General features: G+C 37.4%; 1 protein-coding gene, 1 long non-coding RNA gene and 1 other non-coding gene across 5 annotated transcripts in view; all 3 read right to left on the minus strand.

Annotated features, from left to right (window-relative positions):
- Nucleotides 1-43,309: 43,309 nt before the first annotated feature.
- LOC131613463 (uncharacterized) lies at nt 43,310-45,600 on the minus strand. Its single transcript, XM_058885132.1, has 4 exons — nt 45,474-45,600; nt 44,342-45,189; nt 43,708-44,287; nt 43,310-43,596 (listed from the first exon to the last, which is right to left on the minus strand). Exons 1-4 carry the CDS (start codon nt 45,598-45,600, stop codon nt 43,310-43,312), a joined length of 1,842 nt encoding a protein of 613 aa, XP_058741115.1.
- A 3,873-nt stretch (nt 45,601-49,473) lies between these two features.
- On the minus strand, nt 49,474-49,580 carry LOC131615356 (small nucleolar RNA R71). The gene has a single exon (XR_009287775.1). It is a non-coding gene; the product is annotated as a small nucleolar RNA R71 (small nucleolar RNA).
- Nucleotides 49,581-67,201: 17,621 nt separating this feature from the next.
- LOC131611390 (uncharacterized) overlaps nt 67,202-69,908 on the minus strand; it is a 4,659-nt gene continuing 1,952 nt past the window's right edge. For 2 of the 3 annotated variants that reach the window (XR_009286884.1, XR_009286882.1), the window contains 2 exons: nt 69,595-69,671; nt 67,202-69,510 (listed from right to left, as the gene is read on the minus strand). This is a non-coding gene — a long non-coding RNA (uncharacterized LOC131611390). The remainder of the gene's footprint in view (nt 69,511-69,594; nt 69,672-69,908) is intronic. The other variant, XR_009286883.1, reaches the window with a different exon arrangement.

The following is a 69,908-nucleotide window of genomic DNA, read 5'->3' on the forward strand; positions in this document are numbered from 1 at the left end:
TGATGATAGTCCCTTTCGATTGCTAAGGCGTCCTCATTGGTTGCCTAAAATGACTATTTTATCCTTCCCTTAGACTACTTGCCCTCTTTATGGCAGGGTCAGTCTTATGGCGAACGATAATCCCGATGACCCTTCAAGCTCCAATAAAAGGACTTCTTGCCCTCTTATGGTATGGATAGCCCTGAAAGGCTAAAAGAACCTTTTTATATTTTAAGGGTAATTACCGCCTAATTGCTTGCTCTGGTTTAAATATGTTTTACCCTTTTATCAAAAACCTTCAAAAAGGCTACGCTTATTTACAAGCTAAAGTCCTATTTCAAATGTTTTTTCTATACATTTCTAAACTTTTGAAAACAAATGAGCTAAGCAATTAAGAGCCCATGGAAAACCATGGATGCAAAGGGTGCCTTAAACCTTCCCTTTGTGTAATTTACCCCCCGAACTCAAAATCTTTTTAAAAAGGTCTTTTTTTGTTCTTTTAGCCTTTCTATTAAATTGGATAAAATAAAAGTCAGTGGCGACTCTTGCTTACTGCGACTTTTCTTTAAAGTCAGTTCACCGTATTACAGAACTGGCGACTCTGCTGGGGACTTCGAATAAAAGAGGGGTTACCTTAAAAGTTTAGGATCACTTAAATGTTTTATATTGTTTGCTTTGCTTGCTTTATTGTTCAGGGTTGTTTTGGGAAATAAATGAAGGACGAATCCTGTACCCGGATTCAAGAACACTTAAGATAGGAGTGGCATAGTCATGCACACCTTTCTCAAATGATGGAGGTCTATGTATGTAACTTTGGGTGCGCCAGAGCTCAAGGACCTTTAGTTACCCTTTAACCCATCTTGGCCTTTATGACGTAGTGGGGGGACTACCCTTGACAAATGTTGAGGGCCTAGTCGCTACCCGATACTACAATTCAGATAGGCTCTCTCTTAAAGTATCATTGCATGGTGCGAATGTATCATGTCCGAGGGTGCTTTAGAGGGGCTGACAATTCTGAGTAACTGGTAGAACCCTGTTACTAAATTCAATCTTATCCATAGAAGTACCTTTGGGAAGGGTGCCTCACCTGGTTATACTCCATGCAAGCCTTAAGCCAAAAAATTGTTTGATTTGTGTGGATTTGTTTTTCTATGATGCATCATGCATACATGCATTCATGACATGACTAACCCATTTCAAGGAGGTAAAGGTTTTTTTAACCATATTTCGTTTTGTAGGTCACCTGAACATGGAAATCCAAGTTCGTAAACCTTTCTTTCTCAACTTCAAGAAAGTACCTACTTCATTAAGGATTTTATGTGATGATATTACTGGTTCTCTCGTCCTCACCGAGTCTCTCAACAAACTGATAAGTTTGGTACGAACCAATGTGGATGAAGCTCTCCTCAATTCTATGATGCAATTTTATGATCCTCTCCTCCGTTGTTTTACTTATAGAGATTTTCAACTGGTACCAACATTGGAAGAGTTTTCTCACATAATGGACATTCCCATACCTGATCAGATGCCTTATACAGGTGAAGAAGGAGGTCCTAAATTAGAAGACATCGCTGCTGCGTTACACTTACCAAGGGCAAAGGTTTGGGTTAATAGAAGAGACTATTCTGGGATACCTGTTGACTTCTTATACGAGAAGGCCAAGATTTTTTCTAAAGCTTTAAGTATGGATGCTTTGGAGAGTGTTCTAACTTTGCTGATATATGGACAAGTTTTGTTTCACCGTTGTGACAAAGTTGTTGATAGGGCTGCTATTAAGATCTTCCTTAGCAAGAATCTTGTCCCCACTCTACTTGGTGATTTATTGCATTCTATCCACGCTCGAGTATCGAAAAGACAAGGTTGCGTTCTAGGATGTTTTCCTCTTCTGCATAAGTGGTTTATTTCGCACTTAACCCGATCAATGATAAGAAATGAAGAAGGATTGACTTGGATTCAGAGGATTATGAAGCTTTCTTATGATGACATCATTTGGCATCAAAAAGAGTTTGAGGGGACCCAGTTATTTGATCGTTGCGGATAATTCCCTAATGTGCGTCTTCTTGGTACCCGAGGGGAATCACTTACAACCCTGTCCTTGCTCGACATCAGTTTGGTTTTGCTTTGAAAGATAAGCCACGCTCCATATATCTTAGTGCGGAAAATTTTGACTATGATTCCGATACAACCGGAAAGAAGGGCCGTTTCATTAAAGCTTGGTACGAGGTAAAAAAGGTGGGTATAAGAGATTTGGGATTAAAAAACTATATTCCTTCAGACCTCTATTTTAGATGGATTTGTGACCGAGTTGTTGAGTTTGGAATACCATATCCATCTGACACACCTATAGTTCCAAGGATTACTCCTCCAGTCATTCCTGTGGAAGTGGAGCCTTATGTACCTGCTCCGGACGAAGACCTTGCTGCCACCATTGCTCGCTTAAGGCAAGAAAAAGCTGATCTTGAAAAGCGCTTACGTGAGGTTGAGGCTGAAAAAGCAGTGTTAGTGGCTAATGCTAAAGAGCGAGACGGTATGCTTGACTATTTCTCCCGCAAATGGAAGATCGAAGATTTTATCTCTCCAGATCAAATACATTCATGGGAACAAGAGATTGATAGACTTGTTCAGGAAAAGAATGAAATGATCAAAGCTCATAAGGAAGAGATCAGGGGTCTGAAAAGGAAGTGCCGGCTTGAAGATTGATTTCTATTTACTTTTGTTTTTGTCTATTGTTATTTTCAGCACCTTTTGATGTAACTATAAAACTTATGATGTATTGGTTTTCAATCGAGTTACTAATTTATTTGGGTTTTTTTATTCTTTAAATATGTGTTAAAAATCCTTTAAATCCTTGAAAACAATTCATACGCATACCCATGGAATTCATAGAACTGCATTACAGGTTTTATAAAACAGGTCTCTCATTTTTCCGCTGTTTATTTCAGTAAGGAAATGGATCTCGAACAATCCGTCAAGAATCTCCAGGCTCAGAATGCTGAGTTCCAAGCTTTGATCCTGAACTTGTCCAAGGGACAAGATGAGCTGAAATCCCTTCTAACTAAGAAGGAGAAGAAGACCGGGAAGCCGGTAAGTATTCTCAACATGGGAAGAAGATTCAAGGGCCCTCTCAAAAAGGTCAAAGAAGCTGAAATTCCCGAAGACAACGAACAAGATGATGATGCTAGCATCAAGACTGATGCAAAGAGTAATGCCGCTTCTGCTAAGCAAGATGATGAAGAAGGAGACTATTACTATGAGGAGGAATATCCTGAAGAGAGTTACAAGTAATTGGAAGAACGTATGAAGGCTATGGAAATCCAGAAGGTACCTCGGCTGGATTTTGAGGAATTAGGGCTCACCTCTGGAGTCGTTATCCCTCCAAAGTTCAAGACCCCAACCTTTGCTAAGTATGACAGGGTCTCTTGTCCCAAGATGCATTTGAAATCCTATGTGAGGAAGATTTAGCCTCAGACTACTAACAAAATGCTATGGATCCACTTTTTCCAAGAGAGCTTATAAGGAACCCAACTCGAATGGTACTATCAACTGGATGGCGCCAACATTCATACATAGGAAGACTTGGTTGTTGCTTTCTATAAGCAATACCAATACAATGCTGATCTCGCACCTACTCGTACTCAATTTCAAAGCATGGCTATGGGTCCGAAAGAGAGTTTCAAGGAGTATGCTCAGAAGTGGAGAGACTTGGCCGGAAGAGTTCAACCCCCTTTGGCTGACAGAGAGTTGGTTGACATGTTCATGGGTACGCTGACTGGTCCGTTCTATAGTCAACTACTGGGTAGTTCATCCTGTGGTTTTACAGAGCTCATATTGACTGGAGAACATGTTGAGAGTGGAATTCGAAGTGGGAAGATTCAGGTAGGTGCTACCTCTGGTACTACAAAGAAGCCATATCATGGAAAGAATGAATTTAATGCTGTGCACAGTCAGAAGGGTCGTAATAAGAATGATCAGAATCAATCTGTTGGGGCCGTCCTAATCTCTGCACCAACACCTCAACAGGCTCCCAGACAAGGGTATCAGCACAGAACAGACAAACCTAGAAGACAGTTTACCCCGACCAACATGCCTTTGTCTCAAGTCCTGCAACATCTATTGAAGGCTAGCTTGATCACCACGAAGAATCCTCCGAAGATTGTCAACATTCCGAATCCAACTTATGATCCCAAGGCTACATGTGCTTATCATTCCAATGCTCCTGGACACCATGCGGATAATTGTTAGGCACTGAGAAACAAAGTCCAGGATATGATAGAAGTTGGTGAAATTGAGTTCGACGCTCCAGAGACTCCTAATGTCATCACTGCTCCTATGCCAAAACACGATAAGAATATTAATGCTATCATGGACACGGTCCATGTCTATGATGTGAGAGATCTGTCAACTCCTCTCCCGGACATCAAGAGAAAGCTGCTGCAAGCCGGTTTATTTCCGGGGTGCGACCCAGGTTGTTATTATTGTGCATCCCAACCCAATGGTTGTGAGAATCTGAAAAGAGGAATTCAAGGATGGATGGATCGTCGCACTATCAGGTTTGAAAAGATTCCTTCTATAGAGAATTTGTGCAAAGGTTTCTCCCGTGGCTTGAAGATTGAAGACGTATCAATGATTTCCAAAGTTCCACTGAAGATCCCAACTAAGGCTCCATTCAAGATTTCGGCAGAACCCTGTGTAGCTCCTGTGATCATTACTAAGCCTGGTCCACTTCCATATTCTTCTGATAAGGCTATCCCTTGGAACTATGGTGTCGAGGTCTATATTCAGGGAGTTAAGCAAGAACTTGTAGCTAATAAGGCTGCCGAAGACACTAATCCTGATGCGGGTAATATTGCCGGAACTACTAAAGTAACAAGAAGCGGAAGAGTGTTTTCTCCAGAGATCTCTCCAAACACTGTTACACCTGCTGGTACCCCTATTCCTAATCAAAATGCTGATGCCCGAGGTAAAGGACCATTGCATGAACCCATCTAGACACCAGTTGAGACTATTACTGAAAATCCATCTCCTGAAGAAGCAAATGAGTTCTTGAAGATCATCCACAAGAGTGATTATGACATTGTCGAACAGATGGGGCATACTCCCTCCAAGATCTCTATGTTGTCACTTCTAAGTTGTTCCAAGACTCACGCTAAAGCTATGATGAAGTTCCTAGAGGCTGCCCATGTGCCACAAGAGATTTCTGTCACTCAACTTGAGAATTGTATTGCAAATCTGACGACAGACAACTACATTGGGTTTTCTGATGCTGATCTAAGTCCCAGTGGAAAGAATCATAACAAGGCTTTGCACATCTCCATTGAATGTGGGGGCACTACCTTGGCCCATGTACTAGTTGATAATGGTTCATCTCTGAATGTGCTACCCAAGATGGTATTGGACAAACTCAACCCTGGAGGAATCGTGCTGAAATCCAGTGATGTGATAGTAAAAGCTTTTGATGGTTCAATGAGTACGGTATATGGTGAGGTTGAGCTCCCAATCAGAGTAGGTTCTCAGACTTTCAACACTGTGTTCTATGTGATGGACATCCATCCCTCTTATTCCTGTTTGCTTGGGCGCCCTTGGATACATGGGGCAAATGTTGTGACTTCGACTCTGCATCAAAAACTGAAATACCCGGCGAAAGGCAAGATCGTCACTGTGTATGGTGAAGAAGAATACGTGGTGAGATTTATAGATGAGGCCAAGTATGTTGAGTTTATTGGAGAAGCCTTCGAATCTCCCCGACAGGCGTTTGAATTGGTCCCTCAAGTGGCTCCTGAGGCTTAACCTGCCCACACTGTTTCTAAAGTTACTAGAATTCCTCCTACAATGGCTTCTCTGAAAGATGCTAGGGCTATGGTTGAAGAAGGTGGTTGTACTATCTGGGGGCAACTCCCTGATATTCCTTACAAATCCAACAAATGGGGTTTAGGCTGCACTGCTAAAGATCAGAATGGAGAACAACACTCTCGTCCAGAAGGTTTGAAGTATCGTTTCATCAGAAAAGGGGTCAATGCCATAGGAGAAGATGAAGATGATTGCAACCTGGACAAGTGGATCTTTCCTACACCTGACGAAGGGCTGGACAACTGGAAGACTGAAGACATTGTCTCTATCTCCTATAGTCAGGAGTAATTGCTATTTCTAGTTTTGTTTTTTCTTTTATGTTTCCCAGTTTTATTTTATGTACTTCAATAAACAATAAACTTTAAAGCCGTGTGTCTTGCCCGGGGCACAACGGTCCGTTGTTAGGGCTTATCATTTCATAAGCATATTTTCATTCAATAAAAGCATTGGACATTTCGTATTCAAATTGTGTGTTCGCTTTTATTTTTCTTTACTCTTCTATAGCTATGTGTTCTTACACACACCCACATAATGCATTGCAGATCCATATCCACTCTGGATCCCATGGATAACGACTCTGCTATTGCTAAATATGACTTTGAAAATCCGATCTACCAAGCTGAGGATGAAGGTGAGGAAGATTGCGAAGTGCCCAGAGAACTTGCTAGATTGCTAGAGCAAGAAGAAAAGACTATACAGCCGCATGAAGAGCCCATTGAGGTTGTGAATATAGGTAATGACGAAGAAAAGAAAGAAATCAAGATAGGGGCCGAGCTAGAAGAGAGTGTCAAACAGAGACTGATCCAGATGCTACGAGACAATGTTGAGATATTTGCTTGGTCTTACGAAGATATGCCTGGGCTCGATACTGATATTGTGGTTCACCGTCTACCTATCAAAGAAAATAGTCCTCCGGTTAAACAGAAGTTACGAAGGAGCAGGCCTGACATGGCTCAGAAAATCAAAGAAGAGGTTGAGAAACAGTTCAATGCCGGTTTCCTGAAGGTTGTGAGCTATCCACCATGGATTGCCAATATAGCCCCGGTACCTAAGAAGGACGGAAAGGTCAGAATGTGTGTAGACTATAGAGATTTGAATCGAGCAAGTCCCAAAGATGATTTTCCGCTACCACATATTGATATCCTAGTTGATAGTACTGCGCAGTGCAAAGTGTTCTCCTTCATGGATGGCTTCTTAGGATATAATCAGATCAAGATGGCACCCGAAGATATGGAAAAGACAACTTTTACTACTCCTTGGGGCACCTTCTGTTACAAAGTCATGCCATTTGGGTTGAAGAACGCAGGGGCAACGTATCAGTGCGCAATGGTAGCTCTGTTCCATGATATGATTCAGAAAGAAATAGAGGTCTATGTCGACGATATGATTACAAAGTCCAACACTGAAGAAGAACATCTGGTCCACCTACAGAAATTGTTTGATAGGTTGAAGAAATACAAGTTGAGACTAAATCTAAACAAGTGTACTTTTGAGGTGAGGTCTGGTAAGTTACTAGGGTTCATTATTAGCAGTAAAGGTATTGAAGTCGATCCTGCAAAAGTAAAAGCCATACAAGAAATGCCGGTTCCATGGAATGAGAAAGAAGTTAGAGGATTCTTGGGACGTTTGAATTACATTGCCAGGTTTATTTTCCATCTGACCGCTACTTGTGAGCCGATCTTCAAGTTACTAAGGAAAGATCAAGCAGTGAAATGGAATGACCAATGCCAAGAAGCTTTTGACAAGATCAAGAAGTACCTTCAAGAACCTCTGATTATGATACCTCCCGTTGAAGGAAGACCTCTAATTATGTACTTAACAATGTTGGAGAACTCAATGGGGGTGTGTACTGGGGCAACATGACGAGTCTGGTCGAAAAGAGCATGCAATATACTACCTTAGCAAAACGTTTACCGACTGTGAAACAAGATACTCACTGCTCGAGAAAACTTGATGTGCTTTGGCATGGGCTACTCGCTGACTGAGACAGTATATGTTGAACCATACCACTTTATTGATCTCTAGAATGGATCCCATCAAGTATGTATTTGAGAAACCCGCCCTCTCTAGACGAATAGCAAGATGGCAGATGATATTAACAGAGTATGACATTCAGTACACAACACAGAAAGCAATCAAGGGAAGTGTGTTGGCAGACCACTTGGCCCAACAAGCTGTAGACGATTATCAATCTATGAGTTTTGAATTCCCAGATGAGGATGTTATGCTTGTTACTGATTACGAACAACCTGGTCCGGAGGAAGGAACTGAACCATGATCCCGATGGACCATGGTTTTTGACGGAGCTTCGAATGCAGTTGGTAATGGTATTGGCGCTGTGATTATCTCTCCAGCAGGTGGACACACTCTGTTTACCGCAAGACTATGTTTCGATTGTACCAACAATATGGCTGAATATGAAGCTCGTATCTTAGGTCTCAGAGCTGCGATTGACTTAAGAATCAAGTCCTTGGAAGTATATGGGGATTCTGCCCTAGTGATTAGTCAGATCAGAGGAGAATGGGACACGAAGCATCCTAATCTCATGCCTTACAAAGATCTAGTGTTATCTTTGATTCCTTACTTCGAAGAGATTACTTTTGAACACATTCCCCGAGAGGAGAATCAATTGGCAGACGCATTAGCTACTATGTCATCCATGTTCAAGGTCAGATGGAACAATGAGGCTCCTATAGTTATTATTGAAAGACATGATAAACCGGCATACTGTTACGAGATAGCTACTAACGAGGTCGAAGAAAAACCATGGTTTCATGAAATAAAAAGATACCTTGAAGCTCAGGAATACCCTGAAGGGGCATCTATCAATGACAAGAAGTTCTTAAGAAGGTTTGCTTCCAAATTCTTCCTGAGCAATGGTACCCTATACAAACGCAATCACGATTCAACTCTGCTTCGTTGTGTGAACAAGAAGGAAGCAGAAGAGATTATGGAAGACATGCATGACGGTATCTTTGGGACTCATTCTAGTGGACACACTATGGCTAAAAAGATTCTGAGAGCGGGTTATTACTAGTCCACTATGAAAACTGACTACCATCAACATTCCAGAACTTGTCACAAGTGCCTGATATATACTGACAAAGTACACGTACCTCCAGTTCCCCTGAATTTTCTGACTGCCCCTTGGCCTTTTGCAATGTGGGGCATTGATATGATCGGGGAAATCAAACCTACTGCTTCTAATGGGCATCGTTTCATCCTTGTGGCCATTGATTACTTCACCAAATGGGTAGAAGCTGCTTCATTTGCTTCCGTTACCAAGAATGTGGTGGCCCGATTCATTAAGCATAACCTCATCTGTCGGTATGGCATCCCCGAAAGGATTATCACAGACAATGGTACCAACCTGAACAATAAAATGATTATTGAACTTTTCACGCAGTTCAATATCAAACACCACAACTCTTCTCCCTATAGACCAAAGATGAATGGCGCAGTGGAGGCCGCCAACAAGAACATAAAGAAGATTGTATAAAGGATGACAGTTACTTACAAGGATTGACATGAGATGTTACCATTTTCTCTTCATGGTTACCGCACCTCAGCACGTACCTCAACCGGGGCAACCCCATTTTCACTAGTCTACGGCATGGAAGCAGTATTACCGATTGAAGTTCAGATTCCGTCTCTGAGGATCATGAAGGATGAAGAGTTAGATGAAGATGAATGGATCCAGACTTGACTAGACTAGATAAACCTAATCGATGAGAAGAGGCTTGCGGTTGTTTGTCATGGGCAGTTGTATCAGAAGCGTATGATCAAGGCATTCAACAAAAGAGTCAAGCAACAAGCATACCAGACTGGTGATTTGGTAATAAAACGAATCATCCTACCACAAGGTGATCCCAGGGGCAAGTGGACTCCCACATATGAGGGACCATTCGTAATCAAGAAGATCTTCTCTGGAGGAGCTATGATACTTACCACTATGGACGGCGAAGACTTTCCACACCCTATGAACGCAGACATAGTCAAAAAATACTACGCATAAATAAGACCCACTAGGTCGACGTACCTAGGCAAAAGTAAGGGCATCCCGGCGAACCAAAAGGGTTCGGGAAAAAGTTAGGGATATATATATATATATATATATATATATATATATATATATATATATATATATATATATATATATATATATATATATATAAAATGTACACCCGGCAAGTTGAAAACCCGAAAAGGCGACTTGGGCAAATAAGGGTATCCTGGTAGGCTGAAAACCTGAAAAGGTGGCCTAGGCAAAAGTTAAGGATTAAAGCATACGACTATGTCTCGTTGAGATCACTCATCATCCAGTTTTTATTAGCATTGTCAAGATCAAAGGGAATGGATCGATTCAATCATCTTTCTCCAACAAGCAAGGGATGAGATGCTCGAAGACATAATGGCAATAGCAGAATTGAAACTCAATAGGATCGTTTCCACATAGCTATTTTTCTTTCGTTGTACTTTGTATCTTTCAAAAACACACAAATGTTCTCCTACCATTTTGCCTATTCGTGGCTCTTTTTTAATACAAGTCATTTTCTTTTCTACTTTCCTGAGTATTTCTTTCTTTCGAATGCGCAAACATCCAATGATAATGTTGAATTAACATTTGTAAAAAACAGGAAAGGCAATTAGACAATGTCTAAGTAATCCATGAGTTCTCCCTCGGAGTCAATAGTCTAGAAGGATCCCCATAGAGTAATCTTCCTAACAGATATTCGATTTCCCAACAAAGTTTACGTCTCCGACATTGTCGGTTCAACGATACTTCTCTCCAAACAAGATTATTCATATCTCTTATCCCCGGTCGGGGCACATCAAAATCAGGAATTCAAACTGCTTTCATCCCCAAGCAGAAATCATAAATCCCCAGCTACACGTCTTCAATACAAGATCGGGCAACAGGATCCCATTACTACGGAGTTTCAAGCTCCCCGAAATGATTCATGTAGCATAAGGCATACCATACATACAATTATAATTCATACATAACATACAAAGATCCTCATTTATTTTGAGGACTTCATCTCATTCATTACATGCATCATAAACATTGCATAAAACTGACATTATCTTACAGGTACATTACAAAGACAATCAAAGATTCAAATATGAAATTCATTCAAAGAAAAGCCTAACGTACGGCTTATTCTGACAAATTACTGGATTCGGTCTAACATATGACCTATCTTTGGCAGCCTAACGTATGGCTCGTACTAATACTTCTCGAGATAGTGGATCTAGTCTAACGTACGACCCATCTTTCAGCCTAACGCACGGCTTTCCAAACATTTATCAAATGCAAATTGGATCCGGTCCAACACACGACCCATCCTTCAGCCTAACGCACGACTTTCCAGACATTTATCAAATGCAAATTGGATCCGGTCTAACGTACGACCCATCTTTCAGCCTAACGCACGGCTTTCCAGACATCTATCAAAAACAACTGGACCCAGTCTAGCGTATGACTCGTCCTAAAAGTATTGCTTAACGTATGACTTACTTTGACACTTATCAATACAGCGGATTCAGTCTAACATACGACTCATCCTAAGCATATCCTTCAGATACAGTCTAACGTACGATGTATTCTGACTCTCAAGTCTATCAAGATGGATGGAATTTTTAAGCTCATCTCAATCAAGTCTCTCAATATCCTGGTGGCATCTCTAAGCCCATCCCCGATGATGCAAATTTTTGGGTACTCTAGTGTTCAATCCTCTTCCACCTTCAGACACCGACTGGCATACAAACCACTCTATATATTCAGGTTTAAGAAGATTGAACAGGGTCAGCTGTCATACCCCAAAATTTGTCCATCTCACTTCTCCTATTCAAGCTCATACCAAAGTTCAAGGCTCAAAGTAAATCCTCCTAAACAATGGCTCAATGAACTAGGGTTTTGATTTCTCTAAAGAAAATCAATGATTCAAAGTATCCAATGGATTTCATATGACCTATGATACTTCAAACTATTTCTATGGCAAAGTACAAGCTCCAATTCCAAGGATTGCCCAGTCAATTGCTCAAAAAGTCAATAGTCGACTAGTTTGACCTAAAAGTCAACTATGGTCAAAGTACAGTCAAAATTCCTGATTTTTTTGTTAACATCCTTATTTTGAAGTATCATTCATCATTTGATCGAGGATTGATCACGATTCATCAAGGAAAGTTCAGAAATCAACAAAACCTAAAGTTTCTAAATTAGGGTTTTTTGACCTAAAGTCAACTAAACTTTGACCAGCCATAACTTTCACATGGAACATCAAAAATTTCCCATCCAAAGCTCATTTTGAATGAAATTGAGTTCTCTACAAATTTGCCTCTCACAAGCCAAGTCCAAAAATGCTTTATTTAAGAGATATGGATCAAAAGATTATAGGTCCTTTTTGAAAGTCAACCAAAAGCAATTTTTTGTCAAAGCCCGTATCATCAAGATAAAATCCTCAAATGGGAAAAATCTTCGAAAGTGGCTTGTAGAGGACATCTTGAGGTTTCCAAAAAGTCCTAGAACTCCTCCATATCTTAAAAATTGAGGGAGATATGCCTTGTCAAAGTTGGACAATTTTGAGAAGAAAAATGTGAAATAAAAGGCTCTAAAATGAATCTTTTTGCAAAGGGACCCAATCTTTCTTGGCCCAAAATTCATCCACAAGTTATCCATGACTTCAAATCCAATTTCCACGAATTTATGATATTTATTTGATTTTATATGGATTTTTTATTCATCTAAAAGTGATATAATTCACATAAATCTTATAAAAAAATCAAAGATTATGATTAGGATATTTTTAAACCAATTTCAATCATCAAAATATATCTGATTTCATACCAAAATCGTGCACATGGAGATTGGTGGAAAAAAGATGCAATGTTGGCCAAGTTTAGTAAGATTTGAACAAAAGATATTCATCCAAAAAATCAAATCTCAATCATGCAAATTACAAAGATATGGTTCAGTTTTGTAAACCTAATTCACTCTATTATATAAACACAACATTCCCAAACCCTAAGGGACGAATTTTCTGCAAATAGAAACCCTAGAAGAGCTTGCAAAAATCCAAAGAAAGTGAGAGATCGAAATCTAGTTGGGAGGCTAATTCAAGAGGTCTTGTTGATTCCAATACGTCCCTGGAAGTCCACTGAAGCTAACCAGATCCTCTTTCGTGATCAACACCCCAAGAAGCACCTCCTATCACCCAAGGTAAGTCGCTACTTTATTTGAGTTCGATTTCACTCATCCATGCATCATTCTGAAAATTTAATCATATATTTGTGATTGTTATGATGTTGTGACTGTTTCTGGAAAATTGATTGTGTTAATATATTGCTATGTGAGTTTCACCATGTTAGGGTTTGCGACCTTCAAATTGGGGCTTTGCATTCCATGTAAAATTAGGGTTGAATATAGGTACCATTGAACTTGTTGAATTTGGACGATCATGTCTATAGGGTCGCGCCAAATTTGTGTTTTGTTTTGGGGAGTTAACGATTTTTCAGGTGTAATAGAGATGAGCCTTTTATAGCGTGACTGTAACAAGCGCTATAAAAAGCGTGTTTCAGACTTTTGGTGAAGGAGACGAAGACGTGGCTGCGTCTAATTGGTCCATTCAAAGTTTGGTTAGCGCGCGTTTTTTGCTGAGTAGGTTTCTGATCCGGTACCCCCCAGTGCGTACGTACACGCGGGTGCCCCAGCTCCATCAATCATTAGATCATCATCCAAGTGAATCCAACAGCTCTGAAGACGCAGCTCCACCATGGTCTTTCACCAACGCGTCACACCCAATCGCAGCTAAGATTTTCTAATTTTTTATTTATTTTTAATTACATAGTCTTGCATTTATTTATTTCTTTTTTTTCTTTTGTTTTGTTTGTTAGATATTTATTTTTTAAAAAACCCTTTTATTTATTTACCAAAATTCATATTTTTATATATTGTTATTTTATTTATTTCTTTTTATCGAAAGTTCGATTTCTTACAATTCAATCAATAATTGTTTTTTATTTATATTCAATTCCTTTTTTTACAAATACTCTTAATCAATTAAATAATTAGGATTTAATCCAATAATTATTTAATTGATACATATTAAATCGAACTCTCGACTTTCCGTTAACCTTTAATAATTATTAAGAATATTAAAATTATTTTGTTTTAACAATTAGGGTTTGTATTTTTGTCAATTAGGGCTTGTGGAGCTATAGTGCACTAAAATTTCTCTTCTTCGAGCATAATTTCCAGGGTTAACCAAGATCCTTCAGCCACGCGCCACACCAGATCTAAAAGCTAAGTTTCTAATTTTTTGTTCATACGTTTAATTAATTAAAATATCAGGTTTAATCCTATAATTATTAGATTTTTGTTTTGGTTTATCTATTTAATCGAACTTTCGATTTCATTAACCTTCTAGGGTTTGTCTAACATCATTTTATTTTTATTTGCCCTTTGGGTTAGAATAGGGTTTGTATCAATAGTCAATGAATCTGTAATACACTAACATTTCTCTTCTTTGTGCCTGATTTTCAGGGTTAACCGAGATCGATGAAAGCTCAAACCTTGTGGTAACCCTAAACTCATCATCTATTTAATTATTTCTTTTCTTGTGGTTTGCCCGCAAACTGTTTTTGCCTTATTATGTAACTGCTCCGAGGTTGTAATAGTAATTAGGATTTAATATTGCTGCTTTATTTTCTGTCTGATTAATTGCGTGGTTAGTAATTTAGGGCGTGAAAACCTTGAATTGAATTTAGAATAAAATTAATTATAAGATAATATAATTGAATGGAATCACATGATTGTGTACCCACACACCTTTAAAGGTAACCCCTCTTGTTGCCTGTTGCCTTGTTATTTGCTGCCTTGTTACCTTGTTTATTACAGAATAGTCAAGTCCCTCGGATACGAGGATGCCTCAGCAAATGTTTCCCTCAGTTCATTCTCATCACTAAAGATCATAAGTCCCTTCGATGTTGCCTTCGGTTATATGATCTCGTCCCTCGAGGTTGCCTACGATATGATGATAGTCCCTTTCGATTGCTGAGGCGTCCTCATTGGTTGCCTAAAATGACTATTTTATCCTTCCCTTAAACTACCTGCCCTCTTTATGGCAAGGTCAGTCTTATGGAGAACGATAATCCCGATGACCCTTCAAACTCCAATAAAAGGACTTCCTGCCCTCTTATGGTATGGATAGCCCTGAAAGGCTAAAAGAACCTTTTTATATTTTAAGGGTAATTACCTCCTAATTGCTTGCTCTGGTTTAAATCTGTTTTACCCTTTTATCAAAAACCTTCAAAAAGGCTACGCTTATTTACAAGCTAAAGTCCTATTTCAAATGCTTTTTCTATACATTTCTAAACTTTTGAAAATAAATGAGCTAAGCAATTAAGAGCCCATGGAAAACCATGGATGCAAAGGGTGCCTTAAACCTTCCCTTTGTATAATTTACCCCCCGAACTCAAAATCTTTTAAAAAAGGTCTTTTTCTGTTCTTTTAGCCTTTCTATTAAATTGGATAAAATAAAAGTCGGTGGCGACTCTTGCTTACCGCGACATTTCTTTAAAGTCAGTTCATCGTATTACAATGATACATCTTGGTAGCACCAGGATGAATACTCAATCCACTTCGTTGTCCTTCTACCAGAATACTCTTTCTAATCTTAGCAACATCGGGTACACACACTCGGTTTCCAAACCTCATAATGCCATTCTGGTCCATTCGGAATTCACCTCCTTGACCTTGGTTAATCAATGTCAACTTATCTACCAAGCCAACGTCAGATTTCTGTCCGTTTCTAATTTCCTGAAGGATACTATTAGTCAATTTCAACATCCCCAACTTAACACTATTAGAAGTACTTTCGCATACTAAACTCAAGTCTCGGAATTGCTCAATTATATCCAATTCTCCCACCATTAGCATAGACATATGCAATGACTTCCTACTTAATGCATCAGCAACAACATTTGCTTTACCAGGATGGTAATTCAAACCGAAATCATATTCTTTCAGAAATTCTAACCATCTTCTCTGCCTCATATTAAGTTCCTTCTGATCGAAGAGATACTTCAGACTCTTATGATTGCTGAATACCTCAAATCGAGAACCATAAAGATAATGTCTCCACAGCTTCAACACAAACACCACAACCGCCAATTCCAAATCATGAGTCGGATAATTCCTTTCATGAATTTTCAATTGTCTTGAAGAATAAGCCACTACCTGCTTATCTTGCATCAACACACCACCTAAACCCATCAGTGAAGCATCACAGTACACATTGAAAGACTTCGCTGGATTAGGCAAAATTAAGATCAGAGCACTTGTCAATCTCTTCTTCAATTCTTGAAAACCTTTTTCACATTCTGAATCCCATACAAATACTTGTCCTTTCCTTATTAGCTTAGTCATTGGCAACGCCAACTTCGAAAACCCCTCAATGAACTTTCTATAGTAACCTACCAGACCAAGAAAACTACGAATCTCTGAAGCATTCTTCGGCGTCTCCCACTGAGATACTGCTTCTACCTTCATAGGATCCACCGCGATACCATTCTTCGAAATTACATGGCCGAGAAAACTTACTTCCTTTAACCAGAATTCACATTTAGACAATTTCGCATACAACTTCTTATCCTTTAATAGCTCCAATACCACTCTTAAATGCTCTGCATGTTCTTCATCACGCTTCGAGTAAATCAGAATATCATCAATGAATACTACCATGAACTTGTCAAGATACGGGTGAAATATCCTATTCATATACTCCATGAAAACACCAGGTGCATTAGTAACACCAAATTGCATAACAGAATATTCATAATGTCTATACCTCGTGCGGAATGCCGTTTTCTGAATATCTTCCGCCTTCACACGAATTTGGTGATATCCAGACCTCAGATCAATCTTGCTAAACACACAAGCTCCAACCAGCTGATCCATCAAATCATCAATCCTCATCAAAGGGTATCGATTCTTGATTGTCACCTTGTTCAGCTATCTATAATCAACACATAGCCTCATTGAACCTTCTGTCTTCTTAACCAACAGTACCGGTGCACCCCACGGTGACACACTAGGACGAATAAACTTCTTTTCCGATAATTCCTCTAAGTGTTTCTTCAGTTCAGCCAATTCCGATGCCGACATGCGATACGGTGCCATCGACACAGGACTAGTTCCAGGAATCAATTCTATAGCGAACTCCACTTCTCTTTCAGGTGGCAACTCACTAACATCTTCTGGAAATACTTCCGGATACTCATTCACCACTCGTAGCTCATCAGTTTTAGCTTCCCTCTTAACTTCCATTGAAGAGCACAACATATATACTACCGCCCCATCATTGACAGCCAAATTCATCTGTTTGACCGACATAGTCAAATCCTCAACACTAACCTCTTCAGCAAAGATAACCGTCTTCGTAAAACAATTGATATGAACTCGATTAATTTGCAACCAGTTCATCCCCAAAATGACATCAAGTTGTTCAAGAGGAAGGCATACTAAGTCCATTCCAAACTTTCTACCAAAAATATCAACTGGACAATTCAAACAAGCAGAAGAAGTAGTTACTGAACCCGACGCAGGAGTGTCAATAACCATACTTCCATAAATAACAGATATTTCTAATCCCAATCGTTGAGCATAATCCAATGAAATGAACGAATGAGTCTCTCTAGTATCAATAATTGCAAATAAAGGTGTGTCATGGATGAAACACGTACCTTTAATTAGACGATCTTCTAGAGTAGTCTCTGACCCAGACAAAGCAAAGACCTTTCCACCAGCCTGATTCTTCTTTGGTTAAGTCACGATCTTCATCCTACAATCAGAAGCAATATGACCCGCCTTACCACACCTGAAGCATTTCTTCTCTCCACTCTTGCACTCATTCCTTCTATGCCCAGTCTCACCACAGTTGTAGCACCTAACGGGAGCACCAGAATCTCCCCCACTAGGCCTCTTCCAATCCCCAACTCTAGGATTTCCTCTACCATATGGCTTACCTCTATACATAGGCTTCTTACCTTTTTTGTCAACCAACTCGCGAGAGTGAGATGACTTCAGCTTAAGGTTATCCTCTTCGAAGATCCTACTACAGTCTACCAAATAGACAAATCGCCGAATTCTCTGGTACCTGATTCCTTGCTTGATCTCGTCATGAAGACCATTCTCAAACTTGATGCACTTTGAGAATTCACTAGCTTCATCATTGTTGTAGTGAACGTAGTACTTCGCCAACTCAACAAATTCGAAGCATACTCTGGTACCGTCATATTACCCTGAGTCAGCTCCAAAAATTCAATTTATTTCCTACTTCGATCGTCTTCAGGAAAATACCTCCTCAGAAACTCTCTCTTAAACACAACCCAGGAAGTAGCTACACCATCAGCATCCAGTTAGGCTCTAGTAGCCATCCACCAGTCATCAGCCTCTTCGGACAACATATGAGTACCATACCTCACTTTCAGGTTCTCAACACAATCGATGACTCTGAAAATCCTCTCGATCTCCTTAAGCCACTTCTGAGCACCTTCAGGATCATGCGTGCCCTTGAACAACGGAGGATTGTTCCTCTGAAAATTCCCCAATTGCCTGTCCGCACCAATCCCAGCTCCATTTGCATTCCCTCCCAGCACACCAGCAATCATGCCCAAAGCCTCAGCGATAGCATCGTCGTTTCTTCCACCTCTTCCAGCCTTTGTTCTGCTAATCACAAAACAATTCCATTAGAACCAAAAGTATCGACTGTGATAGTTCGCATTAGTCGCATACAAGGGAAAAAGATGGACACTAAGACTCTGCTCACAACGACCGACTATGCTCTGATACCACTATTGTAAAACCCTTCTAAACCCGCGTCAATTTAAATAAATATATCAGAGTAAAAACATAAACACAAGGGTGCAATAATTATTTAAAACAAATAAACTAACCATGGTCAAGTCATACTTCATTAGGAAACAATTTACCAAAGCACAATCATGTTTATCACAGCGGAATAAGAAACATCGTCAAATACAACCAAGTGGAAATACAACTCATCACCAAATAAAATAGAGTAATCTCATAAAACTCTAAAACTATCGTTCCCCTGTATTACAAGATCAGAGCATGACCGACACGACCCAACATAAATGGATAAACTCTACGAGTCATCCTCACCGAGCACTAATGCCGCTACTCCTCAATCTGAAAATGATAACATGTAAGGGTGAGTCTCATTCTCAATTAGTAAATATTATGCAATTCATAAGCAACAAGCATCATAATATACCGTTCACCCAACTATATATATTCAGATTCACAACTATTATTCATCAATTCGTACAATAATAGATTACACCACATAACACAGAAATTCATCCAATCATGATATAATAGAATGCATATGACACAACTGACACTATGCATGTGGTACCAATAAACCGTGGAATTAATCCACCTGATCGATTTACGCCTCATCGAGATACGGCCCACCAACCCAAATTTCGCACAATGGGAATTATGTCCACCATCGATCCAAACATCACCGGGATCCATCACCGAATGCATATGAATGAATGAAACACACATAACATACTTAAAAACATCACCGAATCACGATGAACAACTCATCTCAACACCACATCACCAAATAAGTATGTACATGTTTTCAACATCATTCAAATAGTCATGCATTCATCACAATCATAATAATATTCATAGCCAATTCATCACCACATCAAATACATTGTCACACCTATTTCACATGCACACAATGTTTAATTCTCAACAAGTAATTAAATCGAGTTTTAAAGAAATAAAGTAGGCCACTGCCCATATTCATCATTCATCATATAAAACATTCAATTACTTGCACAACACCCAAAACGACACTAAGAAAGGATTCACGGATCAAAAGATACGCTATTTCAAATTTTAGAAAAATTCACACACAACAAGGTTCACTTAGCGACGCGAGGCAGGAGTGAATTCCTTCAGACCTCCGCTCAGCGGACCTCTAGCGACGTTAGACAGAAGCTAATCAGGTCGGGTCCTCCGCTCAGCGGACCCCGCCTCCGCTCAGCGGACCTGCGATTTTACCAATTCTCAGGTCTGCGACAGACCTGCGATTTCACACCCTTTTCACCCAAAAGCGATTCCAAACATCATATACAAATACACAAACATCAAATTTATCATCATACATCATCATACCTCAAAAATAACGCATCATAACCATCAATCATACAATTTCATCAATTCAATCCAAATCATAACACCCTAACCTAACAATCCCAATATCTAATTGAATCAAACCATACATCAATCTACCTATTACCTAAGACCACATAAGAGATACTAAAAGGAAGAGTCCCCCCTTACCTCGATGGATGTTCTTGAAGATTCCCTTCTTCCTCTTCTTCTTCTCTCCTTTGCTCTTTCACGTGTTCTTCCTTTTGTTAGAACAAGATTTGTTCTTATCAATATTCTTATTTTGATGATAACAATGTATATGAATTTTTTATAAGATAATATGGTACTCTAATCCTTTTCATTTTCCATTTTAGGAAATATATAAAGAGTATGCACAATTCAGCGCCAAGAAGCACTGACTCAGAAGGTTCGGGATTGCAACATCAGAACATGCTCTCACAAGACATCAAAAGATGGTCAAGCATAATCAGAACATGGTCTATGAAGCATCAGAAGAACATGAGATCATAAGCAGAAGCACTGAAGTTCTTAAGGTATCACGCTCAAGCACTTCAAAGTCTGAAGACAAGAAGATGCTCTGCACCAAGCTGAATGACTCTGATATTCAAACGATGTATCTACAAATCTCATATCAGAAGCAAGTAAAAATGACAGGCTATTAAGTCTAATCTCTGACTGACAAAAGGAACGTTAGAAGCTACAAAAGGCAAAGTCAGCAAAAGCACCAAAAGCATGGCTCGAGGTAGTTGACAAAAGTGTGAAACATTAAATACAGCGTTATACTATTCACGCAAAGCATTAAATGCAACCCAACGGTCATCTTCTCAAACGCATATAAATATGGAAGTTCTGATCAGAAGCAGTAACACAACTCTTGCAAAAATACTGAAACACTGCTGAATTCAAATCTCACGAACTTCATCTTCAACCTCACAAAGTCTTGTAATATTTAGTGAGTGTTAAGCTTAGAACTTAAGAGAAATATCACAGTTGTGATTATAGCTTTTTAAGAAGCAATTCATACTCTTGTAAACATTTATTTTACATTGATTGTAAAAGGTTCCTAGAGTGATCAGTGAGATCAGTAGACTCTAGAAGACTTAGAAGTTTCTAAGTGGTGATTTCCTAGAGTGATCAAGTTGTGATCAGTATACTCTAGAAGACTTAGAGGGTATTGTTAGAACAAGATTTGTTCTGATCAATTATCTTAGTTTTGATGATAACAATAATATGAATTTTGCTTAAGATAATATGGTACTCTAATCCAATGCAATTTCCTTTTCAGGAAATATATAAAGAGTACGCATAATTCAGCGCTCAGAAGCTTTGTCTCAAAGGGTTCAGCATGCAACATCAGAACATGGTCTGGCAAGACATCAGAAGATGGTCAAAGCAGAATCAGAACATGGGTCTATGGAAGCATCAGAAGAACAAGAGAACAGAAGCACTGAAGTTCTGATGGTATCACGCTCAGAAGCACTTCAAGGTCAGAAGATCAGAAGATGCTATGCACCAAGCTGTTTGACTCTGATGATATTCAAACGTTGTATTCACAAACATCAGATCAGAAGAAAGTACAAGTGGCAAGCTACGCTGACTGACAAAAGGAACGTTAAAAGCTATTCTAGGCTACGTCAGTAGACACAGCGTGAACAAGGCTCGAGGTAGTTGACAAAAGCGTATAACATTAAATGCGATGCTGTACGGAACACGCAAAGCATTAAATGCACTCAACGGTCATCTTCTCCAACGCCTATAAATATGAAGTTCTGATGAGAAGCAAGGTTAACGATTCTGCACCAAAAACAACTCAAATCAACTTGCTTAAACTCTGTTCAATTCAAAGCTCAGAATCTTCATCTTCATCAAAGCTCACTACATTGCTGTTGTAATATATTAGTGAGATTAAGCTTAAACGTTAAGAGAAATATCACAGTTGTGATTATCGCTTTTAAGAAGCATTTGTAATACTCTTAGAATTGATTACATTAAGTTGTAAGGAACTAGAGTGATCGTGTGGATCAGAATACTCTAGGAAGTCTTAGAGGTTATCTAAGCAGGTTGTAACTAGAGTGATCGTGTGGATCAGTAGACTCTAGAAAAGTCTTAGAGGGTATCTAAGCAGTTGTTCCTGGAGTGATCAGTGTGTGATCAGAAGACTCTGGAAGACTTAGTTGCTGACTAAGTGGAGAACCATTGTAATCCGTGCGATTAGTGGATTAAATCCTCAGTTGAGGTAAATCATCTCTGCGGGGGTGGACTGGAGTAGTTTAGTTAACAACGAACCAGGATAAAAATAACTGTGCAATTTATTTTTATCTGTCAAGTTTTTAAAGCTACACTTATTCAAACCCCCCCTTTCTAAGTGTTTTTCTATCCTTCAATTGGCATCAGAGCGCCGGTTCTAAGGTGCAAGCACTTAACCGTGTTTAGAAAAGATTCAGGAAGAGAAAAACGCTTCAGTAAAAGATGGCTGGTGAAATTCCAACAGACCCACCTGCATCTACATCTGGCTCTGCTGAGCAATACAATGGTAACAATGGTTATACTAGACCACCAGTATTTGATGGTGAAAACTTTGAATACTAGAAAGATAAACTGGAAAGTTACTTTCTGGGTCTAGATGGTGATCTATGGGATCTTCTGATGGATGGTTACAAACATCCAGTAAATGCCAGAGGCGTAAAGCTGACAAGGCAAGAAATGAATGATGATCAGAAGAAGCTTTTCAGGAATCATCATAAATGCAGAACTGTTTTGCTGAATGCTATCTCTCATGCTGAGTATGAGAAGATATCTAACAGGGAAACGGCCTATGACATATATGAGTCCTTGAAAATGACTCATGAAGGAAATGCTCAAGTCAAGGAGACTAAAGCTCTAGCTTTAATCCAGAAGTATGAAGCCTTCAAGATGGAGGATGATTAAGACATTGAAAAGATGTTTTCAAGATTTCAAACTCTTACTGCTGGATTGAGAGTTCTTGACAAGGGATACACCAAGGCTGATCACGTAAAGAAGATCATCAGAAGCTTACCCAGAAGATGGGGTCCTATGGTGACTGCATTCAAGATTGCAAAGAATCTGAATGAAGTTTCTCTGGAAGAGCTTATCAGTGCCTTGAGAAGTCATGAAATAGAGCTGGACGCAAACGAGCCTCAAAAGAAAGGTAAGTCTATTGCATTAAAATCAAATATCAAGAAATGCACTAACGCTTTTCAGGCTAGAGAAGAAGATCCTGAAGAATCAGAATCTGAAGAAGAAGATGAACTGTCCTTGATCTCCAGAAGGCTAAATCAACTCTGGAAGACCAAGCAAAGGAAGTTCAGAGGCTTCAGAAGTTCAAGGAAATTTGAACGTGGAGAATCTTCTGATGAAAGAAGATTTGACAAGAAGAAGGTCATGTGCTATGAATGCAATGAGCCTGGACACTTCAAGAATGAATGTCCAAATCTTCAGAAGGAAAATCCCAAGAAGAAGTTTCATAAGAAGAAAGGTCTTATGGCAACCTGGGATGAGTCAGAAGATGATTCAGACTCTGAAGATGAGCAGGCTAACTGTGCGCTGATGGCGACAGAAGATGACAGATCAGAATCTACATCAGAATCAGATTCTGAAGAGGTATTTTCTGAACTTACTAGAGATGAGTTAGTTTCCGGTCTAACTGAACTTCTGGAACTCAAGTCTCAAATCAGTCTCAAATACAAAAAGCTGAAAAAGCTATTTGAATTTGAAACAAAGAAGCTTGAGTTGGAGAATTCTGAATTAAAAGAAAAACTTTTAAAATTATCCAATAATGTTGGATCTCCTTCTGATTCAGAACAATCCACTCCTAGTCTAAACCATATTCTGAAAGAATATGATTTAAGTTTCAGGAAGTTCTTATCTAGAAGTATTGGCAGAAGTCAGCTAGCTTCTATGATATATGCTGTGTCTGGAAACAAAAGAGTTGGCATTGGTTTTGAGGGTGAAACCCCATACAAACTTGAACCTGTTGATGAAATGAAATTCACATACAAGCCATTGTATGATCAGTTCAAGTATGGCCACTCCCATGATATTAGGCACACTTCACATGCTCAAAGTTTTCACATAACACACACCAAAAAGCATGTGACACAACCTAGGAAATATCATGAAACTCACATTAAGAATTATCATGCTGTTCCTCCTATTGCTTACAATGTTAAACCCAAGTTCAATCAGAACTTAAGAAAATCTAACAAGAAAGGACCCAAAAAGATGTGGGTACCTAAGGATAAGATTATTCCTATTGCAGATATCCTTGACTGCAAAAAGGACAAAGCACAACATGTCATGGTACCTGGACTCTGGATGCTCACGACACATGACAGGAAGAAGGTCTATGTTCCAAGACCTGGTGCTTAAGTCTGGAGGAGAAGTCAAGTTTGGAGGAGATCAGAAGGGCAAGATAATTGGCTCTGGAACTATAAAGTCTGGTAACTCTCCTTCCATTTCTAATGTACTTCTTGTAGAAGGATTAACACATAACCTCTTATCTATCAGTCAAATGAGTGACAATGGTTATGATATAATCTTTAATCAAGAGTCTTGCAAGGCTGTAAATCAGAAGGATGGCTCAATCCTATTTACAGGCAAGAGGAAGAACAACATTTATAAGACTGATCTGCAAGATCTTATGAGTCAGAAGGTGACTTGTCTTATGTCTGTTTCTGAAGAGCAGTGGGTCTGGCACAGAAGATTAGGTCATGCTAGCTTGAGAAAGATTTCTCAGATTAACAAACTGAATCTTGTCAGAGGACTCCCTAATCTGAAATTCAAATCAGATGCTCTTTGTGAAGCATGTCAGAAGGGCAAGTTCTCCAAACCTGCATTCAAGTCTAAGAATGTTGTTTCTACCTCAAGGCCATTAGAACTCTTGCACATTGATCTGTTTGGCCCAGTCAAAACAGCATCTGTCAGAGGGAAGAAATATGGATTAGTCATCGTAGATGATTATAGCCGCTGGACATGGGTAAAATTCTTGAAACACAAGGATGAGACTCATTCAGTGTTCTTTGATTTCTGCATTCAGATTCAATCTGAAAAAGAGTGTAAAATCATAAAGGTCAGAAGTGATCATGGTGGTGAATTTGAGAACAGATCCTTTGAAGAATTCTTCAAAGAGAATGGTATTGCCCATGATTTCTCTTGTCCTAGAACTCCACAGCAAAATGGAGTTGTAGAACGGAAGAATAGGACTCTACAAGAAATGGCCAGAACCATGATCAATGAAACCAACATGGCTAAGCATTTCTGGGCAGAAGCAATAAACACTGCATGCTATATTCATAATAGAATCTCTATCAGACCTATTCTAAATAAGACTCCCTATGAATTGTGGAAGAATAGAAAGCCCAACATTTCATATTTCCATCCTTTTGGATGTGTATGCTTTATTCTGAACACTAAAGATCATCTTGGTAAGTTTGATTCCAAAGCACAAAAGTGTTTCCTTCTTGGATATTCTGAACGCTCAAAAGGCTACAGGGTATACAATACTGAAACATTGATTGTAGAAGAATCAATCAATATCAGGTTTGATGATAAGCTTGGTTCTGAAAAACCAAAGCAGTTTGATAATTTTGCAGATTGTGATATTGATATATCAGAAGTTGTTGAGCCAAGAAGCAAAGCATCAGAAGCAGAGCTTCTCAGAAGCAAAGAATCTGAAGATCAAGTATCAGCTTCTCTGGAGAATCTAAGCATATCTGAAGAACCATCTGTCAGAAGATCATCCAGACTCATCTCTGGTCATTCAGAAGATGTCATTCTTGGAAAGAAGGATGATCCAATCAGAACAAGAGCATTCCTTAAGAACAATGCAGATTGTCAATTAGGTCTTGTATCTTTGATCGAGCCAACTTCTGTTGATCATGCTCTAGAAGATCCAGACTGGATAATTGCTATGCAAGAAGAACTGAATCAGTTTACAAGGAATGATGTTTGGGATCTTGTTCCTAGACCAGATGGATTCAATATAATCGGTACAAAATGGGTCTTCAGAAACAAGCTCAGTGAGAAAGGTGAAGTGGTAAGGAACAAAGCCAGACTGGTGGCTCAGGGTTATAGTCAGCAAGAAGGGATTGACTATACAGAAACCTTTGCACCAGTGGCCAGGTTAGAATCTATTCGTCTATTAATTTCATTTGCCACTCAACATAACATCACTCTCTATCAAATGGATGTTAAGAGTGCCTTCTTAAATGGTTATATAGATGAAGAAGTTTATGTCCATCAACCTCCTGGTTTTGAAGACCCTATGTCTCCTAATCATGTTTTTAAACTAAAGAAATCATTGTATGGATTGAAACAGGCTCCCAGAGCTTGGTATGAACGCTTAAGTTCTTTCCTTCTGGATAATGGTTTCACTAGAGGAAAAGTGGACACTACTCTCTTTTGTAAAACCTTTAAAAGGGATATTTTAATTTGTCAAATATATGTAGATGATATTATTTTTGGAACATCTAATGCTACACTTGGAAAGGAGTTTGCTGAGTCTATGCAGGCTGAGTTTGAAATGAGCATGATGGGAGAACTCAAGTATTTCCTTGGAATACAAATAAATCAAACATCAGAAGGAACGTATGTTCACCAAACCAAGTATGTGAAGGAACTTCTGAAGAAGTTTAATCTTCTGGACTGCAAAGAAGCCAAAACTCCTATGCATCCAACATGCATCCTAGGTAAGGATGAGGTAAGTAAGAAGGTAGATCAGAAGTTATACAGAGGTATGATTGGATCTCTTCTATATCTGACTGCTTCTAGACCTGACATTCTGTTCAGTGTTTGTTTGTGTGCTAGATTCCAATCAGATCCTAGAGAATCTCATTTAACTGCTGTTAAGAGAATTCTAAGGTATCTGAAAGGTACTACTAATGTTGGCTTAGTTTACAGAAAATCTAAAGAATACAACTTAGTAGGATTCTGCGATGCTGACTATGCTGGAGACAGAATTGAAAGAAAGAGTACTTCAGGAAGTTGCCAATTTCTTGGAAGTCATTTGATCTCCTGGTACAGCAAGAAGCAAGCAACTATTGCTCTATCAACCACAGAAGCAGAATATGTCGCTGCTGCTGGTTGCAGTACACAGATGCTCTGGATGAAGAGTCAGTTAGAAGATTATCAGATATTTGAGAGTAACATTCCTATATTCTGTGATAATACTTCTGCTATATGTTTATCTAAGAACCCTATTCTTCATTCAAAAGCTAAACATATTGAGATTAAACATCATTTCATAAGGGACTATGTTCAGAAGGGTGTTATATCTTTAAACTTTGTTGATACAGACCATCAATGGGCTGATATCTTTACAAAACCCCTGGCTGAAGATAGGTTTAAGTTCATTCTGAAGAACATCAGTATGGATTTATGCCCAGAATGAGAAGATGAGAAGTTCTTATGTATGAGTATCTTCTGAAGTGAAAGTGGACTATTTTTTTTTTAATCAGAAGTTCTGATTGAAATCTTTTAGAAATTATGATTCGGTTATTACTAACGTTTCATTGTCTAAGTTGATTCAGAACCTCTTTTAAAGCAAAACAACTGTAACGTTTTATCTCGGGATGGTAAACCTGTCGTTACTGTTCATGGATAAGCGCGCGTGCAGTTGAAGGGACGCCGACCATAGGTAACTGTGCTAGTCACCTCATTTGTCTTTATTATCTCTCCTCACGTCACGTAACATTAATTGCTCTTCATCATTTACTCTCTTTCAGTTTTTCTTTATATTCCTCAAACATTTTTCCTTCCCTCTCATATTCTCTCTATTCACTCTATCCTTTTGCATTCATATCAAACCCTACCCGTTCATTATCTGCAAATCCATTATGAACTCCTCATCAAGCCCAGGAAACCATGAAAAAGATCAAAACAACAAAAGGAAAGCTGTTGAGACATCTCCCTCCAAACCCAAAAAGATAAAGATCACCTATGACCCTCTCAAGGTGAATCCATTCGAAGCAATGTTATCTGGAAACTATTCTAGACGTGTGTTTCATCCTCCTGGTGAAAGCCCTCCATCATCTCCATCTTCTTCCTCATCTTGTTTCCTTTTGGACTCAACTTCCTCTTCATCTAACCTTTCCTCTCCCTCAGCCCATTCCGAAGAAATCTCTTCATCTTCACCCGCTGAGAATGTTGTCTCTGATAAGGATTGTGGAAGATCTGCATCAGAACCAAGTCTCCCTGACCCCTCGCCTGGAAGCGCAAGAAGCAGCCAATGCTGAGTTTCGCTCCTTCATGACTAGGCAAGCTACAAGCACTGACGGGATTCATGATGTTCTGGCGCGGATTTCGCGTAGGCTAGGATCTTAGTCTTTTGGTCTTTGTAGTTTCTCTTTCCTTGTTGCATCTGTTTTCCTGCATTCCTCTCTTGTAATCCTTTTTGATTATCAATGAAAACCTTCCGTCATTTACATTCCAGTGATTTTATTTGTCGTTTTATTCATCTGAATCTTTTGAAATATTCTTTTTGATGTTATGACAAAAAGGGGGAGAAGATAAATGATAAATGATTTGATTAATCTATCAGTTGCTGGGTAAAGCTCCCACACATTTACTAACAAGAACTGCAAGTTCTATATGGTTTAAGTGTTTTGCAGGTATAAAGAAGTGAAGAGAATCTTCAAAGCAAACACAAGAAGCAAAACCATGGAAACTGAAGCAAGCTTAGTGCTGTCAAGCTTCAGAGATCAGAAGCACTGATAATAGAATTTGATCCATATTTGTCTATTTGATCTGACAAAATTCTATTTGCTCTGATACATTATTTTAGCCTATATGGCTCTGATACATATTATGTGTTCAAATATACATTTTATGTTCTAACTCGTTCATGCTGACTTTTGTCGTTTAGTTTTTGTTCTGTAACATTTCAGGATGTAGAGATGCTCTGATGATGCTCTGGTACATTCAACAATGTTCTGATACAAATCTAGCATGAAGTGATGTTGGTAGAAATTCAAAGCTCTGAAGCTATCCGAGGGAAGCAGAAATCAGAAGCTGCGAAGGTTCTAAAGATCCAGAAAACTCAAGTTCTGAAGCTGTCCTAAATGGAAGCAGAAATCAGAAGCTGTGAATGTTCAGAAGATCAAAGAAATTCAAGTTCTGAAGCTGTCCTAGATGGAAGCAGAAGTCAGAAGCTGTGAATGTTCAGAAGATCAAAGAAATTCAAGTTCTGAAGCTGTCCTAGATGGAAGCAGGAATCAGAAGCTGTGAGTGTTCTAGGGATCTAAAGAAATTCTAGTTCTGAAGCTGTCCAATGGAAGCAGAAGTCAGAAGCTATGAATTCTCTGAAGACAGAAGCTTATATGATCGTCTCTACCGAAATAATCAGGGAAGTCTTTTATTAAAGTTCTTCGAGTATTTATTTCAGGGGGAGATTATTTATCTCAGGGGGAGATTGTTAATCTCAGGGGGAGACATATTCATATGCTTATGCTATAGCTGTGTAATTTGTCTTTTGCCGTCTATTCTTTCTGATCGCAAATTCATATCATTTATATATGTTTTTGTCATCATCAAAAAGGGGGAGATTGTTAGAACAAGATTTGTTCTGATCAATTATCTTAGTTTTGATGATAACAATAATATGAATTTTGCTTAAGATAATATGGTACTCTAATCCAATGCAATTTCCTTTTCAGGAAATATATAAAGAGTACGCATAATTCAGCGCTCAGAAGCTTTGTCTCAAAGGGTTCAGCATGCAACATCAGAACATGGTCTGGCAAGACATCAGAAGATGGTCAAAGCAGAATCAGAACATGGGTCTATGGAAGCATCAGAAGAACAAGAGAACAGAAGCACTGAAGTTCTGATGGTATCACGCTCAGAAGCACTTCAAGGTCAGAAGATCAGAAGATGCTATGCACCAAGCTGTTTGACTCTGATGATATTCAAACGTTGTATTCACAAACATCAGATCAGAAGAAAGTACAAGTGGCAAGCTACGCTGACTGACAAAAGGAACGTTAAAAGCTATTCTAGGCTACGTCAGTAGACACAGCGTGAACAAGGCTCGAGGTAGTTGACAAAAGCGTATAACATTAAATGCGATGCTGTACGGAACACGCAAAGCATTAAATGCACTCAACGGTCATCTTCTCCAACGCCTATAAATATGAAGTTCTGATGAGAAGCAAGGTTAACGATTCTGCACCAAAAACAACTCAAATCAACTTGCTTAAACTCTGTTCAATTCAAAGCTCAGAATCTTCATCTTCATCAAAGCTCACTACATTGCTGTTGTAATATATTAGTGAGATTAAGCTTAAATGTTAAGAGAAATATCACAGTTGTGATTATCGCTTTTAAGAAGCATTTGTAATACTCTTAGAATTGATTACATTAAGTTGTAAGGAACTAGAGTGATCGTGTGGATCAGAATACTCTAGGAAGTCTTAGAGGTTATCTAAGCAGGTTGTAACTAGAGTGATCGTGTGGATCAGTAGACTCTAGAAAAGTCTTAGAGGGTATCTAAGCAGTTGTTCCTGGAGTGATCAGTGTGTGATCAGAAGACTCTGGAAGACTTAGTTGCTGACTAAGTGGAGAACCATTGTAATCCGTGCGATTAGTGGATTAAATCCTCAGTTGAGGTAAATCATCTCTGCGGGGGTGGACTGGAGTAGTTTAGTTAACAACGAACCAGGATAAAAATAACTGTGCAATTTATTTTTATCTGTCAAGTTTTTAAAGCTACACTTATTCAAACCCCCCCTTTCTAAGTGTTTTTCTATCCTTCAGGTATCTAAGTGGAAAACCATTGTAATCAAGATTGATTAGTGGATTAAATCCTTAGTTGAGGTAAATCACTCTAAGGGGGTGGACTGGAGTAGTTTCGTTAACAACGAACCAGGATAAAAATAATTGTGTTCATTGTTTTTATCTTAAGAGTTTTTAAAGTCACACTTATTCAAACCCCCCATTTCTAAGTGTTTTTCTATCCTTCACCTTTTTCTCCCCAATTGGCTCTTTTCTTATTTTATGAAAAATAAAATAAAATGACCACAACTTAGTAAAAGGCCTAACCAAATAGCACCCCTCTTTTACTAACGTTACACCATAAGCCCAATAACTCCTATTCCATCATTTTCCAGTTAAATCCAAATAAAAATAAAATTCCAATTATTTAATTTAAATCCAAATTAAATTAATAAACGGAAAATATGGGGTGTTACATGAAACATTTAAAGTCAGTTTAAAAAGTAGTGGAGAAAAAGTGCATGAAATACATTTTCATCACTAAAATATAGTGGAGAACAAGTAACAGTGGTTTTGTTACATCCAGATCTAGTCCAGTCTCCACGGGTAGCTATATCTGTTCGAGTTAATTTAATCAATCCTCTTGTTCCACTTTGAGTGTTGCAACCGAAAGTCTTGCCTAGCCTCTAAGAGTTTCAAGCGAACCTAGGAGTGCAAGGTACTAATGAATTATTGAACAATGTGTACAACGTTGCTCTACAATAGAATTAAAATACATTCGAAGGAAGGCTACAATGCGTTGAAGAAATCCTCCATGACATTTCACCTCACGGAAACACCGACCAAGAAGTTGCATCCATAAAAACTCATGTTGTCGCGTCGGAGCCGTCTATGGCGAAGAGAGAAGTTCCTTGATCAAGATATCAACATAGGAGAAGGAATTATCAGACTTCTCCCTAGAGCCCCGAGGGGACCGGGGTAGCCACACTCTTTCCCCAACTCAAGCAGATAGTTAATTGGGAAAGGTACAACCATAGCATCCACTGGACGTTAGCATTTTGGAAATAAAGATACCAAAGTTCATGGAGAGGCCAACTAAATTGAGTGAATATGATGTAAAAAGAGACCCTAACGAACATGTGCAACTCGCCAATAACCGACTAACATATTTCAGCAATGATGATACGTCTAGGTGAAAGTTATTTGCATTAACTTTTATTGGACCGACCTTGTTGTGGTTCAATGGCCAACCAAATAGAAACATTATATCCTAGACAAATTTTTAAGAGTGGTTCTCTACGTGCTTCACAGCTTGGAAGAGACAACCCTTAATTGAGGACACCCTCGCCTGGATCGTTCAAGGAAAGAATGAAAGCTTGCTTTCTTACATAGACTAGTTCACACAAGTTATTGTCTAAGTTGAGGGAGCTGGAGATAATCTTAAGTGCTGGATCTTCGAGAATGGCCTTCTAAGAGACCACCCCTTCAGGTCGAGAATAGGAAGGAAGAAAGTGAATACTTTCTAGGAGGTGATCACTATGGCAGAGTTGTACATGCTCTTAGAGGACAAACTGAGCATGCATTTCGACAATCATGCATCAGTTGAAACTCAGTCTAGTTGCCCGACCAGGAATGAGTCTCATCGGTAGAGAGAGGAACTTGATCGAGGCATGCAAGTAAAGTACGATAAGTATGCCCCCTTGATTACTTCTTGGGAGAAGATTTATCAAGATTTTTCCAAAACCAAATTTCTAAATGAAGGAACCCGACATTTTTACCTGATCCGAATACATCTTGCATGAATAAATTGAATTACTACTGCTTCCCTAAGAGTCACGACCATAACACCGATAATTGCATCCAATTGAAGGATGCCATCAAGGTTTGATTAAGAAGGTTTGGTCGATTGAGTAATGTGGAACTTGTTGTGCAAGTGATATGCTTTTAACAAGGACATCAACTTTTGATGATTACAACTAATCTATTATGATAATTCAAACATGAACGATTAAGCGCATAAAGATGCAAACCTTATCATCAAGGTTTGATGGACTTGATTATCTGATGAAGGTAATTAAATGGAATGTAACTAAAGTTATTATCAAGAATTGATGGACTTGACTATCTAGTAACATCAATCAAATGGAATGTAACTAAAGCTTCATCTCAAGCTACTCAAGAATGCATCAACAAGAAGAGAAGTATCTGGAAAATCTTGAAGCAATGTGGTAAACTCCTAATTTAGTAATGAGTAATTGTAAAGAAAAATGACGTTATCGTAAAAATGCATGGATAAAAGCACACACACTAAAATGTTTTCAAAATATGTTTACTAAAGGAAATATTTTCAAAAACATCTTGAAGTTTTTCTAGATGAATTAGGAACTGTCAAAATTTCAAAAGAAATTTTTTTACTTATCTAATCAAGCAATAATGACATCTCCTTAACAATGAACGATGACTAGATATATTTTCCTTCCTTTTATAGAATTACAAACGATTATTTTTCAAACATCTAATTGATTATGAAACGGTGCTAATAGATTAGATTAACATAGATTGCATTAATTTGAAATTCCTTTTTGAGTCAACCTCTGGCCTATAAACATAGGCCCATTTTCTCATTTCAGTTCATCGAGAGTCGAGTTTTGACACTTTCAACTCTCACTCTCTAAAATTTTTAACTTTCTTTCACTAATGTTTAAGCCTAAGTGATTTTGTGAGAAGAGTTCTTTTGTGAGTGAGGATATATTTGTAATTCTAGAAAGGATAGAATTTTAAACTCACCAAGGGAATAATTTTTATACACCTTGATTGAATATTATCCATTTGGGGATTTCTTTGAGTTATAAGTTAAACCCGTAAAAAGCTTTGGTTTGGGATTGTATTATTCACTCCTAGTTTAGGCTGGAGATCACCCCGTTATAAAATCTCAAAGGTTATTGGTCCGCCCGGTATTAAAACCAAGATATATTAAGGTCATTCCGATATTATAAGCTTCATAGGTTCGAGATCAACTTGGTGTTAAAATCTCACAGGTTATTGGTTATCCCGTGTACAACCAAGGATTTGAGCTCAAGGTTAAAAAAAAAGCTTGAATACTAGCATATCCAAGGTTCTTGTTTGTTAAAAGAAAACTAACCGTTTCAATCCATCATTGGGAGGGAAGATTGGCCACTTCACTCCTACGATCATCTGGAAGAAAAGACGAAAAACACCCATATCAATTGTCTTGTATTATTTGGTGGAAGATCAACCATCATTTCCTTGTATAAGGGGGTTCGTGCATCTTTTCTACAAAAATCTCTCAACATTTATTGGAAACTCTCAATACTAATTTTTAGGGACATGACTAAGTTGTTTTTGACTGAACTTATATAATTATTGGTGTTCTTCTTCTTCCCTTATCTCTTTTAAATTTCCATAATTTATTTCCTGCCTTTTGTCTTTCCGCTGCTAATTTAAAAAAAAAAGTTTTTAAACTCATATTTTATTTCCCAAAATTTTCAAAACCACACAATTCACCCCTCTCTTGTGGGATAAGTATGAAGTCGAACATGTAAGTCAAGGATAGTAAAAGAGATAGGGTTGGGTCACCTAGAGGCAAATCCATCTCTAAAACTGCAGATGTCGAGACTAGCGGTGAAAGAAAGGAAGTTGGCAAGGGAAAACGGCCGTACATTGCCTCTATTGCAAGAGGTGTGTCCCAGGAAAACCTCTCATCCAAAGGGACTATGAAGAGGAAAATTGCAGAGATGATGGTTTTTACAAGAAAGATGCATGCACATCGACAAAGGTACCTGATCAGTTAATGTTAGGGTTCTATTACCCGCAAAAGGTTAAAGGCATCCCCCAACGAATTTTTTCCCCTAGTTATCACCGCTATGCTAAGACAGTTTGGTGTCTCCTGAATCCTCATTGATAGTGGCAGCTTCTGCAACTTAATATACTCAGAATTGTTCTATAAAATGGGCCTCCAAAGGGGGAACTTATGGCTATGTGAGGGCTCCGACCTTGATGGCTAACCGATTTGATATTTGGCTATTTTTATCATACTTTGTTATATTTATGAAACTTGTGATTAATGATGATATAACTAAATGACAACGAGAAATTTAGAAAAGAAATATATGGAAAAGGATAGAAATGGGGCGCCACACTCTTTCTATGATTTAGAAAGGATGATAACCCTCAATGAAGATCACCACAAGAAACTTGGTTTCTTTATAAGATAAAAGTAAGGTTCAATCCACAACCAAAGGAGCAATGCTCTCAAATCACACAATGTGTTTGTGTAACAAAATTCAACTTGATTTTTCATTCATGTTTAGCTCCCTATTTATGGGTAAAGGGTAGCTTACAATGATAACTCAAGAAACTTTACAACTTCAGCCCATTATCCTATCAATAATGGCTTGGGAATGAAATGTCACACATTAAAGGTGGTGGAGAAAGTGGATATTCCTTGCCTTGATGAATAATTGCAATTTATAGCCACTTTTATTAATGCATCCCACCTTTCTCTTTCTCCCTCCTTCAAAGCTTGACCTATTGACTTCTTTAGTCCATTATTTACTTAGAAACATAAAACCAACGGAATTCTCAAGCTTTTAGAGCTTTAGAATGTTTTAAAACATACAAAATTAAAAAAACAAGTGTTTTGGGCCAAAATTGGATAAGTTATGCCCTACCACATTTTATTTGGAGCATTTTTTGTATGTTTCTGTTAACCCACATTTTGTGAGTTAATACATAACTCTGTAGTTGTTAGTTTAGTTTGTATATTCTGTTCCTTGCTAAAATTCCATGCACTTTTATGATCTTAGTTAAAGTAGTGTGAAGCACAATACGTTCTCCTGTTTTTTCGTTTAATTAGTGTTTCGTGTATGCAGAGATTAGCAGAGTCTGAAAAATTCTGGTATGACAGACTCAGGATGTCATTCACGATGTCAAGACATCTGATCTGTTATTAACGTAGTAGAGGCATAACAGAAAGATCCCCCAATTTTTAATTACCCATAAGAAGGAGTCAATGAGAACTGAGATCATATATGTTCAGTCAACATAACCAGATTGTAAAATTTATTGGTTCTGTAAAGGAACAACTATCAAACTTGAACCTGATGTTATACACGATGTTACAACATCCACGACTGAACAAACGATACAATGCAGAAGATAAATAACACAGTTAATTGTTAACCCAGTTCGGTTTAACTACCTACTCTAGGCGTTACCAAGCCAGGAAGAAGATTTCACTATCAGTAGTACTATTTTATGTAAACAACCTCTGGTTTACAGATAAACAACCTCTGGTTTACCTAGTCACTACCCATTGCAACCTTTATCTCAGACATCCATCCAAGACAAGAGAACCTCTGCTCACTCCCTAGTGATACCTAACTGTTATAACCCTGCAACAGCTATTTACACAATTAACAATGAACAATAACTTGATCTTGCTTCACAGCTTCAATCAAGAACACAATACTCAACTCTTAACTACAAGTTTTGAGTGAGAACAATCACATCTTTTACCTACAGGTTTCGAGAAGGACATGGCAGCCATCCCACAACCTGGGTGGTCTACCTATAGAAACCCTAATGACTACATCTTTTCTAAATCCGATTTTCTATATCAAACTAGGTTACAAAGGTTTCTATTTATAACCTATTCCCAATTGAACTTGGGCTTACAAATCGCAACACTCTTTGCTGTTATAAATCTGCAGAAATCTTCTGCTACAATCAAGGTCCTTTAATCATGAGTTTTCTAATTTATCTCCTAAATTAGAAACTGCTGAATCTTCAATCTTCTGATCTGATTCTTCGATATTCTGACTTGATTCTTTTGACCTTTAAATTTTCACTACATAGGATTACATAATATTCATTGAATATTCTGTATCTGTTGAGAATCAAACTGAATCTTCATTCCAGTTCTGCAGGCGCGATGTCATGGTTGAAGTTATGACATTCCATATAACATCTTGCTTGTACTTGTTTTGTTCTTTTATATTTGCAAGATTATACATTGTATTATGTTTTGCTGCTATTATGTTTTAGCCAAACATAGATGCCAATCAACAAATAAAAGCACCAACAGAGTCAAGTTGAGGCCAGACTAAACTAGTCTACTGATGCACTATGAGCTGAGGAAACTTTGATCTTAGGAAGATAGTATTTGAAGTTGCTAGCTAGGGAAGATAACATGGAAGGAAGTCCTAAATGGAGGGAAAGACTCGGTGGTGCAAAAAATAAGAAAGAAAATATTCAAATTTAAAAACAAGAGTGGTAGCGCTAGAAGACAAAAGTTGGTACGATAGTACACTGATCTTGTAGAGAGCGCCGCCTGCACCTGCTATAGTAGTCTGCCACACTACACCTTGTCTCCCACTGTTGTTTGCCTGGAACGAATATTCCTTGGTCCTATGCTGAAAAAATAGTTGTTTCATGGACTTGATGTAATTTCATGAACATAGGCCCATGATCCAAGGCCTAATTCTCATTCTACAAAAAGAGCGGCAGAAAACATTGAAAAGGGTTCAGCAATTCCAAGTTACCATTGCAATAATTTCAGAGTGTGAATAGCAGAAGTGTGAAAGAGTTTTCTCTCCTCAACCAAGTATGTGCTAGCTGATGACCATTGGCGTGACTGGAGTTTTATCTTGAATATTAACAGTCTCAAGTCTTACTCCAAGTTTCTCTTAGGTTTTTATCTTTTGTTCATTTTATTGTCTTAAGATGTCTCCTTTGAGAATCATGTTTGTAGCTTGTACTCAACTCACTATGAGTTAAACCTCTTGTAGTTAAGCTATGTGAAATTAATATTAAGTTATGTTTATGTTATATGATTGTGTGGCTAGTTCTTGCTTTACCATGTGTTTACAATACTAAAAAACGTGTTTCTTTGATTGATCAACTTAGAAATAGGTAAAGGCTTGTTGTTGTAAGAGATCCAACAACAAGTGTATTTCATGCGTAAAAATGGTTGAAAGAGTAGGATAGATATATTCACTTGACCTAGTTTTCTTAGAGATAAGAAACTGCAACCATTAAGAAAAATCATAACATTTATCAGACATATATTAGGGTTACAAGTGGAGCTTAGAGATTTGTTTTCCTTGCCCTCTTATGCATGCTTTTGAATGATGTAGAAATACACCACCAGATCCTTCTGACCATGCCTGTCACAACACCACACATCATTAACACATAAATACACGAAAAGATATTAATGGATCAAAGCTCAACTCTATCACTCTTAATACTTTTACACCAAGTTTCTCTATAGCTTAGTTTTATTTTAAGTGAAAGCTAAATTCAAATCATCACCTATTATTATTTCTCTACTCATGCTTAAATTGAAAGAATATATTTAATACAAAAGTCATATCTAAGTAGTAGTACTCCGTATGGGTACGATACTCTTACATTTATTACTTTCTATAATAAAAAACATGTATACTTGCATGCGACACCTTTGAGAGTCGAACAATTTTTTTGACGCCGTTGTCGGGGAGTGATTTTTACTACATTTATGATTTTGTATTTATTTCCATTCACTTTTTATTTTAAACATTTGTGTTTTTGACATTCTGATGTAGTTTGGTGTCACGACATGCACAGATCGTTGCACCCAATTCACAATGGATATCCTAAACCTAAAAGAACACTCAGAGCCCTAAGAAGGCATAGATGTGCTAGACTCATACCAGAAGTTCTTGTAGCATCTAATCTAGGTGAATTTGAACCACTAGAACCGGTACCTAAAGAATCAGATGAGGAAGAGCAGATCCATGTCATGGCTGATGACGACATTATCGATATTGCCAAGGATAGGGCGTGAAACATCAGAGACTATGTTGATTTTGATCTTACCATCATGAGTATGGACATTGTTTTGCCAGAGATAACTGCAACACAATTTGAGTTCAAGCCTTTGATGTTCCAAATGCCACAAACTATTGGTCAATACTCTGGTTCTCTAAATGAAGACCCTCATTTGTACTTAAGGCAATTTCTAGACGTGGCTATTAATTTCAAAATTCCAGGCGTGACTGATGATGCCTTTAGGTTGAGGCGGTTTCCTTACTCTCTAAGGGATATAGCTAAACGTTGGCTGAAATTCTAGTAACACACGCTCGATGTCAAACTGGATGTTATGACATCCACACTTACGCAGCACAAATAATAATAATAAACAGCATAAAACAGTAAAGAACACACAGAATAGTTTACCCATTTTGGTTCAAACAACCTACTCTGGGGGCTACCAAGCCAAGGATGAAGTCCACTATTAGCAGTATCAATTCAGAGCTAAACTCCCAGTTTACAACTCCTCACTTAATCACTACCCAATGACTCTTCTACCTAGGTTCTACCTAGATATGGAATATCTCCATTCCCCTCCCCCTCAATCACAGCAGTGATACACATACAAAATAAACAATTACAGATAGAAGATACACTTCAAAAACACACCTTGATCTGCTTAAAAGCTTCAATCAAGAGACACACACTCGTGCTTAAAAGCTTAGAGTGACACAACTAAAACATAAGCACACTCCAACGCAATCATCAAAGATAATAGCGTGGATCACAAGAGACAGATACAGAACAGCCGTTCTTCACAAAATACAATCTTCTGTCTGTGTTTCAAATTAGGATTGCAGGTCTTTTTATAAGAAGTCTTGGGCCTTGGGCTTTTTTTGAAAACACATTAGGGTTAACAAAGTTAACCTAATTCACACGCCAACTGTCTGTTACACAATATGCTGTCAGTAGGATCTTTTGGACGAAATATGCAGCACTCAATAAAAAGTTTCCTAAACTAATAAAAAGGATAAATCAGGAAACACAATTAATAAACAATAACAGCTCCTGCTGTCACACATGGATGTCATGACATCGATCATGACATTCACTACAAAACTTGTATTAGCTCCACACATATATGCAACCTGCATAAACACAATCAACCAGGTATGTTTTACCAATAATGCAGCCAACATGCAAAACACCTTCAATCTCCCCACTTGGCAAATTTTTGGCTAAAACATCTTGTCACACCATACCAGAGAAACACTTGCAGCGGATAATCAAAACAAACACAAGCTAATATAAACAAACAACATATATCATCAATATGCACACAGTGCTCAGACAAAAACAGACAGTGCACAAGAGTAGCACAAGCACAAATAGATCAACACAAAGATAATCATATAGAATTGTTGATCATACACAACCACCATTCTTATTGTTCTGGGGTGACACACAATACTTCTTATTGTTGATCATACACAACCACCATTCTTATTGTTCTGGAGTCACCACCTATCCTACCAGGGCGAATAGGAAACCCTACGAAGTTATAGAGATCGGGGTAAGATACTATATTCAGGTCGAGGGAAGGTGTTAGGCACCCTAAACCCTTTCCTAAGGCTTGCATTATAAAGTCAAGGTTTATGGCAAAAAATAAAGAAAGGTAACAGACAGTTAATAGAGTTAAAGGCTAATTATATTGAACATGATTAGAGTTTGGAGGAGGGGGACTCGCCTTGTTGCCAAGTGCCTACGTATCTCCTTAGGGAGAATCAGAGTCAACGTAGTTAGGGATAAGGGTTGTACGCCCTTTAAATTTGATCTGATATTGTTTGAAGGATTTTTGAGTTGCCTTATCGTAGTTATGATAAATCGTAGTTTTTTGAAAAGGTTTAGGAAAGTGTTTTAAGGTTGGGCGTACAACCCTGATTTTTATATGTACTATTAACCGCAATGATCAATAGATTTGATCACCATAGTTAAAAGATTAGTGGTGTATTATTACCAATTTTAATTGATGGATTCAATTATCACTAATAATAAATAAAGGTATTTTTTAGAATTTTATTGTTTAATTTTTATCATTATCCCTCGTAATCGATCGATTCGATTATAAATAATAATAAATTTTAATGGAAAAATAGGCTAATCATCGCAACCAATAAAAATGGTTGAAACCCTTTAGCCAAATAAAACTTTTTTTATTTTAATTAAATAAATATTCAAGAAAATCGATTATTACTCATCACGATTAATAGATTTAATCGGAACGAATAATAAATTAAAGTTTAATATTTATAACATATATACTAATTTATTTAAGAAAATAATTTATTATTATATAAATAAATATTAAAAGTAATTCAAAAAATATTTAAATGATAATAATAATTAAAATTAATAAGTTATTAGAGGTTTTGATTCAGTGTAGTTGTCACTAGGGTACATGGTATAGGGACCAATCCTGGGTGCGTTGGATCTAAAGGATTAGTGGATTGAAGGGCCAGATCTGAGGGTGTATGGTGAGCTATCTGGCTGGCAGCGCATGGGATCAGGGAAGTAAATCTTTTATTAAAAATAAGGTTGGAGGGGAGGCTCGAACCTGCGACCTCTCCCTCATAGACACGCTTCGTCACCATCCCAACTAAGCTACTTAGTTGTTTAACATATGCTCTTAATATATTATATGTGAAATCAAAAAGAAACATGGAAAACGCGCGCGAAATTTTGAATGGCCCAGTGATACGAGGACACATCATCATCGTCCCCAACATACCTGAAGATTTCTGCAAATTTTGCTACGAATTTGCTAGGATTTTGTTCGTAGCAAGCATACCTGTAAAATAGTGAACAACACATACACGCATATAAATCTTTCGCACCTGTCCTATTCCTTTCGTCTGGACCATACGAATTCAACCCCACCCTCGTTTTAACCTAATTTTGGCCTTAGCAAAAAGCCCTAATTAAAAGTTCTTAGAACCCTAAACGGTCAACAATGGTGAACAACACCAAACACGCCCAGAAATCCAGTTTAAGTTCAGGAAACATTCATAGCAATCATACAAAGCATAACACACAAACAATTTGACATATGAATGCATAAATCATGCCACTCGATCCAAAGTTTAGAACAACCTACCTCGGCTTATAGGAGATTGTTCTGGGGGTGTTGATGCTATGCAAGTGTCCAGGTAGCTTCAGAGTGATCCCACGAACGTGTAGCAATGCTCAAAAAAATTTGAAAACCCTTCAATCCCTCAAACCGAATCTGAGTTTTCTTGAAGAATTTTGGTTCTTGATTCTTTGCCTTTGATCAGAATGTTCAACCCCTATTCGTGTGGTTTGTGTTCTATACTTATAGGGGAGTGAATTAGGTCACAAATTATAGCCCAAGGCCTCTTGAAATCCAATCTTGCAAAGTTTGTAAAATTGATTCAAATCTTGAATGGAAACTTTCTATATTTGCCCAATCTTGCATTAACCTTCTCCAATCATATTCGCACGAAATTATATTGCAAATTTGCAATAAATATTGATTGGAATTGATCAATATGCATCCTTTAATACAATATTTGATTTTTTATTTCAATTACATCATTTTAAATCTTTTTTAAATGAAATAAAAAATATATAAAATCAAATAAAAGGCTAAAATTCGTGGCACATGGTTTGGATAATATAGGTAGCTTGTGGACCAAGATTAAGTCTTAAAAGGATAGGCCCATTTGCAAAAAATTCCAATCTGAACCTCTTTTATTTCACATTTTACCTCCAAAATCATCCAACTTTGACAAGGCATATCTCCCTTAATTTTTAAGCTATGAAGGAGTTCTAGGACTTTTTGGAAACATCAAGATGTCCTCTATAAGCCACTTTGGAACATATTTTTCATTTGGGGATTTTATCTTGATGATATGCCCTTTGACAAAAAACTGTCTTTGGTTGACTTTTGAAAAGGACCTATAATCTTTTGTACCATATCTCCCAAATGAAGCATTTCTGGCCTTGGCTTGTGAGACACAAAGTTGTAGAGAATCCAATTTCCTTCCAAATAGGCTTTGAGTGAGGAATTTCTGTTGTTCCATGTGAAAGTTATGGCCAGTCAAAGTTGAGTTGACTTTCTCCTATAAAAAACCCTAATTTGAACCTTTTGAATTTGTTCATTTCTGAGTTTTTGTTGATGAATCATGATCAACCATTGATCAAATGATGGATATAATCTCCCCTACTTGATGTTGACCAAGAGTCAGGAGCTTTGACTGAACTTTGACCATGGTTGACTCTTAGGTCAAACTAGTTGATTGTGGATCATCTGAGCTATTGAATGAGTAATCTTTGGGATTGGGCTTTGACTTTTGACATGGAGGTGTCTTGAAATATAATTGACCATGGAGAACTTCATTGGAGACCTTATTTTGTTACTTTCCTCAAGAAGGTACCAAACCCTAGCTTTAGGAGATTCTTGCTTAGGAGAATGTCTTGATGAAACTCTTGAGCTTTGAATCATTGTGAATGAAATGTGAAAGGCAAATTTTGGGGTATGACATTGGCCACAAATGTTGCCAAAAAAAACTCCTCGCGCAACGAGGTTAAATAAGTCCAAAAATAAAATAAAACAGACCGAAAAAAATAAAACAGACGGAACTAAATGCAACAGAACAAATCAAACAAAACAAAAATAAACACACTAGACTCTAGTTGCAATTACTGCTCAGAGTCAAAACCAGCTGAGGTGTCTGAAGAACTTTCTTTCTCAAAGTCATCAGCAGGACTAGCACTTTCTTCTTCCACTTCTTGATCATCTTTATCTTCCATCTCTTCTATATCTGCAAACTCCTCATTCTCATCCATTTCCAGAGTACGTAGCATTTGTTCAAGAGACATTTTTCTAGCTTCCAGTTCTTTGCAAGTCTCTTTTAGTATTGCTATGACTTCTGCTTTACTGACAGATGCTCCAGATTTGGAAGTTTCAACTGATGTCATGACAATGTCTGAAACATGCTTTCCCTTAAACAGTTTATAATGGAAAGCCAAAGGACTTTCTCTTTTGCATACTACATCATGTTCATTGAGAATGTTTGGATATTAATCCAGAATTATACCACTCAAGAGGGATGGAAAGGCAATTGGACCCTTAATACTGAAGCTTCCAGCATGCTTCATGGTTTGGTCAAAAATGTATGCTCCATAATCAAACTTTGCCTTTGTTCCTACAGCATACAGAAATCTACCAAGCATAGTTGAGATAGTGGACTTGTGATTTGTTAGAACCCAATTAGCTGCTCCTATTTTGTGAAGCATTTCATACTTGATGCTCAGCTTACTTGCAGTTAGCTTATCTTTCATGGGCCAGCCTTTTACCTGCTTGGCTGTGATCACTTGACAGACTTGGTTGTCTGTTACTTCCAGCTCAGTTTGAGCTTCATCTGTTCTTCCCAAGAATTTATTAATCACAGAAGGAGAGAACGATACACACTTACCTCTTACAAACACCTTTCTGTAGTTTGCACTTCTGCTATTGCCACAATCTTCAGATAGGTTTACCACAAATTCTTTGACCAGCTTCTCATAACATTTGGGAAGATTGCACACAGTTTTTAGAAGTCCAGCTTCTTGAATCAGCTCTAAGACCTCCTTGATTTCAAGAGCATTTGGAGCCAATTCCCTTTCAACAGCCAATCTCTTTTGGAGAACATATTTTCATCTGTTGACACTAGAGGCATAGTGAAAAGATACATTATCAATGGGAACTTCAAGGATACTAGCAGCAAGCTTACTGGTTGTAGGCTTCTTCCTTGATGGAATGTCAGGGACATTTACTTCAACATCAGATTCAGGTTCAACAATTTCCCGCTCTTTTCTTTTCTTTGGAATGGCCCTGCTCCAAGATTTTGAAGGACCAACCCCTTTACTTTTGGTAACAGCTTTGCTCTTGACAGGTCCTTTAGAAGTACTCTCCTTTTTTACAGTGTCTTTGGTAGGGTTGTTCACTTGAGTGCTCCCTTTTGGTGATCCTTGAACAACAACTTTGCCTTTTCTTCTTGTCATTAGCCTGTTGGCTACACTCGGATTCAAGGAGGTAAGTAATTCGTCGTCAGAGTACTCATCTAATTTTACCACATTAGTATCAGTTTCAGTACTGGCCTTAGGGTGATCATTATTTTCAATGTCATTGACATCCTCGGTGACATTGGTATTCTTAGTAACCCCTTGTTCATCCTTGTTGATTTCTAGGTCACTATCAACGGTGTGAACAGCCTCAGCCTTACTGGTGTTATTGAGGGGATCAGCCATTATGGTTTGAAGAGGAATAGATATTCCAGGCACTTGATGATTCTCCTTCAGAATACGATTGACAATCCTGGTAATTGCACTATCGACATACTTGGATCCTTCTTTAGTAAGTTTCTCCATGGTAGAAGATGCTGAGGATTTGATACCCTTGTTGTGAATACCCTCCTTGGGTCGTTTTGCATGAGTCGTTTTAGGCTTTGTGGCCTTTACTTCGTCACTGCTAATCGTCCTTAAAGGGAAAACCTTAAGGACCCTATTAGGGTTAGAGGACTCTTCCGGTGTTGCTGAGTCTGAAACGGGAGATTCATCATTCGATTGCTGAGACATTCTGAACCTTAGAGAACTAGAACTTGTTTCACACTTTTGAGAGCAAAAGAAGTAATCAATCTCAGAGAGTAGCTAGCAGAACTACTAGGAAGGTTTGCCGTTTTTAGAATATTAGGGGATCGAGGGAGCTTTATATGCACACTGAGTGAGGGAAATTTCAAAACATGGATTTTGACAAAGCCCAAATAGTATTCCCTCGCGTTGGTTAATTGCTATAATAAGTTTTGGTAGAAAATACCCAACATACCCTTTTCTGTCACATTGTCTTTAGATGTTGTTGCAACATTCTCTATGACATTGCTTTCAGACAGTCCTTTAGGATCATTGCTCACATTTGACTTTTCCAATCTTCTTTCCCGATCTGTAATGTCCATCTCAGGTTTACTCTTTCTTCTAGCAGAAATCTATTGATACTTCTGTATTCCCTTACTTTTGCACACAGTTTCTCATTCATTAGACTGGTATCAGAAAAACTAGTAGAAAATTCACTTATAGTGAGATCACCAATATAGGATTCTTTATCTGATTCATCAGAATCATAAGATTCATATATTCGTGATGGTACATTTTCAATTCTTCCTTGATCATGGAGTAGTTAGAGGGGTGGACAGGTGTGTCAGGCTTCCATAGATAGCAATTATCCTTAGATCTAAATCCCTTCATGACTTCCTCATTTGCTTCATTTGTGATGATACACTCATCTTTGGTGAACCTAGAATTGAATCCTTCATCACACAACTGACTGATGCTTATAAGGTTTGCAGTTAAACCTTGTACAAGTAGAATATTGTTTAGATTAGGTATACTCACCCCTTCTGTCTTCCCAACACCTTTGACTTCTCTTATATCTCCATCACCTAGAGTTACATAGTTGTTTCCTTCCAATTTGAGATCTACTAGAGAGTTCTTCCTCCCGGTCATATGATTTGAACAACCACTATCAAGGTACCAGTCTTCTTCTGCTCGCATCCTTAGAGAAGTGTGTGCTATTAAAGCAATATTCTTAGCTATCCCAGATTGCTTCCTGTTACAGGTTTCATGATCAAGTTTGACTTGTTGAGAATGGTCTGGATATCCAAATAGTCTGAAACAGAATGACTTTATGTGACCAAATCTTCCACAGTGATGACACCTCCATTTTTGAAACCCCCTTTTTAAGTGCCTCCTTCTTATGTTTCCTTGATGTTGTGACATTTGGATTGACATCTGGTTAGTCACACACTTCTTGGATTCTATTCTCCTGAGACCATAGATTAATTCCTCTTTAGCCACGAATCCCACTCCAGACATGTCTCCTGATCTTTGTCCAGATTCCAGAATTTCTTCTAGAGTATCAGATCCATTGTTCAACATTTTGAGTGACTTAGTCATTTGGTCAAGTTTGTGATTTAACATGCTTACTTCACTACTGAGGGAGTCTATGGTTGTAAGATGTTTAATCTTTTCAGATTCTAGATCTCTTATGATCACCTCTTGCTTCTCCACTTGTTTGCAGACTTCAGCATTTTCCCTACACAACTTCTTGTACAAGGCAGCTAATTCATCAAAGGTTAGCTCATCATCACTGGAATCATCATCAGATTCATAGATTCTTGTTGAAACTGTGACATGCTTTGCAGTTTCCTTTTCTGAATCTGAGTCCTTGTCATACCAAGTAACAGTCAATCCTTTCTTTTGCTCCTTGTGGTAGGTAGGACATTCAGCTCTAATGTGTCCGAATCCTTCACATCCATGACATTGAACCCCTTTTCCCAAATAGGGTTTCTCCTCAGCTTTGAATTTTTTTCTAGAGTCATATGTCTGACTGATGTCATAGGGAGTGTTCTTGACATTGGGTCTGGACTTCTGATCAACCCTTTTAATAAGTCTATTGAATTGTTTTCCAAGCATGGCTATGGTGTCTGATAAATTCCCATCATTTACACCATTGCTTTCTTTCGAATCATCACCTGTGTTGGTGACAAATGCAATGCTTTTGTTCTTCTTTTCAACAGGCTCACAGATGCTTGACTCAAAGGTTTGAAGAGAACCAAGAAGTTCATCCAGCTTCATGTTGCTGATGTCTTGAGCTTCCTCTATGGCAGTTACCTTCATATCAAATCGCTTAGGCAGTGATCTGAGGATCTTCCTTACCAGTTTCTCTTCAGTCATTTTCTCATCTAAGGCTGCAGAGTTGTTTGAAATCTCACGGACATTCATGTAAAACTCATGAATGGTTTCATCCTCTTTCATCTTGAGATTTTCAAACTTAGTGGTAAGTATTTGAAGTCTCGACATCTTTACCTTTGACGTACCTTCATGTGCTGTTTTGAGAATATCCAAGCTTCTTTAGCCAGCTCATAGTGTTGCACAAGTCTGAAGATGTTCTTGTTGATACCATTGAATATTGAACTTAGGGCCTTGGAATTGCCCAACGCTAACTCTTCTTCAGATTTGCTCCATTGAGTTTCAGGAATTAGAACAGTGGTTCCATCTTCCAGAATTTTCTCAGGATGTTTCCATCCATTTTCAACAGCTCTCCAGGCCTTGCTGTCCACTGACTTAATGACTCCTACCAAATGAGGTTTCCAGTAGTCATAGTTAGAGTCATCCAGGATAGGTGGTCTGTTTCCAAACACTAACAGTTCCTTCTCCATAGTACCAGAATTTTGTTATCCCTAGATCTCACCCAGATGTAAACAGGCAGGGTGCCTGCTCTGATGCCAATTGAAATTCTAGAAACACACGCTCGATGTGAAACTGGATGTTATGACAACCATAATTACGCAACAAAAATAATAATAATAAACAACATAAAACAGTAAAGAACACACATAATTGTTTACCCAGTTCGGTTCAAACAACCTACTCTGGGGGCTACCAAGCCAGGGATGAAGTCCACTATTAACAGTATCAATTCAGAGCTAAACTCCCAGTTTACAACTCCTCACTTAATCACTACCCAATGACCCTTCTACCTAGGTTCTACCTAGATATGGAATATCTCCATTCCACTTCCCCTCAATCACAGCAGTGATACACATACACAATAAACAATTATAGATAGAAGACACACTTCAAAAACACACCTTGATCTACTTAAAAGCTTCAATCAAGAGACACACACTCGTGCTTAAAACTTAGAGTGACACAACTAAAACATAAATACACTCCAACGTAATCATCAAAGATAATAGCGTGGATCACAAGAGACAGATATAGAACAACCGTTCTTCACAAAATACAATCTTCTGTCTGTGTTCCAAATTAGGATTGCAGGTGTTTTTATAAGCAGTCTTGGGCCTTGGGCTTTTTTTGGAAACACATTAGGGTTAACAAAGTTAACCTAATTCACACGCCAACTGTCTGTTACACAATGTGCTGTCAGTAGGATCTTCTGGACAAAATATGCAGCACTCAATAAAAAGTTTCCTAAACTGATAAAAAGGATAAATCAGGAAACACAATAAATAAACAATAACAGCTCCTGCTGTCACACATGGATGCCATGACATCGATCATGACATTCACTACAAAACTTGTATTAGCTCCACACATATATGCAACCTGCATAAACACAATCAACCAGGTATGTTTTACCAATAATGCAGCCAACATGCAAAACACCTTCATTGGCTAAATTCCTTGCAGCCTAATTCCATTGCTACATGGAATGACTTAGCTAAAAATGTCTTAGCTAAATACTTTCCTCCTTCTAAGTAGGGGTGGGAATAGGCCAGGCCGGCCTACAGGGGCCTATAGCCTAGCCTACTTAAGGCCAGGCCTATTTGATAAAAAGGCCAGACTTGGGCTTTTTTAAAAGCCTATTTAATGAAATAGGCCAGGCCCAGGCTATTAAAAAAGCCTATAAAGCCTTGTAGGCCGGCCTATATTTTCATATATATTAAAATTAGTCTAAATAGGTTGGCCTATATATGCATATATATTAGAAAAAGTGTTAAATAGATTGGTCTATATATGCATATATATTAGAAAAAAATGCTAAATAGGTCGGTCGAAATGTTCATATATATGCGACCTATAAGGCTTCTTAAGTAATATGAATTAATTGAAAATATTAATAAGAAAGAGGCTTTTAAATAGGCTTTCAGGCCAGGCTTTTAAAAAGGCCAGGCCAGGCTGAAAAAACGAGCCTATAGTAGGCCATAGGCCAGGCTCAGGCCTTATAAGTTTATCGTAGGCCATGCCCAGACCTTATAAAGCCTAGCCTAGCCTAGCCTATTCCCACCTTTACTTCTAAGAATGAAAAAATGAGAAATGAAATCACCTCATTTAGGCAAGGAGATGATGAGTCATTATTTGAAGCTTGGGAAAGATTCAAAGAGCTACTTAGGCAATTCCCTCACCATGGCATCCTTATTTGTATCCAGCTTGAAACATTTTACAATGGGTTAATTCCTTCTTCAAAGAATATGCTTGATGCATCTAGTGGAGGAGCTCTTTTGTCTAAGTCATATATAAGAAGAAGGATATAGGTTGATAGAAAGTATTACAACCAACACTTACCAATGGCCAGTCACAAGAACTAATCCAAGTGCTACTCAAAAAGACCTGTTGGAGTCCATGAAGGTACTGAAACTACAGTCCTTGCTGCTCAAGTGTCCCAAATTCATCAAATGATGAAAAATATGATGACTCCAGAAGTGACTAAAGTAGAGCCTGTGAAGATGGTTACTGATGCTTTTGAGGTTGCCGGTGTGTACTGTAGAGGAGCACACTTGTTTGAAGAATGTACTACAAATCCTATTTCTGCTAACTACATAGGCACCAACAACAACATATATAACAACCCTTACAACCCAAAATAGCGCAACCATCCCAACTTTTCATGGAGCAACAACCAAGGTCAACTGAAGCCTCGAGCTACCCAAGCACCATAAGTTCCTCCTAGTTTTGCTACAGCAAACCAGGCAGTGGCAAAATAAGGCAACAACCAGTTGGAAAATATTATGAAATAATTTATCCAAGAGACCAAGACCAAGTGGGATAAATAGCCACTACTTTGAGTTCAAGACCGATGGGTACACTTCCTAGATCTATTGAAACCCTATCAAGCTGAGAAGTGGTAAGGAGTGTGAAGCACCCTTACAAAAAGATGCTAAGACAAGTGGAGTCCTACCTGAACAGGACAATTATGAAGCAAAAGAAGAATCTACTAAGGAACCATCCTCAGTGGAAAACAAGGAAGACAAAATTGAAACAACGATAAATCACAAGACTTCTGAGTCAACTAAGCAACCTGAAGTCGAGCCAGAGCTGGTTAGAGAAAGGAAGTTTGTTCAAGAAAGACCACCACCTACTTTTCCTCAATGGATTAGGAAAGCAAGAAAAGAACAGCAGTTTGGAAACTTTATGGAGATACTCAAGCAACTTCACATCATCATACCCGTAATTGAAGCCATTGATTAAATGCCAAACTATTGTAAGTTCATGAAGGACATGCTTACCAAAAGGAAAAGAGTGGGAGAGTTTGTCACGATTGCACTCACCCAAGAGTGTAGCCAATTGGTTCAAGGAAAACTTCCTCCTAAATTAAAGGATCCACAAAGTTTTACCATACTATGTAACATTGGTAACTCATTCTATGGAAAAGTATTATGTGATTTAGGAGCTAACGTTAATCTTTTGCCCTTATCTATCTTTAAGAAGTTGGGGATAGGTGCAGCCAAGCCTACAACCATCACTCAATAGTTGGCAGACAGTAGCATTTGTTATCCTCAAGGAAAGATTTAAGATGTATTAGTCAGGGTTGACAAGTTTGTGCTCCCTACAGACTTTATTATCATGGATTTTGATGCTGATGAAGACATACCCATTTTGTTGGGAAGACCTTTCCTTGCTATGGGAAGGACACTAATGGATGTGGAGAAAGAAGAACTCACCATGAGGGTAAATGGACAACAAGTGGTATTTAATGTGATTAATGCATTGCAATACCATGATGAAGAGGTTGTTGACTGCTTCATGATTTCTAGCTGGGAAAGAATAATTCACAAGAGTTTGCTGAAGTCTAGTGATGTCTTGACTTAAGAGTTGGGAAAAGTAAAAGAAACTCTCCAAGAAGGAATCATGTGTGGACTTCTGAATCAAGTAACTATAAAAATGGAATCTATGGAGGTATTAGAATTAACTGCTGACCCAAAGCAATACTCACCATCCATAAAAGTTCCTCCTAAGTTAGAACTTAAGCAACTTCTTGCTCACTTGCAATATGTATTTCAGGAGGCAGGACAGAAGTTACTTGTTGCAACAAATCAGGCAGAAGAACAAAACGGCTAACCGTTGGAAGTTTTGAAGAAATACAAAAGGGCTATTGCTTGGAAAATTGCTGACATTAAGGGTATCATCCCTACTGTCTGTAGGCACAGAATTATGCTAGAAGAAAATGCTAAGAATAATATTGAGAGTCAAAGGAGACTAAACCCTAACATGAAAGAAGTAGTCAAGAAAGAGAACATAAAATGGTTAGACGCTGGGATTATCTATCCTATTTCTGATAGTGTCTGGGTGAGTCCTGTCCAACGTGTACCAAAGAAAGGAGGCATGACTGTAGTTAGCAATGAGAAGAATGGATGGTAAGAAGTACTATGCTTTTTAGATGGCTACTCGGGCTACAATAGAGTAGCCATTGCTCCTGAAGATCAAGAGAAGACAAGATTTACTTGTCCTTACGACACCTTTGCCTTTAGAAGGATGCCTTTTTGGCTATGCAATGCTCCAGCAACCTTCCAAAGGTGCATGATGGCTATTTTTCTGACATTATTGAGAATTCCATTGAAGTATTCATAGATGATTTCTCTGTTTTTGGAGAATCATTCTAGAATTTCTTGGACAACTTGGACACAATTCTGACAAGATGTGAAGAGAACAATCTAGTGTTGAATTAGGAGAAGTGTCATTTCATGGTAAAAGAAGGGGTTGTTCTTGGACACAAGATTTAAAAAATAGGCTTGGAAGTAGATCAAGCCAAAATAGAAGTTATTGTGAAGCTTCCCCCACCTGTGAACATAAAGGGTATTAGAAGCTTCTTAGTGAAGGATAGAAAAACACTTAGAAAGGGGGGGATTGAATAAGTGTGACTTTAAAACTTGGACGATAAAAATAAATGCACAAATATTTTTATCCTGGTTCGCTGTTAACGAAGCTACTCCAGTCCACCCCCGCAGAGATGATTTACCTCAACTGAGGATTTAATCCACTAATCGCACGGATTACAATGGTTTTCCACTTAGCCGCAACTAAGTCTTCCAGAGTCTTCTGATCACAACCTGATCACTCCAGGAACAACTGCTTAGTTCACTCCTAAGACTTTTTCTAGAGTCTACTGATCAACACGATCACTCTAGGCTTAGTTCACTCCTAAGACTTTTTGCTCAGCCAACTGCCAAGACTTCCTGCTCAGCCAACTGCCAAGACTTCCTGCTCAGCTAACTGCTAAGACTTCCTAGAGTATACTGATCAACTGATCACTCTAGTTCCTTACAACTTAATGTAATCTATTCAAGAGTTTACAAATGCTTCTTAAAAGCGATAATCACAACTGTGATATTTCTCTTACAATTTAAGCTTAATCTCACTAAGATATTACAACAGCAATGTAGTGAGCTTTGATGAAGATGAAGATTCTGAGTTTTGAGTTGAACAGCGTTTCAGCAAGTTAATTTGAATTGTATTGGTGCGAAATCGTTAACCTTGCTTCTCATCAGAACTTCATATTTATAGGCGTTGAGAAGATGACCGTTGAATGCATTTAATGCTTTGCGTGTTCCGTACAGCTTTGCATTTAATGTTATACGCTTTTGTCAACTACCTCGAGCCTTGTTCACGCTGTGTCTACTGACGTAGCCTTTAGTAGCTTTAACGTTCCTTTTGTCAGTCAGCGTAGTCTGCCACGTGTACTTCCTTCTGATCTGATGTTTGTGAATACGACGTTTGAATATCATCAGAGTCAAACAGCTTGGTGCACAGCATCTTCTGATCTTCTGACCTTGAAGTGCTTCTGAGCGTGATACCATCTTCTGATCTTCAGTGCTTCTGATCTCATGTTCTTCTGATGCTTTCATAGACCCATGTTCTGATTCTGCTTCGACCATCTTCTGATGTCTTGCCAGACCATGTTCTGATGTTGCATGCTGAACCATTCGAGACACATCTTCTGAGCGCTGAATTATGCGTACTCTTTATATATTTCCTGAAAGGGAAATTGCATTGGATTAGAGTACCATATTATCTTAAGCAAAATTCATATTATTGTTATCATCAAAACTAAGATAATTGATAAGAACAAATCTTGTTCTAACAATCTCCCCCTTTTTGATGATGACAAAAACATATATAAATGATATGAATTTGCGATCAGAAAGAGTAGACGGCAAAAGACAAATTACACAGCTATAGCATAAGCATATGAATATGTCTCCCCCTGAGATTAACAATCTCCCCCTGAGATAAATAATCTCCCCCTGAAATAAATACTCGAAGAACTTTGATAAAAGACTTCCCTGATTATTTCGGTAGAGACGATCATATAAGCTTCTGCCTTCAGAGAATTCATAGCTTCTGACTTCTGCTTCCATTGGACAGCTTCAGAACTTGAATTTCTTTAGATCCTTAGAACACTCACAGCTTCTGACTTCTGCTTCCATTCAGGACAGCTTCAGAACTTGAGTTTCTTTGATCTTCAGAACATTCACAGCTTCTGACTTCTGCTTCCATTCAGGACAGCTTCAGAACTTTGAATTTTCTGGATCTTCTAGAACATTCACATCTTCTGATTTCTGCTTCCCACGGATAGCTTCAGAACTTTGAATGTCTACCAACATCACTTCATGCTAGATTTGTATCAGAACATTGTTGAATGTACCAGAGCATCATCTGAGCATCTCTACATCCTGAAATGTTACAGAACAAAAACTAAACGACAAAAGTCAGCATGAACGAGTTAGAACATAAAATGTATATTCAGATACATGATATGTATCAGAGCCAAATGTATCAGAGCATTTAGGCTAAAAGCATGTATCCGAGCAAATAATGTATCAGAGCCGTAACATTATATGTATCAGGGCAAATAGAATTTTGTCATAACAGGATAGACAATGATATTCAAATTCTATTATCAGTGCTTCTGATTCATTCTTCTTTCTTGCTTCTGATCTCTGAAGCTTGACAGCACTCAGCTTGCTTCAGTTTCCATGGTTTTGCTTCTAGTGTTTGCTTTGAAGATTCACTTCACTTCTTTGTACCTGCAAAACACTTAAACCATATAGAACTTGCAGTTCTTGTTAGTGAATGTGTGGGAGCCTTTACCCAGCAACTGATAGATTTAATCAAATCATTTATCATTTATCTTTCTCCCCCTTTTTGTCATAACATCAAAAAGAATATATAAAAAGAATTCAGATGTATAAAACGACAAAAGAAAACATTTACTGGAATGTAAAACACAAAGAAACTTTTTCATTGATAATCAAAAGATATTACAAAAGGTTCCTATGTTTAACAAGATGAAAAACATTTAATGTTACGTGACATGAGGAGAGATAATAAAGACAAATGAAGTGACTGGCACAGTTACCTATGGTCGGCGTCCCTTCAACTGCACGCGCGCTTATCCATGAATAGTAACGACAGGTTTACCATCCCGAGATAAAGCGTAACAGCTGTTTTGCTTTAAAAGAGGTTCTGAATCAACTTAGACAATGAAACGTTAGAATAACCGAATCATAATTTCTAAAAGATTTCAATCAGAACTTCTGATTAAAAAAATGTTCCACATTCATTTCAGAAGATACTCATACATGAGAACTTCTCATCTTCTCATTCTGGGCATAAATCCATACTGATGTTCTTCAGAATGAACTTAAACCTATCTTCAGCCAGGGGTTTTGTAAAGATATCAGCCCATTGATGGTCTGTATCAACAAAGTTTAAAGAAATAACACCCTTCTGAACATAGTCCCTTATGAAATGATGTTTTATCTCAATATGTTTAGCTTTTGAATGAAGAATAGGATTCTTAGATAAACATATAGCAGAAGTATTATCACAGAATATAGGAATGTTACTCTCAAATATCTGATAATCTTCTAACTGACTCTTCATCCAGAGCATCTGTGTGCTACAACCAGCAGCAGCGACATATTCTGCTTCTGTTGTTGATAGAGCAATAGTTGCTTGCTTCTTGCTGTACCAGGAGATCAAATGACTTCCAAGAAATTGGCAACTTCCTGAAGTACTTTTTCTTTCAATTCTGTCTCCAGCATAGTCAGCATCGCAGAATCCTACTAAGTTGTATTCTTTAGATTTTCTGTAAACTAAACCAACATTAGTAGTACCTTTCAGATACCTTAGAATCCTCTTAACAGCAGTTAAATGAGATTCTCTAGGATCTGATTGGAATCTAGCACACAAACAAACACTGAACAGAATGTCAGGTCTAGAAGCAGTCAGATATAGAAGAGATCCAATCATACCTCTGTATAACTTCTGATCTACCTTCTTACTTACCTCATCCTTACCTAGGATGCATGTCGGATGCATAGGAGTTTTGGCTTCTTTGCAGTCCAGAAGATTAAACTTCTTCAGAAGTTCCTTCACATACTTGGTTTGGTGAACATACGTTCCTTCTGATGTTTGATTTATTTGTATTCCAAGGAAATACTCGAGTTCTCCCATCATGCTCATTTCAAACTCAGCCTGCATAGACTTAGCAAACTCCTTTCCAAGTGTAGCATTAGATGTTCCAAAAATAATATCATCTACATATATTTGACAAATTAAAATATCCTTTTCAAAGGTTTTACAAAAGAGAGTAGTGTCCACTTTTCCTCTAGTGAAACCATTTTCCAGAAGGAAAGAACTTAAGCGTTCGTACCAAGCTCTGGGAGCCTGTTTCAATCCATACAATGATTTCTTAAGTTTAAAAACATGATTAGGAGACATAGAGTCTTCAAAACCAGGAGGTTGATGGACATAAACTTCTTCATCTATATAACCATTTAAGAAGGCACTCTTAACATCCATCTGATAGAGAGTGATGTTATGTTGAGTGGCAAAAGAAATTAATAGACGAATAGATTCTAACCTGGCCACTGGTGCAAAGGTTTCTGTGTAGTCAATCCCTTCTTGCTGACTATAACCCTGAGCCACCAGTCTGGCTTTGTTCCTTACCACTTCGCCTTTTTCACTGAGCTTGTTTCTGAAGACCCATTTTGTACCAATTATATTGAATCCATCCGGTCTAGGAACAAGATCCCAAACATCATTCCTTGTGAACTGATTTAGTTCTTCTTGCATAGCAATTATCCAGTCTGGATCTTCTAGAGCATGATCAACAGAAGTTGGCTCGATCAAAGATACAAGACCTAATTGACAGTCTGCATTGTTCCTAAGGAATGCTCTTGTTCTGATTGGATCATCCTTCTTTCCAAGAATGACATCTTCTGAATGACCAGAGATGAGTCTGGATGATCTTCTGACAGATGGTTCTTCAGAAATACTTAGATCCTCCAGAGAAGCTGATACTTGATCTTCAGATTCTTTGCTTCTGAGAAGCTCTGCTTCTGATGCGTTGCTTCTTGGCTCAACAACTTCTGATATGTCAATATCACAACCTGCAAAATTATCAACTTGCTTTGGTTTTTCAGAACCAAGCTTATCATCAAACCTGATATTGATTGATTCTTCCACAACCAATGTTTCAGTATTGTATACTCTGTAGCCTTTTGAGCGTTCAGAATATCCAAGAAGGAAACACTTTTGAGCTTTGGAATCAAACTTACCAAGATGATCTTTAGTGTTCAGAATAAAGCATACACATCCAAAAGGATGGAAATATGAAATGTTGGGCTTTTTATTCTTCCACAATTCATAGGGAGTCTTATTAAGAATAGGTCTGATAGAGATTCTATTCTGAATATAACATGCAGTGTTTATTGCTTCTGCCCAGAAATGCTTAGCCATATTGGTTTCATTGATCATGGTTCTGGCCATTTCTTGAAGAGTCCTATTCTTTCGTTCTACAACCCCATTTTGCTGTGGAGTTCTAGGACAAGAGAAATCATGGGCAATACCATTTTCTTTGAAGAATTCTTCAAAGGATTTGTTCTCAAATTCACCACCATGATCACTTCTGACCTTTATGATTTTACACTCTTTTTCAGATTGAATCTGAATGCAGAAATCAAAGAACACTGAATGAGTCTCATCCTTGTGTTTCAAGAATTTTACCCATGTCCAGCGGCTATAATCATCTACGATGACTAATCCATATTTCTTTCCTCTGACAGATGCTGTTTTGACTGGTCCAAACAGATCAATGTGCAAGAGTTCTAATGGCCTTGAGGTAGAAACAACATTCTTAGACTTGAATGCAGGTTTGGAGAACTTGCCCTTCTGACATGCCTCACAAAGAGCATCTGATTGGAATTTCAGATTAGGGAGTCCTCTGACAAGATTCAGTTTGTTAATCTGAGAGATCTTTCTCAAACTAGCATGACCTAATCTCCTGTGCCAGACCCACTGCTCTTCAGAAACAGACATAAGACAAGTCACCTTTTGACTCATAAGATCTTGCAGATCTGTCTTATAAATGTTGTTCTTCCTCTTGCCTGTAAATAGGATTGAGCCATCCTTCTGATTTACAGCCTTGCAAGACTCTTGATTAAAGATTATATCATAACCATTGTCACTTAATTGACTGATAGATAAAAGGTTATGTGTTAATCCTTCTACAAGAAGTACATTAGAGATGGAAGGAGAGTTACCAGATTTTATAGTTCCAGAGCCAATTATCTTGCCCTTCTGATCTCCTCCGAACTTGACTTCTCCTCCAGACTTAAGCACCAGGTCTTGGAACATAGACCTTCTTCCTGTCATGTGTCGCGAGCATCCAGAGTCCAGGTACCATGACATGTTGTGCTTTGTCCTTCTTGCAGCCAAGGATATCTGCAATAGGAATAATCTTATCCTTAGGTACCCACATCTTTTTGGGTCCTTTCTTGTTAGATTTTCTCAAGTTCTGTTTGAACTTGGGTTTTACATTATAAGCAATAGGAGGAACAGCATGATAATTCTTAATGTGAGTTTCATGATATTTCCTAGGTTGTGTCACATGCTTCTTAGTGTGTGTTATGTGAAAACTTTGTGCATGTGAGGTGTGCCTAATATCATGAGAGTGGCCATACTTGAACTGATCATACAATGGCTTGTATGTAAGTTTCATTTCATCAACAGGTTCAAGTTTGTATGGGGTTTCACCCTCATAACCAATGCCAACTCTTTTGTTTCCAGACACAGCATATATCATAGAAGCTAGCTGACTTCTGCCAATACTTCTAGATAAGAACTTTCTGAAACTTAAATCATATTCTTTCAGAATATGGTTCAGACTAGGAGTGGATTTTTCTGAATCAGAAGGAGATCCAACATTATTGGATAATTTTAAAAGTTTTTCTTTTAATTCAGAATTCTCCAACTCAAGCTTCTTTGTTTCAAATTCAAATTGCTTTTTCAGCTTTTTGTATTTGAGACTAATCTGAGACTTGAGTTCCAGAAGTTCAGTTAATCCGGAAACTAACTCATCTCTAGTAAGTTCAGAAAATACCTCTTCAGAATCTGATTCTGATGTAGATTCTGATCCGTCATCTTCTGTCGCCATCAGCGCACAGTTGGCCTGCTCATCTTCTGAATCATCTTCTGACTCATCCCAGGTTGCCATAAGACCTTTCTTCTTATGAAACTTTTTCTTGGGACTTTCCTTCTGAAGATTTGGACATTCATTCTTGTAGTGTCCAGGCTCATTGCATTCATAGCACATGACCTTCTTCTTGTCAAACCTTCTTTCATCAGAAGATTCTCCACGTTCAAATTTCCTTGAACTTCTGAAGCCTCTGAACTTCCTTTGCTTGGTCTTCCAGAGTTGATTTAGCCTTCTGGAAATCATGGACAGTTCATCTTCTTCTTCAGATTCTGATTCTTCAGGATCTTCTTCTCTAGCCTGAAAAGCGTTAGTGCATTTCTTGATATTAGATTTTAATGCAATAGACTTACCTTTCTTTTGAGGCTCATTTGCGTCCAGCTCAATTTCATGACTTCTCAAGGCGCTGATAAGCTCTTCCAGAGAAACTTCATTCAGATTCTTTGCAATCTTGAATGCAGTCACCATAGGACCCCATCTTCTGGGTAAGCTTCTGATGATCTTCTTCACATGATCAGCCTTGGTGTATCCTTTGTCAAGAACTCTCAATCCAGCAGTAAGAGTTTGAAATCTCGAAAACATCTTTTCAATGTCTTCATCATCCTCCATCTTGAAGGCTTCATACTTCTGGATTAAGGCCAGAGCTTTGGTCTCCTTGACTTGAGCATTTCCTTCATGAGTCATTTTCAAGGACTCATATATGTCATAGGCCGTTTCCCTGTTAGATATCTTCTCATACTCAGCATGAGAGATAGCATTCAGCAAAACAGTTCTACATTTATGATGATTCCTGAAAAGCTTCTTTTGGTCATCATTCATTTCTTGCCTTGACAGCTTCACGCCTCTGGCATTTACTGGATGTTTGTAACCATCCATCAGAAGATCCCATAGATCACCATCTAGACCCAGAAAGTAACTTTCCAGTTTATCTTTCCAGTATTCAAAGTTTTCACCATCAAATACCGGCGGTCTAGTATAACCATTGTTACCGTTGTATTGCTCAGCAGAGCCAGATGTAGATGCAGGTGTAGGTATAGTCCTTTCACTTTCGTCAACCATCTTTTAAATGAAGCGTTTTTCTCTTCCTGAATCTTTTCTAAACACGGTTAAGTGCTTGCACCTTAGAACCGGCGCTCTGATGCCAATTGAAGGATAGAAAAACACTTAGAAAGGGGGGGATTGAATAAGTGTGACTTTAAAACTTGGACGATAAAAATAAATGCACAAATATTTTTATCCTGGTTCGCTGTTAACGAAGCTACTCCAGTCCACCCCCGCAGAGATGATTTACCTCAACTGAGGATTTAATCCACTAATCGCACGGATTACAATGGTTTTCCACTTAGCCGCAACTAAGTCTTCCAGAGTCTTCTGATCACAACCTGATCACTCCAGGAACAACTGCTTAGTTCACTCCTAAGACTTTTTCTAGAGTCTACTGATCAACACGATCACTCTAGGCTTAGTTCACTCCTAAGACTTTTTGCTCAGCCAACTGCCAAGACTTCCTGCTCAGCCAACTGCCAAGACTTCCTGCTCAGCTAACTGCTAAGACTTCCTAGAGTATACTGATCAACTGATCACTCTAGTTCCTTACAACTTAATGTAATCTATTCAAGAGTTTACAAATGCTTCTTAAAAGCGATAATCACAACTGTGATATTTCTCTTACAATTTAAGCTTAATCTCACTAAGATATTACAACAGCAATGTAGTGAGCTTTGATGAAGATGAAGATTCTGAGTTTTGAGTTGAACAGCGTTTCAGCAAGTTAATTTGAATTGTATTGGTGCGAAATCGTTAACCTTGCTTCTCATCAGAACTTCATATTTATAGGCGTTGAGAAGATGACCGTTGAATGCATTTAATGCTTTGCGTGTTCCGTACAGCTTTGCATTTAATGTTATACGCTTTTGTCAACTACCTCGAGCCTTGTTCACGCTGTGTCTACTGACGTAGCCTTTAGTAGCTTTAACGTTCCTTTTGTCAGTCAGCGTAGTCTGCCACGTGTACTTCCTTCTGATCTGATGTTTGTGAATACGACGTTTGAATATCATCAGAGTCAAACAGCTTGGTGCACAGCATCTTCTGATCTTCTGACCTTGAAGTGCTTCTGAGCGTGATACCATCTTCTGATCTTCAGTGCTTCTGATCTCATGTTCTTCTGATGCTTTCATAGACCCATGTTCTGATTCTGCTTCGACCATCTTCTGATGTCTTGCCAGACCATGTTCTGATGTTGCATGCTGAACCATTCGAGACACATCTTCTGAGCGCTGAATTATGCGTACTCTTTATATATTTCCTGAAAGGGAAATTGCATTGGATTAGAGTACCATATTATCTTAAGCAAAATTCATATTATTGTTATCATCAAAACTAAGATAATTGATAAGAACAAATCTTGTTCTAACACTTAGGACATGCTGGTTTCTATATGGTTTATCTAAGGTTTTTCAAAAATCACCAAGCCACTTTGCCAATTGCTGCAACATGATGTGCCATTCGTTTTTAGTCGAGAGTGTTTGAAGTCTTTCAACTTGTTGAAGAAAGCGCTAATTTCTGCTCCTATAGTGAAAGCTCCTGAGTGGACGAAACGCTTTGAGTTAATGTGTGATGCAAGTGACTTTGCAATTGGATATGTGCTTGGTCAGAGGCACGACAAGGTGTTTCACACCATCTATTATGCTAGTAGAACCTTGATTGAATCTCAAATCAATTATACCACCACTAAAAAGGAGCTACTAGCTCTAATGTTTGCCTTTGATAAATTCAAATCTTACTTGTTGGTGTCATACCCAAATTTTTGACCCTAAGATTCTCCTAATCATTTGCATTTTTTTTTGTAATCATTATTCAAGATCACAATCTTGAGGCTCCATCTATGGTGTTGTGCTCACCTCATATTTATGGGATCACCAAGCACCCATATTTGTTTAGCTTGTAAATATTTATTTGTTATGTTATACTAACTAAAATTCAAAAAATATATCGTCTGTCTTTCAAAACTTTGTGCAAAATAGGTGATTGAATCAAGTGCATCCACACTTCTCCTAAAGCTAGGGTTTTGAAGATCAACCCCCAATTAATTGATCATTCATGGAAGCTAGTGTCATGTATGGATCATCTCTCCACTTCATTTGATCAAGTTTATCTTAAGACGATGTGGCTTGATGCATCAAGAAAACTTCATAGGTTCATGGGTTTATTTCCATGCCTTCTTCAACAAGTTACATCAAGGTATGAGCTTCAAAATCAAGTGTGCTTCAAAATAACATCATTTAAAAGTATTATGTACCTCCTCATTCTTTATCATGCAATAAAATTTCAAAGGATTCAAAGTTGGTTCAAGAAGTTTGACCTGATTGGACAAGTTCTTGATTCTATGGTCAAAAGGGCATAACTCCCTTATTTTCAACATTTTTTAGTGCTTCTTTTTGCAAAATAATCTCCTTGACATCATCAAAAACTTCTCTTCACAAGTCAAGAGGAAATTTTGTGAAGAAAGTCATCAAGAGTGAGAAGACATTACAAGTCTCCTTTGAAAGTGTAAGGAGTTGTGTACCAACTTCAAAATATCATAACTTGATAAATTTTTATCATTTTGAACCCATTATTTTTGCATATTAATCTTAAATGAGTCTACTTTGATCCCTCTTTGAAGTTCAAGATCAAAATATGAGTGTAAGATAATGTATGAAGAAGATACATTATAGGTCATGTTGGTGTGCCTAGGGTTTCTAAGGCCAAACATGTGTGCAAGACTGTCCCAAGTCCAAATGATTCGATATTCACTTTCTCTTGAATAAATTTTGTACTTAAGCTTATTTTTCCATCCTCTACAACTTTCATGTTGGGACTTTTGGCAAATTCAAGCTCTAAGATGCACTATTTGCATATGCACCAAGGTGTTTGATGAAATGACTCCGAGCAAATGGCTTTTTTTTTTGTCCAAGTTGCCAAGTCCATATCTCTTGATTCATGGCACCTATTAATTTTATTATTTTTGAATCATTTTCATAATAATGAGAAGATTATTTGGCTCAAAGAAATTCAATAAATGAACAAGCCAATTGATAGAGGTCTAAGGTTGAAGTGTGCTGACCAAGATTGCGAAAATTGCTAAATTTGGATAAGTGTTTTGTGCATATTTTTCCTCTAATTTGAAGACCTATAATTATTGATTCAAGAATACAAATGGAGATTTTCCAAGTACATCATGAAGCTTGATCCCTCAGCTTTCCAAAGAGCCCAAGATTATGCCATAAAGCCCCCTAAATTGAATGCCCCATTGATTTAAAGTTGGTACCTTGAAGTGGAAGAAAGCTCATGATCAGTTTTGCCAATCTTCAAATTACTCAAAATTAATCTAATGTAGCATGCGTTTTTGCTTTTAAACATGTTTAGCAACCTTCAAGAAGGAGTTTAGTGCTTTGAAACTCAAGTTTCGGCTGTGTTTTGAATGAATTACAAGCCACACATTTCATGCTTTGACCTTCACACGAATTCACTCAAATCTTGATCATTTCACACGCTTTTTGATTCCCTGAGCTCATCTATAAATAGAGGATCATATTCCATTCATTTCCCAGGCTTTGAGAGCCAAAGAAACCCTGCAGAACTCCATCTTCAAGCTCTGAATTTCAGAAATCGTTTTCACCGTTCCAAAGCTTTCAGCTCCAAATTATTTATCTATAAATCTTCCTTGATCTTCCCTGAAGCTAAAGTAATTCAAACAAAAGAAAATCGTTCCCAGAATCAAGCTACCTAAATTCATTTTTAGAGCTTTAAATTTGAGTTTCAACATATAGTAATGTATGGTCGTTTTCTATCAAATTTGCTACTATTTTGTTCTCCTCATCTCCCTGAAGCTGTAGCTTCTTCTACTTTTAAATTTGGTTGAGTTCTAAGCATTTATGTTGTTTTACTTTTTTGAATTCACCTGGTTTTTTTCAAATCGAGTAAGATGTAGTTTAAATAAATATTTTGCGAGGATATGGCTGAGATCGTCTTGATGAGACGAATTGAATGATGCCACAATGAGCGTTTGATTTTACAGTTTGCTTGATCCTTGTTTTCTGCAAATTTCCTCTAAAAATCTGAAGCTCGAGGTTGAAGATGATGTGTTGGCATCCTTCAACCAATGAGAGCATGGCATTTATTTTATTTTTGTTGGATGGCTTTTATTTGGTTCGATGAAGCACGTTGACAAAGGGTCTATTATGGAATACGCGTTGAGATCTTGCCAACACATTAATGAAAAGATTTGATGGCATGTATTGATGAGCGCATCTTCTTATGGTGTGTCTCATTGCATCTGATCTGATATTTTATTTTATTTCTTTTTTTTAAAATCCTTTTTGTTTCGTTAATTAATTTAAAATACCAAATCACATTCAACAATTCCCGAAAAAAATATTAAAATTTATTTGTTTCTTTTCTAATTTAATGAGTATTTTTATGGAATTTTATTTTGAGATTTGGTATTTTTCTTGATTTTTACTTTATTAGTTTTTTTAATTGGTTTAAAATCGTTTTCTGACCTTTGAAAAATATGAAAAAATTTGTCAACACTTGTTGACTTGTGTTTGACCTATGATATATTTTTGGGATTTTTTTTTTGATGTTATGATACCTTTTAAGTATTTCATCACAAATTTCCAATTAATTAATCATTTTTGTCCTTTTTAAATAGTTTGGAGTTTCTAAAAATTATGAAACCTTTTTCTAAAAATCATATATAGTTGTCCTGATTTTATTATGGTCTTGTGAGAAATTAATTTGGTGTTGTCATACTCCTTAAGTATTTCATCAATAATTTCTAACTTTTTGACCATTTTAACATTCTTTTTATTTGTTTTAATTAAAGTTTTTTTTCTTTGTGATTAATTCTGACCTTGGAAATATTTCGTGATATCTTGAATTAACTTCATTAATATCCTTGGATCTAGGATGTTGATAGGTTTGAAAGAACAAAATCCATAACATTAGATGAATAATATTAATGATAGTTTGAGTTTTCTTTCATCTCTCTTTCTTTTATTAGTGGGTGTAAGTCTTGATTGACTTCATTGTGTAGAGGTTTTGATTCTATCAATCCTCTGATGAATCATCAAGATGAAATCCCATAAAAATAAAAGGACTTCATCTGGACATTGTGGCTCTAATTCTAATTCACCTCTCCCCTTCTTCTTTTTCTTCTTTGTCCCGTATCAGAGAATGATCATTCGTGGCCTAAACCTATGTTTACAAGCCGAAGGATGGTTGAATATTTGACAATTGGTTGAAAAAATTTGAAAACTTGTTGTGTAGAGGCTTTGATTATATCAATCCTCTGATAAGTTTTCATCAACCTTGACCTAAGTTCATTGGTCAATCATTATTGATCATTCATGCTAACTATTAACTACTAATTTCTAACTATTAACATGTGACTTGTATATAATTCTTCTATTATTTTAATTTATTTTTATGCTTTATGCTTTACATTACCATCTATCATTCATTATCATGTTTATGTTTATGCATTTTTCTTCTTTAGTCCATTTGGACCTATGTTTATGTTTATGCAATTTTCTTCTTTTTTTCATTTGGACCTTTTATTTTTGTTCTTAAAACAATTAATAATCAAACTTGAACCATAAAAAACTAAATATGGACTTGGACTTTGTTTACATTACCCTGAGCTTGGAGGGTGGACTATTAGACTGAGACCTTGATACCTTGATTATATCCTGTTGTGTTTGTCTAGAAGTCCTTGGAGTTTACTCCAAGGCATTTGGGTTATTTCTCTTTGTGTATGGAGGTGGTTCTGTAAAAGTTCTTGAGGTTTAATTCCAAGGCATTGTGATTGAGAATTCATCTGTACACAAGTGTTACTCTGCCGAATTTTAATCTCAAGTTCTATGGTGCTTTTCCAAAGCTTGGTGCAAGTTACTCATGGAGATGTTATGTTCATCTGGATCTTATGCTTGGTATTGTGCTTGCTTGGTTATTAATTTAAGTCCAAAGGATGGGAAATCTACATTGACTCTTTAATGTCAAGTGTTGGTTGTAACACCTCCAAAATAATACTACTAAACAAGGCATACATTTGCACATATCAGAGTAACAAGCATGCACCACATGAGGGTGTTACACACATTTTAAACCAAAAATAACACTTAAACTTGCAATGGTCATCTCGAAGTAACATGGAATTAAACAACATGCAAGCCACAAGCGGAATAATCATTTCATCAAATAAAATGGTAAATTCGAATGATTCCCATACATCATTCACCATATCTCAACATCTCGGCTCAAGGACCACTCATCAACAATATATCATATCTAAATAGGAAATACGTATGAGTAAAACAATATCTCATAATATCAAAACATAGGTAATAAAAATAAACCCAAATCCCATGTGTTACATATGACCAGAGCACAATACGACTACCTAGTCAAAACACGCTAAGGAGATCTAAAACTCCAAGCTAAGCCTCCTCCGAAGAACCACCACTAGTACAAAAATGTTAATTTACACCCGTTTTTTATTAAATTTACACCCATTATTTTTAATAAAAATCGGGTGTATATCCACAGGGTGAGAAATGTCTAACGAATTTACACCCGTTATTTTTAACAAAAATCGGGTGTAATTGAGTGTAATTACGTTTTTAATTACACCATGTTTTAATAAAAATCGGGTGTAATTGGACGTAATTACGTTTTTAATTACACCCTGTTTTAATAAAAATCGGGTGTAATTGGGCGTATTTACGTTTTTAATTACACTCTGTTTTAATAAAGATCGGGTGTTATTTGGCGTAATTACGTTTTAATTACACCCTGTTTTAATAAAAATCGGGTGTAATTGGGCGTAATTACGTTTTAATTACACCCTCTTTTAATAAAAATCGGGTGTAATTGAGCTTAATTATGTTTTAATTACACCCTATTTTAATAAAAATTGGGTGTAAATATGTTCTTAATTACCCCCTATTTTAGTAAAAACCGGGTGTAAATACGCCATTTATGAATGAACAATTATATCTATTTACACCCTATTTCATACACACCATTTAGTTATATTTCATTTTCAGTCATAATATTGCAAATACTATAAAATCATACACATAAAAACCATATTTTAACTAAGTCAAAATATTTTTAGTATTAACCAAAAAGTATACAAAATCATGTGCAGTCATAATATTTCAAGTACTATAAAATCATACACATAAAAATTATATTTTAACTAAGTCATAACACTTTCTTCCTATATAAGTTTTCTTCTTCTTCTTTGGCTTTTGTTTGGGCAACATTTCTATTTCCTTATCCTCTTCAATCATTTGCATTTGATCTTGTAGATTTTGCTCCTCAATCTTGCTCAAATGGAAAATTAAACATGTTCTAATACTAGACAAAAAGAAAATTTAAGCTATCTGAAAAAAGTGAAGATCAAAATGGTGAGATGCCAAAGATAAATGAAGACATATTATTCAATGACTCTGAGTTCATATTGCATTACTCCTTTAGGTTGTCGAAGTTGCAGTTAAACAGAACAGCAAAAATAAAAAATTTAAATTATGATTATGGTTTGATATGATTGATTAATTGTTACATTATGATACAAAAAGACTAAACCTTAACTTTCATTTATACTAACTATTACAAACAAACATGAAAACTTTCTGATAAAATAATTTGCAACAATTTGAGATGATAAACAAACCCTATGAGACAATCCAAATTCCAAAATACTTCAAAACAACATGAAGATATCACAAGATAGGTTCATAATATCTTATAAAATAGATGCTAGTATGGAAACACATTAGATTTAATAAATATTTTAATGCAACCTCATTCATTAGCACAAGATGGGATTCATAAGACACAGATTTCTGTTAGAACTCAGTTTTCTTCACATCTCTATAGATTTGTTATGATACCATAAATGTTTTAATTACACCCTAGCCTTGAGAATTCTATGGTAGAAGGTATTTTCAAACTGCAAGCTGCAAAACAATGGTACCAATGTTGTGTAATATTATCAAAACATCACCAACATGACAATAACCCTGTTGACTAAAAAGGATTAGAATTCATCTTCCTTCATACATTCACAACAATTGGGATGTTTGGGAAACAGGATTAGGATCGGGATCAACTAGTACTTTTGCAGCTGCTATTGGCAGTGGTGTTAGTGATCCTCACAGGGACTAAAACAAATCCAAAAAAAGTATTTTATAGGGACGGAAACAAAGCAAACATCGACTGAAGTGAAAAAGGTAAATATTATAGGAACCATTTCAGTCAAAAAAATTACAGGGACCGAAGATGATATGACTTTACTATATGCACCGAACCTAGATTCCCATTATGAGATCATCAAAAGTCAAAACATTCAGACTCTTAAATCCATCGTGATATTACAGAAAAATCAAAAGCATTATTGCAGAAGCTCAAAAGTTATTAAATTCACATTTCTCACCATTAGATCACCTCGAACTCCTGCTTCTTCTATAGCTTCTCTTACAGCAGCCTCTTCAACAGTTTCATCATTCTCCCAACCTCCCTTTAATGGGAAAACATCATAACAATCAGAAAACAATGCACAACTGATCTCAAGCAGATTAAGTTACAGAACATTGCATAAATGAGAAGCAGCAAACATTTTAAACGGACACTTAAACTGCACTTGATTGTGCAAAATAACTTTTGAAAGTATCATATGCAATTCAATAAAGGTATCTGGTCAATAGATTCATATAGGTTTTTAACAAAAATTTACAATACATTTGATTTATTCATAGGGCTCCCCTAATATGTATTTCAGTTCGAATGTCCTGTACGTAGTATTGTGAACAGAATCCAGTGATTTTGCCATCTCATCAGAAGCAGAGACACAAAAAATTGAACTAAGTTAACAATGTAATAGGAACAGAAAATGGTCAATAGGTTAATAAAGCCCCCACATTTTATACACTGGGTATATGAGATGAGCAGTTCTGAAATTATTTGAGCTTAAAGCATTGAATACATGATGAAGCTATTTTGTTACCTAAAAAACAAGTTCGAGTTTGAAGTCCGGTTCGACTATATTGAGGCTCAAGCATTAGGGGGTTGACATACGTAAAGTAGCCCGTGTATGTGTAAATTATTATATTATAGTCATCTTTACAAGATTTCATTCTCTAACCTAAGTCATCTTTATGGATACAAAACTAATTTTTATTTTACTTCACTTCTAGAGTGAATTCCCACAATCCATTATCACCAACATCAGTCAATTCCAAGAAAAGAGCTATAGTATAAAAACAACTTAATGCAATTGATATTCTCTTTCTAATAACTCACAGGTAGCAGGATCACGGGAGAAATTTCATTTAGTTCTTTGGAGCGATTCATCCCAAATGAATCCATAGAGTTAGTAAAACCAGTTACCTTATAAGAGTACAAAACATATTCTGGTAATGGAATGCCAATATACATTTTCCCTTCATCCCAAAAAACCATTATGGAAAATTGAGGTATTTTGCCCATAAATAAGAGATAGGCACAAATACGTGGATTGGAGTTTCTGTAGTAACACCTGCAATTAATAAATTATATTTTAAGACCTTTTGTCGATAAACTTGTAACTTCCCAATTAATAGTAGTAGGAAGAAATACTGACCATCTGAAACTCCTGAAAATATTTTACATGTATCAGTCTCCTTTCTAGAAGTTGTAATTCCGCTCTGACCTGACCTCCTATACACAAGAACTTACACTGTTATTCTCTTAAGTCATGCTGCGCCAGAAACAATCATGGTCTATCAGCTATCATTTATAAATGTCACATTCCCTTACTAGCAATTCAGAATGCATTTCAATAAAATCCATCTTATACAGTATTCTTCTATAGCCTCCAAAAGCCTTTTTACAGTGCAAGTAGTTATGTGACACTATTTGGAAAACTATATCAATACAGCTTGTAACATTTTTCAT

Source organism: Vicia villosa, linkage group LG6 (assembly GCF_029867415.1).
Source record: "Vicia villosa cultivar HV-30 ecotype Madison, WI linkage group LG6, Vvil1.0, whole genome shotgun sequence".
Classification (NCBI taxonomy): domain Eukaryota; kingdom Viridiplantae; phylum Streptophyta; class Magnoliopsida; order Fabales; family Fabaceae; genus Vicia; species Vicia villosa.

Bases quoted from the DNA above. Each gene is read 5' to 3' on its own strand.
- LOC131613463 (XM_058885132.1), bottom strand. From the start codon at position 45,600: ATGGACATTACAGATCGGGAAAGAAGATTGGAAAAGTCAAATGTGAGC. The intron at 45,190-45,473 runs GTATGTTGGGTA...CTCCCGTTTCAG, and splicing joins AGACAATGTGACAGAAAAGG to ACTCAGCAACACCGGAAGAG. The intron at 44,288-44,341 runs GTATCTTTTCAC...GTTCTCCAAAAG, and splicing joins TTGAAGTTCCCATTGATAAT to AGATTGGCTGTTGAAAGGGA.